General features: G+C 37.9%; 5 protein-coding genes across 11 annotated transcripts; 2 read left to right on the top strand and 3 right to left on the bottom strand.

Annotated features, from left to right (window-relative positions):
* The first annotated feature begins 11,901 nt into the window (after positions 1-11,901).
* On the top strand, positions 11,902-20,111 carry LOC148999819 (Pentatricopeptide repeat (PPR) superfamily protein). Of its 5 annotated transcripts, none has more exons than XM_089140204.1 (2): positions 11,902-12,199; positions 17,208-20,111. In XM_089140204.1, exon 2 carries the CDS (start codon positions 17,319-17,321, stop codon positions 19,695-19,697), a length of 2,379 nt encoding a protein of 792 aa, XP_088996330.1. In that variant the 5' UTR covers positions 11,902-12,199; positions 17,208-17,318; the 3' UTR covers positions 19,698-20,111. The 5 variants fall into 5 exon arrangements, with proteins under 5 accessions (XP_088996330.1, XP_088996329.1, XP_088996331.1 ...); XM_089140203.1 differs by having other exon boundaries at positions 11,902-12,280; XM_089140205.1 differs by lacking the exon at positions 11,902-12,199 and adding an exon at positions 15,659-16,498.
* Positions 20,112-20,902: 791 nt separating this feature from the next.
* Positions 20,903-22,364, top strand: POLD4 (polymerase delta 4). Its single transcript, XM_089140145.1, has 2 exons — positions 20,903-21,133; positions 21,510-22,364. The coding sequence occupies exons 1-2, from the start codon at positions 20,968-20,970 to the stop codon at positions 21,701-21,703; spliced, it is 360 nt and encodes a 119-aa protein (XP_088996271.1). The 5' UTR covers positions 20,903-20,967; the 3' UTR covers positions 21,704-22,364.
* Positions 22,365-24,593: 2,229 nt separating this feature from the next.
* On the bottom strand, positions 24,594-33,495 carry LOC148999817 (cleavage and polyadenylation specificity factor subunit 3-I-like). 3 transcript variants are annotated; one of them, XM_089140415.1, is made up of 6 exons: positions 33,151-33,495; positions 32,451-32,639; positions 32,225-32,322; positions 30,041-30,086; positions 29,819-29,968; positions 24,594-26,634 (listed from the first exon to the last, which is right to left on the bottom strand). In XM_089140415.1, the coding sequence occupies exons 2-6, from the start codon at positions 32,592-32,594 to the stop codon at positions 25,003-25,005; spliced, it is 2,070 nt and encodes a 689-aa protein (XP_088996541.1). In that variant the 5' UTR covers positions 32,595-32,639; positions 33,151-33,495; the 3' UTR covers positions 24,594-25,002. The 3 variants fall into 3 exon arrangements, with proteins under 3 accessions (XP_088996541.1, XP_088996543.1, XP_088996544.1); XM_089140417.1 differs by lacking the exon at positions 33,151-33,495 and having other exon boundaries at positions 32,451-33,104; XM_089140418.1 differs by lacking the exons at positions 32,225-32,322; positions 32,451-32,639; positions 33,151-33,495 and adding an exon at positions 30,957-32,167.
* Positions 33,496-42,533: 9,038 nt separating this feature from the next.
* LOC148999816 (cleavage and polyadenylation specificity factor subunit 3-I-like) lies at positions 42,534-55,651 on the bottom strand. The gene is made up of 6 exons (XM_089139695.1): positions 55,416-55,651; positions 54,711-54,899; positions 54,485-54,582; positions 47,988-48,033; positions 47,766-47,915; positions 42,534-44,535 (listed from the first exon to the last, which is right to left on the bottom strand). Exons 2-6 carry the CDS (start codon positions 54,852-54,854, stop codon positions 42,898-42,900), a joined length of 2,076 nt encoding a protein of 691 aa, XP_088995821.1. The 5' UTR covers positions 54,855-54,899; positions 55,416-55,651; the 3' UTR covers positions 42,534-42,897.
* A 1,225-nt stretch (positions 55,652-56,876) lies between these two features.
* Positions 56,877-61,811, bottom strand: LOC148999815 (pectin acetylesterase 8-like). The gene is made up of 13 exons (XM_089140161.1): positions 61,505-61,811; positions 60,273-60,394; positions 60,005-60,087; positions 59,253-59,382; positions 59,056-59,135; positions 58,864-58,950; positions 58,646-58,770; positions 58,458-58,518; positions 58,226-58,279; positions 58,043-58,120; positions 57,770-57,875; positions 57,335-57,480; positions 56,877-57,245 (listed from the first exon to the last, which is right to left on the bottom strand). Exons 1-13 carry the CDS (start codon positions 61,594-61,596, stop codon positions 57,117-57,119), a joined length of 1,293 nt encoding a protein of 430 aa, XP_088996287.1. The 5' UTR covers positions 61,597-61,811; the 3' UTR covers positions 56,877-57,116.
* Between the last annotated feature and the right edge of the window lie 9,369 nt (positions 61,812-71,180).

The raw sequence follows: 71,180 nt of genomic DNA, 5'->3' as shown, positions 1-71,180 counted from the left end.
TAATAATAATAATAATAATAATAATAATAATAATAATAATAATAATAATAATAATAATAATAATAATAATAATAATAATAATAATAATAATAATAATAATAATAATAATAATAATAATAATAATAATAATAATAATAATAATAATAATAATAATAAAAGTATCATAAGCAAACTAAAAATAAAATTCATAGAAATATAAGATGATTCAAGCTCATACAAAATTATAAAATAGTCAATAAGTTGATAGTGTTGCTTTAAACATAAATAAATTCATACTCTATAATTCTATATTGATCTCTGAAAGTCTCTCATTGCTTTGATGATGGAAATTGAAAACCTCTCCCATTACTTTGGTGATGGAAATTGAAAACCCCTCCCATTGATATCCTTATTCAACAAAAAAAAATCATATTCAAAACTTTGTTATCAAGTAAATCAACGATAATTTAGTATTGATATTTTTTTCATAGTTAAAGAAAATTATATTTTAGTTACAAACATAGCTATTTGTCCTTAATAAAAAGAAAAAAATTTCATGAAATATCACATTGGAGGCAAAATAAAGATGTCAATATTGATGATGAGACGTTGGGGTGTAGATTTGTTAGATATTAATTCTCTATATACTAGCTTTTATTATTTATAATATATTATCTCGCCTCAGTCCCAAAAAAGAAAATCAATGATTTTTTGGAACTAAAAATGACTTAGTTTGAAAAATAAAAATTAGCTTAAAAATAATATAAAAAGTGAACTCATAGTCTAATATGATCATAATGACTGAAGGTCAAAGTCGAGACTTATAGTTATATCAATGTTAATGTGAAGACTAGGGTAAAAATCTAATACATGATCAGGGTCAAATTAACATTAAAACTAGAGCCAAAATTAGGGTCAAGATCGGGCCAAAATCAGGTGGATGCTTACTACATTGGTAATGAAGATATAATTTATTTTTATTATTTTTTTACAAAACATGATCATGTTTTTAAAATTTGACACGTGTCAAATATTCACCCCATGTGGATTATAATTCATTCCTCTCCATATGGGTGGAAGGTCCAGACTCAAATTAAGGCCAAAATCATAGGCCTAGATCAAGGCTAGGATTAGAGCCAAGATCAGGGTCAGAATCAGAGCAAGAATCAAGGTCAGAATCAGGGCAAGATCAGGGCCTAGATCAGGGTCGAGATCAGGGTCAAAATCATGGCCAAAATCATGGCCAAAATCAGGCTAGAATTAGGGCCAAGTTCAGGGCCAAAATCAGGGACGGGCCGGGATGGGCTAGGCGGGCCAAAGAGTAATCCTAGGCCCGCCCTTGGCCCGAGTTCAGGGCCAGAATATTTTGGCCCTAACCCGCCCTTAGGGCCAAAAAGCTTTAGCCCAAGCCCTATTCGGGCTCAGGGCGGGCTTAGGGCGGGTCAGGGCCAAACTTGCACCCCTATTGAGAGCGAGAGTTTGAATTTCTTTAGTAGTAGGGGGGAAGCTCCACTATACATGTAAATAATTAATTTATAAAGCTACCTCTTAGGATGTAAAAGAAATTCAATTGAAGATCGATTAAAATGCTTCAGTTTGCTTTTTCTATGGAATTCTAGGGCATGAGGCCCATCTGTGCATGCTGAAACAACAAATTGATGAAAGGGGTTTCCCTATTTTCTCTTATTTCCCGGATGAGCTGGCCATTCAAATTTGCAACACTAAATTTGGCGATTGGATGAGAGTTGTTAGTAATGCGAGTCGTTTGCCTCTAAAGGATTTGTGATATCTTTGGTGAAAGTCATGCTTATCGAATCAAGTATGCTTGTTCCTCTTTCTGCGAAAGAACGCCAGATCTCTCACCCTCCTTGTATTCATGTGCTCATATTAGATCTAGCGGAGGTTACCTCACCAGAGTTCTCAAATCCTGGGATTTTCAGAGTCATCCGCAACCTAACTCTGGCACCGCTGGTTAGTGAGAATGAGGGTAACACTTGTTGCTTCCACATATCAGCTAATGATTTAGCAAGCCATTGTTGTCCTAGAGAGCAGTTTAGCAAGCCATTGTTGTCCTAGAGAGCAGTTTTGAAACTCTAGAGTGGCCCTTTCGGGCCCAGTTTGCTCAACAAGCCCATCTAAATCTGCCTTGGACCAAGTTCTATCTTCTAAAGATCCATGGGCTTTTAAAAATTTTGATGATGTTGCTATGGGCTCATACAAAACTATAAACCTTTCTTGCTCGACTTGGGGTGATGGTATTCCAGGGTCGGGCAATACCAGTTCTCCTCCAGACTGCTCAAAGTCCTTGTCTTGCAGTAGCATTTTGGACTCTGATAATAAGAATCCTTTAGGCAATATCTCAGGTCATTGTTCACCTGGCTCTTCAGATTCTAATATGGTTGAAAATGATGTTAAATCTGCCTCATCTGTGCAAGATTTGAATGAAGATTTGTCTGGTGGTTCTTCTTCTTATAGTCCTTGCTCAAAGGTATATATAGATGAGAATCTTCAGTTCATCTCACATAATAGGTCCAAGGAATGGTTGTTTGATGTCCCTGATCTTTCTAATTCCAACAAAGTAGCTCAAAAAATAGTTATTGTTACAGCTGAGCACAATGATCAGTTTCTCCAACATTCGGGTGTTATTATTGAAGAGCTACCCTCTTCAAGCTTTGATGTTGATCCCAATGAAGGTAAAAATAAAAGGAAACAGGTAGAGGAAATGTAGATCTCATCTCATTTAAAAAAACTCAAAATATCTGATATGTAAGTAATGGCAAATCCAAAGATCTCTTCTAGCTCTTCTGCTCCCCAGAAATTGAAGAACCAGGCTAGGAAAGCCTACACTACCACTCAAGTATTTCTTGCAAACTCTTTAGTGCTTGAAAGAGCAATAAAAAACCATGAAACCTCGGCAAACAGGGTGAGGAAGGCTGCCCTTAACCAGCCCCCAGGTGATAAATGAAGTTAATATGTTAGAACTATCGGAGTGGTCAACCCTTGACAAAACAATATCTGCAGCATATTTGCAAATCTTCTTGACCTTGCCAAGTGTAGTGTTCCTTCTGGAAACTATGCAACCTAAATTAGTTAAGAATAGGATTTCATTATCAATTGGCTTTTCTGATAGTTTTGTTTTGGATCCTATTAGGAAATTTGGCGGAAATGCACTATTTTGGGACTGTATGGTTTTCTTTAACCCTCCTTTTAGCTTCATTTAATTTTGTTGATATGCTTGTCAATGTAAATTCTCTCAATGTTGAACTTAGAATTACTCTGGTTTATGGGGATCCGAAATTGGATAAAAGGTCTAAGAATTGGGATGAATTAATTCAACTTAGTAGAACTATCTCTACTCCTTAATTAGTGTTAGGTGATTTCAATGAACTTCTTAGTAACGAGGAGAAATGGGGTGGAAAACCAAGGACTTTAAGATAGATTAATAAATTTAGGAAAACCATTTCAGACTGTGATCTTATTGAGCTCAAATGCTCGAGACCTTCTTTTTCTTGGTCTAACAAAAGGAAAGGCAAAGCCCTTATTAAAGAAGACCTGGACAATGTTATTTGTAACTCTCGAAACCTTGCAATACTAGCTTCCATGGCCATAACTGTTTGAGTATTCTTCTTTTTCCTTTGGGCGAAAAAGCTTGATCTGAATCTAGATAGTCTTCTGGGTTACAATTTATAGAAGAAAAAGTAGTAGAGAGCCAATGAGAAAGAGAGGTAGAGAGATCATACAAACAAAACTAACCATATACTCTGTATATAGGATACTTGCTTTCATGACTTTACCACTCTTTTTCTATTTTTAGATTGAAGTTTGAAGCTGCTAAAGTCTCTATTGTTGAGTTTCGTGTTTTGAGGTACAAAATAGTTTTTTCTTTTTTTTTTTATTCTATATATTTTATATATTTTCAATGTTTTTCACAGTTTACAGTCATGAAATCATGTAATGTCACATAGGAAAAAACAGTTTTTGTAACAAAAAAAATGAAAAATGAAAAAAGAAAAAAGAAGAAGAATAATGGAATAGGGAAGAAACTTTTAGTTTTTAGGGTTTGAAAATAAAAGGTGATGTTTTGATGTCTAAAAGACAAGAATGCCCTCATTGGAAGATGGTTTTTCTCTGCCTTTTCAAGATAAGCATTATTTTCTAGTGAGAAACACCAGCTTAAAGTGGGCTCAAAACAATGCCAATGCGTTGATTCGTTTTAAAAATGAAAAAGAAAAACCACAAGAAAAAGACTGGATTACATATACATAATTTGAGCTGTTTCTTTTCCAAAAATGGGAAGAAAATCACAGGAAACAAGAACGTACTTTACCGTAGAAACCCTTATCAACTACATTTACTTTTTTTAAAATAAAAAAGAAGAGAATTAACAATAGAACAGTAGGAACACACCCATCCTTAGCCCTCTTAAGTAGGGTCATTCATGAATACATGTCAAGTATTCAAATGGTTCCATGCCACTAAGAAACTATAGACTTTTTTTTTTGGATAAGAAAGAAAAGATTTATATTAATTAGCATAGCAAATACAAAAACTTGTAGTGTCTAACACAGTCAATCCCTTCTTGTATTATACAGAGGAATTATATGCTAGATAGACAAACCGTTGTTGGAGTGTGGGGGATCAAAACCTACTGAGCTTAATATCTTTTATACAAGTAGTTAATTAGGGCAGTAAATGGCTAACTGAAATCCACTTCGGAATTTGCATCCGCATCCGTTTAGGGGTATCCGAATCCGTCCGATTACTAATAGGATGCGGATATGGTATACTCCTTTCTTACCGATTATTATCTGTCCGATAAAATTATCCAATTAAGTTACTTATTTAGATTTATTATTTTTATAAATTTTTTACCTGTGATATGTGATTATTTTTCTAGATTTTCTGTTAAAATAGCTACCAAAGTTTCTAAATTCTTTAATTTCAAACTTAGTCCACACAAATAAAATCGTAGAGATGTAAAGAGGTAGTCAAAAACTTGTATTCAATTTCTATTCATGCCCATTTAGAAGAATTTACTTAAGAAATTAACTATCCGATTATCATCCAAATCCGACTGAATCCGTCCGAATATAATAGGATGTGGATATGGTATTCCGGTCCATTTACACCCCTATAGTTAGTTGTACAGAAAAGGGGACAAAGACTAATGGCAAAAAATCACATGCATATGCACTTGAAATTTTGCTAGTAAAATTAATTAAATATAAGTATATAAAAATTTGTTGTGGTAAACTTAATTCGACAAAAGATTATGTCTTTCACTCATTGTGGACTATGTATAACATATGGGATAGATAATGGGAAGACCAATTTTAGGGTTTGACTATTAAAAAAAATCTAGTAAATTAGGCTAACTTTAGGATGATAATGGAGAATATAACATATGAGATGTATGATGGGAAGACCAATAAGGAAACACCTGAAGAGAGAAATAGGATAATTTAAGGTCAATCTGATTTAATTAGGGTCAATCAAGGTAGGCATGCATGGGTGAAGGAAAACCCTGACATCTAGTTGACCAGGTTCAGGCCCTTTAGGGTATCTTGGCTTTCACAAGATTAAATGGAATTTTATCAGGTGTATTTATTTGGACTATCCATTTCCTTTTGGATGAATGACACATGTCCATAAGTCACATCCAAAGGTTCAGATTAAATTAAAATAAAAATGTTCCAATCTTCTAAATCTCACCTCAACCTTTGGATGTGACTAATGGACATGTGTAATTCATCCAAAGGGAAGTGGATGGTACATTTCTTTGTTAGAAATGGACTTGATAAAAATCCAAGATTAGACTGGATTCGGATTTGATTTGGGCCTCTAAGGATGGACATGGGATTAGGAAAGACCAGCCCAGACCCCACCATTAACAAGTCTACTTGGTTTTAATCATTTATTTAGTTTTGTAGCATGCGATTTTATAGAGAGGATTCAAACTTTCTTTTTGTTATTTTTTTGGTTGAAAGAAATCAAAACACAAACTAAATTGACAAATACTAGGCCTAGTGGCAAGTACAAATATCTTGGAGACTTGTGTCCCTCCAACAAGTATCATCTACTAGGTGTCTAGCGTTTCTTATTAGATGGGTCACCCATATCAACAGTTCTTCCGATTGGAATGGTTGTGCGGTAAAATCGTTTCTCATTTTCACTAGCCCAAGTAAATCCTCTGTATTATGCACAGGCCAAATATTTCTTTGCTTTGGTACATAATTCTTCGACTCTTCACTATTGCTCCATATTGGTATAATTTGGACATTCTTTTGCTCAGTGTAACAGAGCCCCACCAGGATCCCCTTCAGAATTGCTTTTGTGGTATTAATATCTCACACTACACGTACTTGGAGATTCCAGCTCTTGAATTCATTTGTGTACCTTGTTGAAACGTTGTTGAGGAATCTGCAAATACACTTGATTTTACAATACTTCTTTAGAGCTGCAACGTACCAAAGGTAATTTCTTTAAGTTATGTAGACACCTCGATTTGTGCAATACGGGTTCTACAGTGTCTTCACCCCAAGATCAGTAAACCCAACCATTAAGGTTGCACCCCAAAAAGGTTACTTTTGGTGTATCAGGTAATGTTCACTGCTTGACAGACAACAGGGAGAGAGAGAGAGAGAAAGAAGAGGAGGAGGAAATTCTGGTCTCAATAATGAACACAAAAATGAGTTTATATAGAGCCCCAAAGGCTGTGGGTGAAAGGGTAAGGACACCTCTCTTTGGGAGGGTACCTTTCAGCTCAACTCTCTTCAAGAAAGTACCTCCAGCTGACCTCCCTACAGGAGAGTGCCACTCAAATGGCATCTCCAAATTTTCACCCAGAAATGGCTTTCCGGAATAGGGCCCATGACAAAATGGGCCTTCCGGGTCAAGGCCTATGTGACCCATGACCCACGTCCCTAGTCATATAGATTTATTAATATTAATATTAATATATATATATCAATATAATAATCATGGCAAGGTCACAACAGGGTTCAGGCTCGGTTCGTGTTGCACAAATTAATATACATAGGCCCTTACTATATATAAACCATATAATCAGATCCTCTCAACCCGATGTGGGACTAAATAAAACCATAGGATAAAAGACACAATTAAAACATATATTTAAATAAAATAATACAAAGTTTTAAACATATTTACAACATACCTTGCTTACATTAAGATTGTATTACTTTTAGGTCTACTGTTTTTCAAAGTCATACACATACATTGATTGGTTGATTTTATAAATGGTACTGGGGTGGTTTTTCCTTGCATTCCTAGATATAATGGAGGTGATATTTGCAAATATGTTAAACAATGAGACACAAGGTTTAGCACCCATGCCGGTTTAGGGTCTACCTGTTGAAAAATAACCTCATTACGTAATATCCAAATTCGATAACAACTAATCGTCATAACCGAAGACATCCACTGCAACACAAGTTTATACAGGTTTGAGGACTCAAACTTTGATCTCCTGCTTGGAGAAGTTGGTTTTTTACCAAATGAGCCACCCCTTGGGTTTTATTAATGATCTGGTTTCATTCTTTTGAGTAATGATATGAATCAATTTCTCTTTGGAGTTTTCTAGCTTGGTCATCTTAGACCAGTCATAAGGACAGGGGCTTATATGCACAGAGGATGGGAAGAAGGGCAAGGGGAGGAGAAGGTGTGGAAGGACGGAAAACCCAAAGCTTCCTTAGATTTATCTACTACCTCTACCTATAAGGTTGCAACCAATGTGCCTGAAGGACATCCACATCTCGGCTATTGGGTCTGATCACAATCATGTGCCAGAAGGACATCCACAACTCAGCAATTGGGTCTGGTCACAATCCTATGTTGATCCGTTGGTCAACATGTTTTAGACCATTCAAAAGCAGTAGCTAGACTATTTGTTGAAGTATGAATAATAATCAACACTCTCAAAAGAACTTTATTATATATAAAGTATGAAAACAGAAATTACAAATTTATCCACTGCACCCTCCATTAATTAATTACAAAATAAATGCTTAATATTGGCAAGGATTCATAATCCATAAGGTTTCCTTTGTATCATCTTCAATTCTTTTTGGCTTGTTGAAGGAGGCGTTGGGCACGGTTGCAACACAAAGGGTCATGATAACAACAATAAGGCGTAAATGCCTCTCCAATGGTCGTTGCTACCATGACAAAAAAAATGATCATCACCATCAGTTTCAAAAGAAACCTTGCAATACCAGCTTCCATGGCCATATCACTGTTTGATTGTTCTTCTTTCTCTTTTGGGCAAAAAAACTTGATCTGAATCCGGATAGTCTTCTGGGTTACAATTTATAGAAGAAAAAGTAGCAGAGAGCCAGTGAGAAAGAGAGGTAGAGAGATCATACAAACAAAACTAACCATATGCTCTGTATATAGGATACTTGCTTTCATGACTTTACCACTCTTTTCTATTTTTAGATTGAAGGTTGAAGCTGGTAAAGTCTCTATTGTTGATTTTCCTGTTTTGAGGTAAGAAATAGTATTTTTTTGTTTTTATATATTTTATATATTTTCAATGTTTTTTAGAGTTTAGGGCGATGAAATCATGTAATGTCACATAGGAAAAAACGGTTTTTGTAACCAAAAAATGAAAAAATAAAAAAAGAAGAAGAAGAAGAAGAAGAATGGAACAGGGAAGAAACTTTGGGTTTTGAAGGTTTGAAAATAAGAGGTGATGTTTTGATGTCTAAAGACAAGAATGCCCCCATTGGAAGATGGTGTTTCTCTGTTTTTCAAGAAACACAATATTTTCTTGTGAGAAACACCAACTTAAAGTGGGCTAAATACTATGCCAATTTGTTGATTCATCTTAAAAATGAAAAAGAAAAACCACAAGAGAGACTAGATTACATATACATGATTCGTGTTGTTTCTTCACCATAAAACGGAAGAAAAGAACACAAGAAACAAAAATGTTCTTTACCATAGAACCCCTTATAAACTACATTTACAGACCAGTTTAAACAAAAAAAATTTAACAATAGAATAGTGGGAACACACCCGTCCTTACCCCTCCTGAGTAGGTTCACTTCATGAATACATGTCAAGTATTCAAATGGTTCCATGCCACTAAGAAACTATGGTCTTCCTTCTACTTTTTCTTTTTCTTTTTTTTATAATAAGAATGAAAAGATTTATAATTATTTAGTGTAGCAAATACAAAGACTAGTGGTGTCAAGTCCAGTCATCCCTTCTTGTATTCTACAAATGAATTAGATGCTAGTAGGTCCTGAGGTTCATCCCCACCAGCTTGCATCATAAAGCCCTTTTTTCTTGCCTCGGGTCTTCAACTTGAGAGCTTAATATAATTTCAGCTTTGTTCAAAAAAAAAAAGTGTTGTTTGTTGTAAGCTTCTTTGTTGGGAGAACAAGCATGACAATATCTGGGGAATAAGCATTGGCTAACTCTGTGCCAACAGCCGCAGTAATATAGAGGATGCAAGCATTATTTGGAATGACTGAGCTAGGACTAAGGTCTAGGAGGAAGGCTATGTTAAAGTGTGATATGGGCAATGCTCAGTAATGCCTGCGAAAAGACTAAAGTACCCTCTATGTAAAACCCTACTAGCGATTACCGGCCCTTTGGTCTTTGTCATTTTATTTTGAAGAAGAACCAAGAATGAAGATCAACTTGGTCAAAGTCCTCCTGATACTTCCCCCTCCAACTCCAATGTCGCCTTGAAACCCACCATTGTTTCTCCTCTGAAACCCTCCAATAATAACTTTTCCTTTCCGCCAAACCGAGTCTTTGCTACTTAAACCCCGCTGCAGCTGTTAAAACAACGGCGGACAACCCAATTCCTTTCAATCTTGTCTCTTCAATCTCATAAGCGGTCCTCTAATTTTTCAATTCTACTAGAATTCTTCCCATTTGGCTCTGTGCCAAGTACATATGATCACTTGCTGCATTACAGATTTATGTTCTTTGCCTTCTAGCTACTTGTAATCAATCTTACAGTTAAGTGTTTAGGAATTAAGCGCCACAACAAAGTGATATCAAGAAAGACTTGACTTGTGAAATACAGTGAAACCAGAATCAATCTAACTTTTAAGTAATATACTTGTGACCATCAGTTATGAGTCGAAAGGAAATGAATAATATTTTGTACTTAATCTGTATGTGTAATATAGAAGAATGGATGCAGGTGAAATTAGGAGCATAGTAGAAGAGAAACAACCATAACTATTAAATAAATAAATAAATAAATAAAAATTTATGTACTGAGTACTGATGTTTTAGAGAGGCCACGAGGACTCTTATCTCTCTTCAGGTAATGAAAAATCTCCTTTGTCAAATGAAGAAACTATATAGATGTTACAGTTTTTGGAGCTGGAGTACAAGTATGGGTTAGAATTTGATGTCTTCCCTGTAAGCATCTAAATTGAGCTCCAAACATTATTATTCATACATACCCTAAGTATCTTTGTTGTGTCAACATAAGCTATTTGGGTTTAATCACTTGTTTCTGTGGAAATGAAACAAAACTCTCCTTTGCTTGTGCTTCATTGTATTCAAATTAGGAGAGATGTTTTTCTTGGAATGAGTGATTCTTTCCATTTTCGAATTATAATTAAGGAGATAATACCATGCAGCAGGGGCAGCAGAAGGGGGCGTGTGTTTGCAGGTGAGTGGTTGCAGAGGAAGGGTTCAACATAGTTTTTGGCATAGGGGGGAAATTTTGAAGATAGATGAAGCTTGCAAGTTCGTGTTCCAATGGCACACAGATTGGAGCCTTCATTCTCCAAGATTGGAGAAACTTGCAGGTTCATTTTTCTCAGCTACAGCAAGGGAAGGGGGAAGGGGGAAGGGGAGTGGCAGAACTTATCTGGATGAAGCTTGCAGTTCTTCCACAGCTTTTCCGAATTGTAGCTTCTCCCAAGGTTGAAGAAAGAACTGGTTCAATGGTGAACCTTTTTAAACTGCAAAATTTTCAACGCCACCCATAGGTTATGCTCTAAGATCGATGCCACCCCCAAAGCAAATTAAAATATCAGTCAAGCCCCTATTCCTTACACTGTTAGTCTTGTTAACAATATTATTTTCACATTACCCCTATTCCTCAGTTTAATACATCCAAATCCTGTTTCTGCCGTTGAAGAAATAGAAGTCAATGCAGTGTTGGTGGAAACAATGACAATCAATTATCAGCCACGTCCCTAGGGGAGGTCTTCGGTTCGCATCCACTTGGCGGGATTAATATAAAAAAGCTCCCTTGAGAATGTAAATTGTGGTGCGCGCAAGCTGGCCCGGATGAACCTCATATAAAAAAATAAAAATAAAAATTATCAGCCACATCGTGCTAACGCAGTCAGCATCAGACAAGCAGGAGTCGCAAAACAATGAAACCAAGCAGAGAATAGGCATCAAAACCTTTTCCTGGAAACTGCTTCACTCCATGCTTCCAATCTGAAAATTTGGGTGACTAAGATCAGCCCTACTCTAGGCTTTTGAGTAAAGTGAGTCCATTTCTACTGATTCTTTGTGTATAATTGAAAGGAACGAAACTAGAGGATTATTTGAATGCTAATATTTTTCATTTAGACCAATAACTTAAACTGGAGATGGTGCAACCATGATCCTCCCATAGTTGTCAAGGCGTCGTCTTGGCGTCTAGGCAGCATTAGAGGGTTTGAGGCGATACACGCATCAGTTGAAGCCCATAAGGAGGTCGCCTCCGGCTCTGAAGTGTCGCCTCGGCATCACCTCAGACCCTGAGGTGACCGCCTTATGAGATTCTAAAAAACAATATTTTTATTCCAAACGGATGACAAAAAATAAATTAGAAATTAGATTTCAATAGAGAATAATCTAATGGTTGAATGCTTATATAAATGTTACATGGGATACATGATCATTTGTAACATTAATTCATTAACCAAAAAAAAAATTGTGAAAAATCGAGAATTTGTCGAGGGAAACCCGAAATCCCTAATTCCCTAATCGCTAACGTCTCTCTTCTTCCACTCTGCCTCTCCCTCTGCTACACTCTTCCAGACGATCGACGACGACCACCAGTGACGCCGGCGACAGCCAGCGATAGTCAGAGACATCACTGGCGACAGCAGTACAACTGCTTTTACTTCAGCGACTGCTAGCGACACCTGCGACTCTCTTATTTCTGCTTCTTTTTTTCGTCATACAAAAACCACCTTAGTTGCAGCGGCAGCGGCAGCGGAAGACTGTAAGAGCAAGAATTTTTTTCCTTTGTATACTTCTCGCTTTCGGTCGCTCTCGAGTTGGCAGCACTGTATTAGACAGCTAAGTTTGTAACTTCTCGACTCGCCTTCTTTTCCAATTTCTATCTTTGATGAAATCGTAGGATTTTGTCCTTTGTATACGTTCATTTAGCCTATCAAGATGATTGCATTAAAATTGATGTTTGGGTTTACCGTTTACTTGCTGGTTATTGGCTTGTGTGCTTTTGATCACCCTGTCGTTCTTATTAATTAAGTAGGATTGATCACCATTGCTACTAGTAGGTCCCTGCAAACAGCCACAGAAAACCTGAAGTATTTTGGTTTAGACTTGGATCAGTTAGTTGTCTTGATTGATTGGTTTTCCATACTTGATGATATACTGGAATTCTAGCGGAAGAATAAATTCAAGAGCCAGAATGGGCTTTTTCTCAAGTTAGGGAGCTTTTGCTCTTCTGATTGGGTGATTAGGAAATTAGAAATCAAGACAGAACATCTGGATTGATGCAGGGATTTTAGAATTCAGAATATAAAATCAAGAATGACCAAAATTATTGATTATGAAGTAAACAGTAGCGAGATTCAGAAGAAGAATGACTCAGTTTAGGAATCAGAATTTCAGGAACTTTAGTTGCAATGGGAAAATCAGGAAACTTGATACTTAGAGAGTTGAGAATTAATGGAATTAGTGTATGAGATGTACACTAAAAAGTAAAATTTTCACTTAAAACGCCTCGACCACCTCAAAAGCGCCTCGGAGGGCGCCTCATCGACTCATCGCCTCAACTAGCTAAAACCGCCTCGCATCGCCTCGTCGTACAACTATGGATCCTCCTAATGATGGCAATGTACATAAACTTGATGATCAAGAGCCATGTGAGAACTAGGGCCCTATTGAAAATATTGATAACACCAACAATTCTATTATGGCATTAGCAAGAAAAATGGCAGCAAGAGTTCCTCAGATAAATTAAATCTTGACAGATCAAAGTTCTGGTAATGACTCAATGGAGAGTGAGCAGATTGGTTCTATTCATAATTTTGATGAAGTGAGAGATAGGGATTAGCTACTCAGAGTGCATGTTGTGAAAGAGGAAACACATGTAAATGTTACAGGGGTGGCTTCTCTTGAAATTTCTGATTATATAAGACTCATCATGCTGTTACTGCTGAGAAAAGGAAACTTGAATGGGACATATTCTTCTTCATATACTTTCTTCGATGTTGTTTTTCACTTTTTCGTAACTATTAGTCTTTTATTGAACCTAAAATATGTTCCTGATGCAGTAACTTCCATGGTTTTTGGATTTATCTTGATTGAGAAAAGGAAAGCATGGGAATCATCTTCTTCTCAGTGAAACAGAATTATGAATAAATAAAAGAGTAGGTTATGTAAAATCATTATTTCTGAACTTCTAAGTACTAACCACAAAATGGAAGAAAGAGGATAGGTCAAGCATAATATGAGAAACATTAGGTGCTTTTCTTGTAATTTTGCAAAATGTCAGGTACCTTGGATGTAATTTACCATACAAAGAAATAACCCAATACCTCAACTGTTTTTCATGTATCTTGGGTTGTGGGAACACCCAAAGATCCTAGGGAATGAATTAGGATTATTGGGAAGGAGAGTGGGTTAATTTGGACAAATAAAGGTAGGGTGGGATATGCCCAAAGGGAATGGGGAGGGGGAGAAGTTTAGTCAAATAATTTGGAGATAAATATGTGGACTGTTATTTAGTATCTTAATTTGGGATGTAATAGGGTGCTATTAACTTAGGCAAGGTGGGAAAGGGAAATATCTTGGATAAGGGAGGAGAAAATAGGGGGTTGCGGCAACAGGGGGATGGATTCTTGATTGGATCTTGGAATTCTTCAAGATCCGTGATATTTCTTCTTCTTCTTCTTCTTCTTCTTCTTCTTCTTCTTCATCTCCCCCCCCCCCTCCCCTTTCTGTTTCTGTTTTGCAGCAAGAACCAGAAAATAAAAATAAAGAAAACAGAATAAGGCAGGGGTGTATCGCAAGAAAGAAGTGGGTAGGGGGGGTTTTGGTTTCTTGCTTCCGCAAAAAAGAGGGAGGGACCGGATGGCTGGGGCAGGCTGCAATGGTGCTAGGGGGGCTGGGAAGACTTTTGGGTGGAAGGGGAGAGTTTCTTGGTGGTTTGCAGGTTAGGGGAAGGGGTGGGGTTGTACTTTGCTTGGGTTGTTTCTGTATGCACTGGAGTTGAAGGAGATGACCATTAAGGTAAGAAACAATGCTGGAATCTGCAGAGAACCTTTAATGGAGGCAACCGCAGGGAAGAGAAGATGAAGAAAACTTGCTGTATTTGAAGAAGTCTTTTGGAAATTGCTGAACTTGCACAAAGAACACTCTCAGCCCAAGCCACAGGGGTTTCCTCCCCATGGCCCAAGCCCCTGATTTATTCAATACTCCAGACTTGCTATATTCATAGTAAGAGGGGCTATTTATAGCCTTACAACTTGAGCTTATTTGGACTCAACTTGGACTCTTAACTTCCTTGGACTCTACTAAGTAATTAGACTTGGACTCTAACTAGAGAATCCATGTAGGATTAGAATTTCCTTTACAACTCAATACCAATAAAAAAGAATCTTCTACATAAACTGGCAAAGTAAATAGTTAATCTTCCAGAAGGAATCACTTTTGAAATAGATTCCAATTGGGACTCTAGACTAGACTATGACTTATGACATCACACAATTCTTATCCCAATGAAAAAGTAAAGGTACATCCATGGCCCTTGGATCAAAGGGATTCCAACTAAAACCCTAGTGAGCCCTAAAAGGGGTGGGAAAACATTCCCCTGGGTGTTCGGCCAGATTTAAAGTGGGCCTTTTGGGTTTCTTTTTTGGGTCCAATTATAGGGGCCTGACCCTGGTTACTTCAATTCTTGTTGCCCTCTCTTTCTCTTCTATTGCAGCTACTCTTTTATTTCGCCTCTGTATCTGCTCTTCTCGTCTTCCGTGGGATAGATGCATCTCAAAAACGTTCTCACCTCCCCTGCTATATACCAAGTGACAATTGTAGGGGATTGTGGTTTGCAATAACCACTTCTGAATGGAAAACCAAATTAAACAATACATCACCATATTCGCTTTCCAACTTCCACTCTTGAAGATGATTACTGATTGAAAATATAAGTCAAGGCTGAACCCTTAATTTTCTATTCGCAAATCCTCTATATTGTCAAGCCCATTCTCTTGAATCAATTTCATCTTTTAATCTTATCATGATTGAATACACTATTTTACACTCACTAACAATTCCACTAACCTGATTGTTCAGATTTCATATTCCAATACCATGTAGCTTGTAGTCATGTTGGCTTAAAGTTGTGTGCCTATGCATCTCGCGAGCAAACCTTGCTTGCATGGAGAGTTGGAGATTGAGAAAGGAGGAGGAGGGGGGGTGGGGGCTCGATGGTGTTTGCCTCATTGTCTTTGGAGTTGAGAGTTGAACTTGAACTGATGTTGGGTTAATCCAGATTCCAGAGGTCCAATGCAGAAAGAAGTGTCAACTGGATAAATATGGTGGAACCCTGAGCAAGCAGTGAGGGTGGATGCCGAAAATCTTTCCTTTAAATAACGAAGTTTCTTTCATAGAATTAAAATTTCAGGAAATTTTCTTTCCAGTAGAGGTGCATAAGGAGGCTGTTAGGGTCATAAGCAATGAAGGACAGAGGGTTGGGCAATAGGGATGGGTTGTGAGGGGCTTTCTCAATTGGGATAAAAGTGGAGGTGTTTTCAGGGGCTGTTGAGGAGATAGGTGAAGAGGGAGCTAATGAACCCAATCAAGAAACGCAAACCCATAACCCATTTTGAGGTATTTTAAATATCTAGTCTAGATTCTGTAAGGGTAATTATGCCTTTATAATTTAATACTAATTACGCATAGGAGGCATTTGTAATTAAAAAAAAAAATTCAGGGCGTGTAAATGTAATAGTTTACAAATCCATGGGGTGCATATGTAATTTATTCTCTTAATTACCTTATCATCACTGTACATACTTTACTGCTCTGGATTTTTGAAAAGCATTACTGCCATCTAGTAAATTTGTGTATATTACTGTATATTTGCTCCTGGAGCAACCATGTTAAAAACATACCGCATTATTGCCATACATGCTTTACTAAGTGTGTCAATTTGGTATCAAAACTAAAATCATACTGCAGCTAACCATTTCAAAAACGGTATGGTACAGTTTTTAACAATGGTTTTTTACTTTACTACAGTACGGTGCTGGTTTCAGATGTTATATTGATGGTATGTACCAAACCTGTATCAAATAATACTGTTTACATATTGAAACCATGCTGTACCATTTCATACTGTTCTCGTACAGAAACCGTACCATATTGTCACAGTATGGTAATGGTTTGCAAATGTTAGCTACAAAAATAGTATGGTACAGTTTTGGTTTTGGGTACCAATTTCCTGTACTGTACCATTTGAGATCCTTAGCTTTACCTTACCGGATTTCTGGAAGTATTGTTGCCATCTTGTCTCTTTATTCCCGTTCCTATCTGTACCCATTTGATCACAGTCCCTGAGCTCACTGACTATGCATAGACATGCATAATTTGTGCAGTTTAAACCCATCCATCACTACATGTAACAAAAGAGGGCTGCTTATAAAATATTTTGAGGGCTGACTCTGGTTCCCCTTAATCAACTACCTAAAGCTGCCACCATTTTTGGAGGAAAGTCGTATCCGGTTGAAAAATCCTTCCCCAAAAATTCAAGGAGTCCCAGTGGTGCCCTCAAGTCCTCTAAGCATTCAACAGTAACATGAAGTCTGTAGCCACCTAGAGAATCAAAGGTTTGTTGTCTTTCCGTTGGTTGTGTTGTTCTTGCTGAATCCAAAACCAATGTGTCAATGGTGTTCATTTGTGGTGATTTCCTATGTTAATGATCAATAAAGCAATCTTGTGTTCTTATGGCATGTAGTAATTCTTATTTCACTCTGTTGCAGTCACAGCTCACGGTTCATCCAAGGACTATTGTAATTTTTTGGCAAGATAAACCTGTTTCACCAACAAATTAACATCTGGTTATTTACTCATGTGATGAGAAAGTGGGAAAAATGGATTCTGTTAGAAAATTTTGGTATCATCTCACTCCCACTACCTCAGCTTTAGCTTCCTTGATAAGCAGTGGACACGTCAAAAGCATCAAGGTTCCCCCATGCTGGTCCTGGGCTTCGCTGGGCCACAGACCTCTGTTTTTGTTCATGGACTCATGCCCCTCCAACAGCTCAAAGATTCAAAATTCTGTTGTGAATTTAATGAATGGATCCACTGGTGTATCCACACCATCTTTCTGTACTATGGCTGAGAGAATCCTGGTTCAGGCCCGAGACCCGTCGAGACTATGTGTAGAACTAGGAAATGCACTTGACGAGAGTAGGTTTGATGATGCATGGAAGTTGCATCAGCAGTACATGCAAATGGAAGGTCTTCCCAGGAAATCTATTCTGAACAAGCTTATCACATGTTTTTCCAATAGACAGGATCTTCAATGGCTTGAGAAAGCTTACAGTTTGGTGGAGCTTGTTTTTGAGAAGGGTAAACCTGAGTTGTTTGAGAAGGAGACTCTGATTTATCTTGCTTTAATTCTTGCAAAGCATAGTTTGCCAGTTCCTGCATCAACTGTTTTGCGAAAATTGGTAGAAACGGAAGAATACCCGCCAGTAAATGCATGGTTGGCTGTCATTGCCCACATGTCACAGACAGCACCTGGAGCGTACCTTGCTGCAGAGTTGGTTCTTGAAATTGGGTACCTGTTCCAGGATAACAGGGTGGATCCAAGAAAGAAGACCAACCAACCTTTGCTTGCTATGAAGCCTAATACCACTGCTTATAACATTGCTTTGGCTGGATGTTTGTTATTTGGGACTACTAGAAAAGCTGAGCAGCTTCTTGAGGTGATGCCCCGAGTTGGTGTGAAAGCTGATGCCTCTTTACTCGTCATAATGGCCCAAATTTATGAAAGAAATGGGCGTCGAGAAGAACTCAAAAAGCTTAAGAGACATTTTGATGAAGCCTGCAGCCTAGGCGATGTCCAGTTTCAGCAGTTTTATAATTGTTTGTTGACATGCCATTTGAATTTTGGGGACCTGATTTCTGCATCCCAAATAATCCTGGAAATGCTTAGGAAGGCAAAGGAAGCAGAAAACTCTCTTTCTGCTGCAACCCTTAGGCTCCAAACAGCTGACATGCCTAAATCCTTTCCTCCTGTACAATGTGTTAAAAAAATTGATTGCCCTGCTACATCAGATGGTTTATGTGATGGTAGGTCAACTGACAACCAAGTTGCACCTTATGAAGAGTTCTCAAGAGATAAAGGTTTTTCAAAACTCGAACATGAGGCCAAAGAAATACTTGATGTTTTGTTAGCAAAATTGCAAACCGGAACTGAGCTGGTTACATCTGAAGGTGGTATTCTACGACCAACTGAGAGAATTTATGCCAAACTTGTTAAGGCATTTCTTGAGGCAGACAAGGTTAAGGATTTGGCCGAGTTTCTAATCAGGGCAGAGAAAGAGGATGTCCCAGTCTCCACTGGGAGTTCTGCTGTCAGTCATGTGATTAATGCATGCATCACCCTTGGTTGGTTGGACCAGGCACATGACCTGCTTGATGAGATGCGATTCGCTAGTGTAAGAACTAGCTCTTCTTTGTACTCTTCCCTCCTAAAAGCTTATTGTGAAGCAAACCGACCAAAAGAAATCGAATCTCTTCTAAGAGATGCTCGTAAAGCGGGGATCCAGCTTGATTCAAGCTGCTATGAGGCAATGATTCAATGTAAGGTTCTTCAGAAAGACACCCAAGGGGCTCTAGATATATTTAAAGATATGAAAGAAGCCAAGATATCAAAATCTGTTCATCAAGAATTTGAGGTGCTACTGCAGGGCTGTGCTGAAAGCAGGGAAGCAGGGTTGATGGCAAAGCTGTTGGAAGAGATAAAAGATGGGCAGAGGGTAGACTGTGGGGTCCATGATTGGAATAGTGTAATCCATTTCTTCAGTAGGAAGAGATTGATGCATGATGCTGAGAAGGCTTTGAAGAAAATGAGGGCTCTGGGGCATGTCCCAAATGCACAAACTTTTCATTCCATGGTCACTGGATATGCTGCTATAGGGGGTAAGTACATAGAAGTAACAGAGCTATGGGGTGAGATGAAGGTTCTTGCTGCTTCTAGCTCAATGAATTTTGACCAAGAGCTCTTGGATTCACTACTTTACACCTTTGTGAGGGGTGGGTTTTTCTTGAGAGCAAATGAAGTTGTGGAGATGATGGAGAAAGGGAAAATGTTTGTGGACAAGTACAAATACAGGAACCTTTTCTTGAAGTACCACAAAACTGCTTACAAGAAAAAGTCGGCTCCAAAGATCCAGACAGAAGCCCAGTTGAAAAGAAGAGAAGCAGCACTGGCCTTCAAGAAATGGGTTGGTTTAGTTTAATTACAAGAAGAAGAAGAAGAAGCCTTTTCCCAACTAAATGGAGTCGGCTGGGTTGGCTTAATTTAATGTCCGACACTACTTTTGCTGTTTGAATAGTAAACCATTGCTCTTTTTCAATTGCAACAAGAAGCTACCATCAACTTTCCTAGGTGAGGTCCGAAGGTGGATATTGTGGAAATGTATCATTAACCCAATCATATCTTGCCAAACTGCAAACCTACTAACATATTAGAAGAGATGTAACTTCATATTGGCTATCTAATTAGCAGGACATGTAGTTAACGTGGGTAATTCACCAAATCTTGACTCTCTACTCGCCAGCATCATGAGTCTTTTAATTTACATTGTTGTTCATGTGCTTACAAATTTCATTTTGTTCATACAAGTTTCATATGCCCTTATAAGCATGGCACACCTCAGCCACAAAACAAAGAAGAAATCACCTGCCTCCGTAGGAGTAGAGGACTTCGGATCGGTAAAGAGGATCTTTTTCAGTCTGACAAATTATCTTTTCACATTCACATGAGGGGGTTTAACTTTAGTATTGTGTACGGCCACGATCTCCCTGAGTGGTCGGAGTCGAAATCTCAACCACGACCACTCATATTGCAATTTTTTTTTGTTATAGGTAGTATGGTTGAAAAAGAAAAAAATGCAAATTAGGTGGTCGAGATTTTACCCTCAACCATCCATTCCATTTGGACCGTACACAATTCAATGCTGAACGCGCAACACTGAAGCTCCATTCCACTTGAGGTAGTGTAATTCTGTTTCTGGGCCCTCGTTTTTCCACAATAAAAAATGGTGGGCCCCACCACTGAAAATATTAAAAAAAAAAAAAAAAAAAAAAAAAAACCTCCCATCACCACCCCTGGGCCCCCCTGTTTTTTGTAGTGGTAAGCCGGGGGTTGCAGATCCGGACTCCTGTTTCTGTTGGGTAAGGCAGTGCAGAAAGATGGTCTGACGGCAAGCTGGGTGGAGAGGATCTGTAAGGCTAAAAGAGATCATTCAAGCAACCAAAGAAAGAACGGCACGTGCAGGAAATGGGTGACGGGCCAGGTTTTCCCAAAAGAAGAGTAGAGAATTTATCAAAAATATTGAGGGCGTTTTAATAATTCGACATTTTGGAGTATCCAATCTGCACCGTGTATCTCCCATGTTATATAATTAAAGAACGAACCCGGCCCTCACAATTTGCAAGAAACACAAGAAAGGCTCCAGAGAAGTTAGAAATTCAAATTTTGAAAAAGAGGAACGCAGTGAAGCGGCCATGGCATCTACAGGCATCAAAGGCTATTACAGACAGAAGAAGAGCGGCGTTGGTAAATCTTCTGCAAAGTCCAAGTCCAAACCTAAGTCTTCCACCAAGAAATCATCCAAGGCCACTGCAAGCTTCGGTTCTGATTGTGCCCAACCATCCTACCTCGACCTCCAAGGTTTTCTCTCTCTCTCTCTGTGTCCCAAACTCGGTCTCCCAGCTGGTTTCTATGTTTTTTAAACTAATCTATTGACGCATATATGAATTTCTTTTAATCCGAATGAAATGGATGGAAAGTGAAAGACAAAGATTAGGGTTTTTTCTTTCTTTTTCGTTAAACTCTGTTTAACTATATAAATAGGCTGTTTAATTTGTGGGTTCCAATTGATTTTATGGTTGGAACAGATGGGTGTATTATTGAGTTTTAGGTTGTCGATTGTGGGTTAACTTTGTTTCCTGGGAATTCCTCTGTTAAAGAGGGTGGTTTTGGTTAGGGATTTATATGACGGATGCAAAATAAATGCTAATTCATTGGTTCTGTTTTTAATTTTCAGGTGATTATGACGAGACTGAGAATCTGTTGAGGCAGTTTGACGTGAACATGGCATATGGGCCCTGCATTGGGATGAGTCGCTTGGCTCGATGGGAGCGTGCCAATAGTCTTGGTTTGAACCCACCAAAAGAAGTTGGGGATTTCTTGAGGGGAGGTAAAGTTGGGATAGAATGCTTGTGGGATGGCCTTGTTTAGGAATTTAGAGGTTACACTGATGAACAAGGGGTGCTAAAGAAATGAGAGTTCTCAGTGGATTGTACAGTTACTAGCTGTACTGTGGATTGCTTATGAAGTAATGTTTAAGGTTTCTGAACAATTTAGAGCAAAGTATGGAGATGTCTTTAGATTTAAACACTGCTGAATTATGTACTTAGTTATCTTGGCTTACTTTCTCTGAAATCAAACTTTTGGCTGGTTTTGAACTTACAGGGAGGAGTGTTTATTGGGGTGAGTTTCTCCTCTTTTATCTTTGGTTTGGTATTGCAAATTCAACAATCAATAGTGGGTGACTGAAAACTGTTCAAGTGGTTTATAATCTTTATGATTGCTTGTTAAGATTTTAAGTTCATGCTGAGGATGCCATGCATTCATTATGGAACTCTGATTACAAAATTATGACTTTGATACAACTACTATTTTTCAATGCCTAGTGTACATGGGCTTTGTTACTGTATTTCAACTGACCTATTGTCAAATGATACTAAGCAATTGCATTTTCTTGGATTTGTTTTGGGGGCGGGATGTTATCTAGGTTGAGTAGATCAAGCTTCTAATCCCAAGCATGTGTCATTGAAACTGAGGCATTTGCATTTTCATGTCATATAATATGCAGGAAGGGGTTGCATTTCCCATTTTACTGGAATTTTTTGTCTTTATATCTGGAAGGCATCATTGCATTTGTGATTTGTCTATGAACAAACAGAGTTCATTGAAGTATGATAAGCTATGAATGAAGTTGTTTTTTTTTTTTGTTTTTTTAAATCTTGATTTATTTTCTACCCAGTGCCAAGAATTTTTTTGTTTAATATTAAACATATTAGGGGTATTATAGGTTAGTTCTCCTGATATTTTTCTGGTTGCCAGTTGGAAATTTAAGGATCAATAGTAGGATAACTGCTTGGGCGTTATGGTCTTTGGTATTTGCAATGATTGTTTGTGTTGCTATCCATCTAAGCCTTCCTGAAGCTAAATGCTCAAAGAGATTTCTAGGGCATGCAATCATTTGTACTTCATGTAATTAGGCCAAGATTGAATGCCTAATTCGGTGGCTATCGACTAGTGCAGTTGTCCCTACTGTTTTTTTCTCAATAGATCATATACTTAATATAATTGTCTATTTCAAAAAGTTTACAACAGTAGATTTGAATGTGAAATAGTTAAAAAGGTTTTCTGAAATGAAACTAATAATAAGATGATGATAGTTGTGTTGGTTTGCATTCTAGCATGAAAACACTGTACATCTCAATTTTGCATTGTGGAAGATTGATATAGCAACTCTAACCCTTTGGTACCCAAGGAATGATGTAGAATTGTCAGGGGTTGATGTTCTCTTACGTATTAGCAAGCATCCTTGTGTATATTCATGGATGCGCGTTGTTGCTCTTTACTTTCTGCAGCCCATCTACTTTGAACATGAACCATGAGCCATATAACACCATAGTTCTAAGTAATCATAATTGTTTCATCTGTATCCAGTGCCATATATATTGATTTTTTGCTGCTTTAAAGAGAACTCAAAGCTGTCTGATACAGTAAAGCTCAGTCCATATCAGATTTTTGCATTGACGATAACAATTCTGATACCATGCACAAAAGCTTCAGTTTGTAATCACTTCCATGCAAAGCAAAAGGAACACGGCCATGAAATGGAATTTCCAACAAACAGAGAGAAACAGAGAGAGAGAGAGAGAGTGAATCTCCTTGCCCAAGTCCTTTGGATGGGCAAAAGAACTGAGAGGGAGAGCCATTCAATAAAATTACCAGATGGATTGTCTTGACACATAACATGATCCTCCTAACCCAAATTGCATGGAAACCATAATGTAGAACATGTATCAGACATGACTAAAATAACAATGGCAAAAAGAAAAAGTAACAATTTATAGCCATGGATGTGAATGTGAGCATGTACTTAGATAACTATTAAGAGGACTCTGGGGGTATCGGGTCCTTCATTGCTATGGCGAGCAGAGCTCATGAGATGTTGGAAAATGGTAGTTCAGCTACTTAAAAGCTGCAGGCAGAAATAATTCAATCATCTGCAAGCGATACTATTTGCCCCAGGAATAATGCACATTTGGATCCAAATGCTTAGAGAAACTGCAGTTCCCCTGGTTGATAGCCACTGGCAGGAACAATATGATCATCTGCAATTCATACTATTTAGCCCCAGAACTCTTCAAAGTTGGATCCAAGTGCTCTGAGAGAAACTGTGTGACATTTTATCAAAAACAAACACATGATTCAGTTTCAGAAAAGAACATTCGGCAATTAAACTTCACATGAAAGTGTGTAAACATAAGGCAGCCGAGAACGTACCAAAAATCAGGTTGTGTTGCAAGCTGTATTTAAGGAAGGAAAAAAAAAAAACGAAAGAAACAAAAGAAGAAGAAGAAAGAAAGAGATAAAATCAGAACAATGTTAAAGTTTGTATGACCTAACTGCCAAAGGGTTGGCCGTTGGCAATGACTAAGGCCTCAGGTGCCTCCTACCGAAGGGGTCAAGGTTCAATTTCTCCCTAGTGGTATATGCATGGTTTGAATGTCAGCGATATATCACCTAAACTCAATGATATATCACCATGTTAGAGTAGGGCGACATGAGGTCAACGATATATCGACCAATGTCGCTTCTCTCTTCTCTCTCATGTTTCTTGCATTTTAACCCTATTTTGTTCCAATCTTTGACGTTTATGAATACCTCTTGCTTTGTTATTGTCAACTATTATAATGTTTGTGTCGATCAAGTGAGAATTCATACAAATCCGCGAGTTATCCAGACTTCCAATATCACTCGCACACAATGGGGCATGTGTCGATTAGAAACATTAGTTTAGATAATGTTTTAGGTCAAAATAATGCTCTTAGTGTGTTTATTGGCCTCAAGTTAGGCTACACAACAAAATTCAGAATAAAATGACCCCAAATACCTCTCGAAACTCAGGGTCAATTTTTCATCGACACCCCTCCAAATGTTCCCGATATATTGCAATATGTTGCCGTGTTGGTGGTGTCGCCAGCCACCGAGACGGCGACATAGAGCGATCTTTCGAACCTTGGGTATATGTGATAACCCCATGACCAATACATATAAAATCGTCAGTTACAGAAAGAGTTTGTGTAACCATTTCTTCCTTCATGAACTTTCAATGAACAAGTCCCTTTAAACTTGGACTGCTGTTTACAATACAACTGCTCAAAGCAGATCATGTTAGCAAGGACTGATGAAGGATGGAAGTTGAAAAAGTCTACAAACTGCTACAATGAGCAATCTAGCTAGAGACAGAGCGGGATAGGCTTAACAGCACTCTGGATCCGGCGGAAAGCTGTGCAGACTCGATCCTTTAAACTCTCATTCTCACAATCAACTTCTCCAGTCTTCACATTTAGGCGTGCCACATTGCCATCAACAGTAACCAGAATACTCCCTTCCTCTCCAATCTTGGCATCCCCAAACAAAGACACTAATAAAGCATGGATAATCTTTTCTGCTGTCTTTCCTTCCTCAGCTTTAGTAGTCTCTGCTACTGCAGTCACCTTGGGAAGCTCACGAGTGGTGTTCAATATTACAGCAACAACTGAATCAGAGACCATGTCGCTAACTGGGTCTGATGCCCATTGGAGTGATATATGTTTTTCTGATTCTTGTTTGACTGTCACCCGATCATGCACTAGCACCGCTGGTCCCTCAGACTCTTCATCAGGGAGAGACTCCACACTTTCATATATCTGCTGAAGCCTGTGCTTTATTACACCAAATGCACCAGAGTAAGGAACAGAAATCCTCTGAGTGACATTGGCAGTTGATAGCTGAGAGAAGACATGGAGATCTCCAGATGCCATTATCTGATATGTGAAGCCTTTCTTGACTAGTAAACCACTGACCATTTCACCGACTTCCGGCGTTTTTTCAGCAAGTCTTCCAATCGTTTTGGCCATTTTCTCTGAGTTAAAATACATCTCAACGGATTGGCAGTTCTTTGGGGACATAATTTTGATGTTCCGGTCTGTAAACTGGGTAATGAGCTTCTGTTTGAGCCTCCCCATTTCAGTGGCCTCTCCATGAACAAGGATTATATTAGGAGGCATAAGCTCTTTCAAGAATGTACTTGTCTGGGCAAAATCAGCATGGGCTGAGAAGGAAATGTAGTGTACTTGCATATTGAGGGGGGAAGTGAGGCCATTCATGAGAGTGACTTCCTTCGGTTCATTGATGATAGTCTTTGCCAGGGTACCCTCCACAACATACCCAGGAATCACACATGCATTTTTCTTATCAGAGCACCACATATCAAAAAGTTGTCGTGATAACCCACTCTGCAGCCCACTCGGGCTTGCCATCACAACCGATGGCCCAACATCCTCAAAATTATCAATACTTTTCAAAGGTGAGATGTGCTTGAAGTCAAATGGGTTTGAATTGGCAAACTGAGTTCGAATCCTCTCGTTCATGGCATTGATGTATGTCTGGTATACAGCCATGCACCTCTTGGCTAGAGGAGAAGCATAGTAGATGGGAATGTTGTGGAGTTCAGGATGATTTGACCAGTACTCATCAAGGATGAGGAGGAGTTCCTGGGCCCTGCCAAGTGCAAATGCTGGGATGAGGACACGACCTCCCTGAGAAATTGTGGAGTGAATAACATCTGTGAAGCGTTTCTCCCTCACAAGCCGAGGCTGGTGAAGCTGTACACCGTAGGTGGATTCAATTATACAGATATCAGGGGAAAATTGAGGGGTCTCAGCTGCACGGAGATGACGGTCTTCCTCCCTTGAGTAATCTCCAGTGTAGAGCACTCGAACTCCTGCAATGTCAACCATAAACATGGCAGCACCGAGGACATGCCCAGCGGTATAGCACCAGAAGCGGATTCCATTCACTTCTAGTGTCTGGTGAAAGTCAATAACCTGCAAAAGGGGATGTTTCAAATTTCTAATTTCAAGTTAATTGTTGTAAAAGTCAGTATAGATAATTCACCCAAAAAATAAGTTAATGTAAATATGCAAAACTAACAATATTGCAGAATTAATGACCAAGTACTAAAAATACATTTAACCATCTGCTATTCCAATCCAGTAAAATGAAAAAATATCTGGTGAACCCTTAGGTCCAAAGGAAAGAAGAGAATCTTTCCAATGCAAAACAAATTCGTATACCAACAGAAAAACTTATGGAATGGCTCATAGTCAGTCATAAAGAAACAATATTGCTGCATACACTAAAAGAAGAGAACAGACAGTTACATAAGTGGACAAATAATTTAAATAGTTTGCACAAAAATAAAGCAGCTACTTGTTAAACACCATAATTTGACACCTGACATTTCAAAACCAAGGCAATTATCTCTGAAAATTGTCAATTCTGGGGCTTTATCAGCTTCTAAAATCAACATAGAGGCTTGGAATAGATGCCATTGATAAGAACCCATGAATCGAATACGAAAAACTAATGAAATTTATTTACTAATGAGCAAGATGAACTGGTTACTAATGGTGGCAGTCACCCCCACAGCTTAAGCTGTCCCCCAGCCATAGGCTGCCCTAAGATTCACACAAACATTGCATACCCTTACCCCACACCTATTTATAACCCACCAAGCACACTAACCCTCTCTTTGTCTCCTTCATGTGGCATGATCTCGTGATACCAAGGCCCTAACACTACCGGCCCCTCAAAATTCACCTTGTCCTCAAGGAGAAGGAAAATTAGAAACTTAAATCTTCACATGCTTGATAACCATGTTAGTTCAGTGTCTACAAAAATAAACTGCCTTGCTTGTGCGACCGCTATAGCCACTCATTGATTAATGTTTGCATCTGCTTTATCTTCATCTAGATCTTCCTTGATTCTTGAAAAATGTGAGTCACCAAGATGCAGGTCCCCCAACAGGAGGGCTGACCTATAAGCATCAGAAATATTTGCAGCTTCAAGAGTAATTGCTTCAAAGATTTTCATGCCTCGTTCACAAGGTATTTCAGTATCAGCATCAATGAGATTCAGGCCGACCCCTCCCTCCCACTTTGGTTGATATCAAGAAGACAAACACAGCATCTGATTTGCAGCAGCATTCCAGGTGTCTTTAGGCCTTGCAACTGCTACCGACCACAAAGAAGCTGAAAGGTAACCTACCTCACCAGCATACAATTCCTCAACTTGCATTTGACCGGGTGATAGGACTCCAATTTCATCCACAAAGCAATCCTTCTCATTAGCCATAAAATATGGTCTCTCCCCTTTCTTAATAACCCCCACCAATTACTCCAAAAACACAATAATGCCTCTGTATCGATAAAAATGACTATAAAAAATAAGAGCTCTTGACAGCCTTTCAGTACTATCCTTCGGTAGGGGAATCCTTTTAACAAAGTCATTAATGATTTCCACTATACCAACACCCTCCATAGATGAGCAGTAAACCACCACACTGCAGTCCAATCTAACAATCTCTTCGATCTCCTCAAACTCAAGCCAAGGTGCTCGATCCAACGTCCGCAAGCTGCTGCTGACAATCCCTCCATCAACATGATAGTTGCTGCCCAGAATCAAAGAGAACTTCAAAATCAAAGAAACCTTCACGAGAGGCGTCTTAGACCCCTCCCACTTTGGTGTGATCACGTGATCCCAGGGCCCTAACAGCCACAAAGAATCTTCAGACGGTAACTTCTTGAGTCACACTTATCGCAAAACAGTTATAGCTCTCAATTGAGCATAGCAGCCAGAAAATATCCACCAACAAACCTCAAAATAAACTCATTGAACTCTCCAAAGCAATTTATAGATAGCTTACAAGTTGTAACCAACCATGAAAAATGGAAGAAAAAAATATCAGTTTTATTGTGTGCATAAAGATTTGGTAAATTCAACTTAAAGACTGTTTCAGAAACCAGACAACTCCTGACATCAATGAAAAGTTAAACAACTTAATTGAGCTGATTCCGGACTTCAAAACCCTATTCTGGGTCAATTTGAAACCACCAAAATGATGGACAACTATTAACTTAATTCTGTAATTTTCGAAGTTTGGGATTTGACAAAGGAGGACAATAACAGGAGTTGATAGATAATCAAAGTTTAGAAGCTTCTGAAATCTCAATATCTTTACATGAGTTTGCTAAGTAATAGCCTCTGTCGTCAATCATTCAAGCATAAAACCAAATGGTTTTCCATAATGGTAGGTTCTTGTGTGAAGTGGATTTTAATAACTCTCACATATAATTGCACAGTATGATTCATTAGTTTTATGCCTATAGTTATGAAGCTCTGAATCCCACACTTTTTTTTTAATGACCCGGAACCACAATAAGAAAGATAATACCAACATTAGTTTTCTGCCAATATGAAATAACACAGACAGCACTATAAAAACCCAGTACTAAACTTAAATTAACTACTTCCTTGGATTCAGGGAAACAAGTAGCAACCAAGTTGATTGTGTTTAATAGCATTGCAGAACCAACAAGTTAAAAAGTTAAGTTCTTATGCTTATATGCCAAATCTAGGAACGCAGAGAAAGAGGAGACAATTGTACCACAGAGAGACACAGAGAGAGGAAAAGAAAACAACTGGAGACAATACTTAATCTTGAAAAGAAGATAGTATAGCATCACTCCAAGGAAGCTATCCATCAGGTAGCTGAGGAAGTAAGTAAAGCATAAGTTTCACACACGTCAAGGGAAGAGAACTAGACAGCTGGTCAACTTGAGTAAGGGCCCATTGGAATATTCCTTAAGCTGGCAAAATTGAATCAGCATAACAAATTTGTTGATGCATCTCTGGAGAATAATTCTCTGTTCCTTGTTATTTATTCTCTTTTCCGAAGATATAAGAAAATAAGAAAATTAAAAATGCGAGGATCTAGAGAGAGAGAATACTGGGTATCCAACATGGAAGATTCTGAAAAATGGAGCTTCCTTGCTACATCATACCAAAGCTCAAAACCTTCTAATGTATTCTAAAAGCAAAATCAACTGACTACTCAATACTCTCATACTACACTGAAGAAATCTAACAATTAAAAACATTAAGAGCAAGACATATGAGTCGCAAGTTCACCACATATTAACTTTTTCTAAAGTTTGGATAAGAGGGTACCTCAATCTTGTCCATGGATCGGAGAATGTCTTGCTCATCATATAGCATATCTTCAACCGAAACTTTGCTGACTTTAACATAATCAGATAAGAGAAGCTTGTATATGGCTTTAGTTGCATGAGTCATAAAAACACGCCCTTTGAATGTGGTCTGAAATGTCAATTTAGGCATTTTAGCTCGCTGTCAAGTAAGTGACATGAAATATCTACTGATATAACATACCTTCTCCAGAAAATATGGAAGAGAGGCTGCATGATCCAAGTGGAAGCTGCACATGGAAAACAACCACCTACAGTGAGCCTATCATTTATGGAGCAACATTTTGAAGTAGATTATAGACACTTGGATTAATTGAATAAACAGTGAAGCTGTTTCGAGCGAAAAATGGCCTTTGGTTAGCCATAAGGCAAACACAAACAAATATATCTTATTATACACATGAGTGATAAGATATGGTGACTTTGGAAAATATAACAAGCAAACTCATCCCTGGTGATGATCATAATAATTAAGGTGTTGCCTAGACAGAAATGCAAGGCTTGGGCAATAAATGCTTAAATGTAATGCAAAATACATGCTAATATTTAATGCAAAATACTTAAGCACCATGTAACTATGCAATACCTTAGTCACCTTGGATGCTAAATGAATGGGTGAAGTAACAAGGAGGAGGGTATAGTTCAATTCTTTCACCCACAGCAATAATTCTAGGGTTTTGTGATGGGTTGGGGAGGGTTTTAAGGTTTTAACAATTTCAAATGGGCTATGAGAAACTTGTGGCTAGAGAGGAATGGGATTCTTGCCCAATCTTGATCACTTTCTTTCTTTTCTTTCTTCTTTTTTCTTTTTTCTTTTTCCTTTTTCCTTTTTCTTTCTTTCTTTTATTCTTTCTTGGTTGCTCAAGATGGGAAGGTCTGCTTCTTGAATTCGAATGAGGCAGAGGACTGGAACTATTGGCCCAAGGGTTTAGGTAACCTAAAAGAGATCTAGAAGCTGTATTCTTGGATTGGAAATTGGGCCAGCAGGGTTCTTGGGGTTTTTTTGCACAAAAATTGAAGGAGAGAGTTGCCGCAGGGTAGAGGGAGGTGATGGGAATGAAGAAGGATTATGGCTGGGGCTTGGGAGGGGTTTAACTTACTTGTTGGCTGGTTCTTGCTGTGAAGGAATGCTGGGATTACTTGCTGGAATTGCAGGGCAGAATGTAGGCTTCAAGATGGCAACAAAAGAGCTTCTTGGATAACCACAGGGTCCCCCCCTCAAAAGGACCCTATTCGATACCTCCTTGGCTGTAAATTTTCTGGTATTTTCATTAATCAAAACTGATTTGTTACAGAGGTGGGCTTTGAATTTATAGCCATTACATAGAGACTCCAAAAAGGACTTGATCTAGGAGACCCAACTCTAGAATGTTCTTGGACTCCTTAGACTTTACAACTACTCAGTGAAATAAAAGGCCAATTAGGATTCTTTAATTAAGAATCCAACACAAGAAATAAAACAATTAAAATTAGAATACAAGGACAAAAATACCCCTAGGGGCTTGTGCATGCTAGGCCCTCTTGCAGCTCTTGTTGGGGGCCTGTTTGCTGCTTACATCACTGGGCAGTCCTCTTATGTGCAAATTTTTTGCTTGGACTTTTGGAGTCCAAACAGCCAATAATTAGGAGTGTTAACCATGAAAACTAAAATTGCCACTGAAGGAATAGCAGGCTTACACTCTAAAGAGTCATGGAGATTGCCTCATTAGCAGAAAATATACACCTCAGTTAACATCTAACTTATCATGATGTATAAGCCAAACAAGCAAACCAACTGAATCAAATCTCAATTTTTCCCAACTCTCAGTACCATTTTTTGGACTTTATATAGAGTTCGGACTTCGGCACAAAAGAGTTCAGACCCACAGTGGTGGAGCCGTGTGCACTAGGTACAATCTTCTTTTAGGGGCCCTAGACTCCTGCTGTTTGAAATTTAACTACGCTTACATGGTCAATAAGATCCACTAAGACCTAAGAAAAATCAAACTTGGTTTTATTTCTTTTTCTGAACACAAAAGTGGTATATGGGCAGGAATGAACATGGTCAACTCCACATGTTTCAGGTTAATCAGAAAGTCCTATGGCATAGACAATGTCACACAAATTAAGTTACTAGAAGATGAACCTTTTAAAGTTCTGATCCACCCAATTGTACCAAAACCAAATATTCATCCATAGCTACCAAATCTTTTGAACTTCTTTACTATCAATGAATATTTTAAAAGCATAAAAGACAGGAACTCACTAAATCAGATTCACAATCATATTGCCATTTAAGAAAAATCCTAATGATGGTATGTTAAGAAGCAGTAATCTCTGCTTAAAAAGGGTTGAGAAAATTCAATATTGAATGGGCAAAGCTGCATACTGGGTAACAAGGAGCACGTCAATGGTTGAAGGATCGATCTCATCGAAGTACGGAAGAGCTGCCATGCCCGAGTAAGCAGGATGAATTCCACAGTCAAACTACGAACCAACAAGTGAAACCAAAGTCAATTACCAACATTACATAATAACAAGGATTAGGGAAAAAGGAAAACAAGGTCCCCAGAACAATCTATACAAGAACAGTTAACAGTTAATATTTTGCATACCAGAACAGTTTTTCCCTTAAAAGACATGTACACGCAAGACCTGCCCACTTCATTCCCGGCACCCAAAGGGGTAACAATAAGCTGATCTTCTCGTAAAGAAGATTCTCGTCTCTTCAGAGGCAACGCTGTTCCTGTTGACGTCATATCTTTTATCCTTTTCTAGTGTCTGCTAAGCGCTCCAGTGAAACTCTGCAAAGACCCAAGTTATCTACGTGAAGGTCTGTAGCACACAAACAAATTCCGAGATATGGAAATAGAAAGATTTTGCTAGAATGATGCATCCTAGCTGATGCTGCTTGTGCTGCTCAGGGTTGGAATTCACTGTTAAAACTAAATTTTCCAACAAACCCAAATCCAACTACGAAGAATTGCCCCCCATAAACCCCAATTGTGGGGTGAGTGCGAAAACTACGCAGGTTCTGCTCAAATGACATAGCTTAATGAGACAAAATGTTTTGTCCTCAATAAAAGCTTTTACCACTGGAACCAGGAATTGGCTTTGGCAAGTTATTCTTTTCTACTTCCGTCGGAACCAACAAATCATCTCCAGACTACACTACGTAACTCTCCTACCTAAAATTATAGCTATTGGGTAGTTTAAGGAAATGCACTATAGTTGAAACAAACACAAACGCTAACAATGCCCAACTCCATTGGGTAGCTCAAATAATTAAGAGACCGAGTCCAGGCTTCTCGTTACCAGAAAAGACATAGTTCAGGGCTTGCAAGAGAAGTTCAACAGAAATGGCGGAGGAGCTAGAAGGTAACCGTGACTGCCACGACGGCGAAGACGGAAGGTGCCAGCAATCCTTCAGGGTGAGATCGCAGTGAGAGGAGAGTCGAGTCCGTCGAGCAGCGAGGAGAGAGTAGTGTGGATTTAACTCGTAGGGGATCGGTTCCCTGTTTAAACCAAAAGCAAAGTCTGGATTTCTACGTAATGCTACGAGTCTAGATCAGTTTTGTTTTTTTGGGAGTCAAGATCACCTACTCTTGGGAGAATATAGTCTACATCACTTCTTCTTTCTTTCTTTCTTTCTTTCTTTCTTTCTTTCAAGAATCTAGATCACCTACTCTTGGGAGAATAATGTGCCCTCTCATACACTTCTCAACCATACATGACACAATAAAGGTAAGACTCGTTGAAAATCATGCTTCAGATCATTTTATCAGTGATCCCGATTCATGTTAATGTGCTCCCTTCACTCCTTTCCACTACTCATTTTAGGGGTGACCAGAAGTGCAACTCTTCCTAAGCATATGGTTAGGGATGTCAACGGTGCGATTTTGCGCTGTTTTGGGCTGGGCTTAACAGTTTCGGACTCAAAAACACTTAGTCCAAACATGGCCCATTAGCAAAATAACGATTTCGGGCCGGTTTGGGTTCCGGCTAACTAACGGTTTTGGCTAACGGTCTATACTCGAGTTGACTAACGGTTTAGATTAATAATTTATGATATGCAAAAAAAAGAATAAAAATAAATAGTCGAGCATGCTATAATAAGAACCAAAATTCTATGAAAAACAAAATTGCTATTGATCAATTTTCATTAAAAACTGAAAAGTCATTCCATGTTGTAAAAATCTCACCCACCTTATAGAAATCAAGAACTTAAATAATAAGTAGTAACATAGAGACTGCAAGCTCATTCCTTATGCTCCTCCGAATAGTCCTGAAACAAATCCTCAAACCAAAAACCCTTTTAAATTCTAACTTGTGCTATAATTTATTGTTTTGAAATTGGGTTCTTGTTTTGTGAGAATTTTGATTTTTTTTTTTTTTTTCCCCTTTTTATGAAATCCATCAATTTTTTTGGGTTGGTATTTAGTTGATATGCAAAAGAAATATCCCTCGATAAATATAATCATACTTAATCAACATTCTCATATTTGATAAATATTTACTTAATTTGAACAAACTTTGTACATTCAATTGAACATTCATACTTAATCATTCTAATTGCCTCTTATAAGTAGTAGAATGACTATTTGGTCTTTGAATTCATGTTCAATTTTTTTGATAGTCTATACTAACTACCTAGTGGTAATATGATGATTCAAACAATATTTAATATTAAGCTATATAACAAATTGTAAAACAGGTTATAACGGGTTGCAGTTTAGGTTCGGGTTGATGCAGGCTCTGCCACCCTCAGCCCAAACACAGCCCATTAAGGTTCAGTTTGGGTCGATTCGGGCCGGTTCGAGCTATAATGGGCCGATAGCGGTTCGGTTTTAACGGTTCGAGCTGCAAATTGACACCCCAATATATGGTAGAAAGGTGTGAGGGTACACAATAATCTCCCTTGTTTACTTTGCCACATGTTGATTGATTTGTCTACACTGAAGCAAAATCCAAAAACCTCGAAGAGTGGCTCTGTTGGTAAAATACCAACAACTTCAAATAGAAGGTCAGGGTCCAAATACATTCGAATCCAGAGGTGAAGCCCCACCTTATATTATGTACTTTGATGTGGAAAACCGACTCCCTTTCTGCTAGGGTTTTTTCTCTTCAAACTGTCTAAGGTTTGCCAATTCCATCGCTACTGCCACTGGTAGCTTTCTCTCAATTGCTTTCTAGTGTTATCCATGGCCCCATCTAGGCTATACAATATTCCCTCCTGGTAATCTGGTTTAGATTTCATTTCCTATGAGTTGTGCGCCCCTGTGAGGGGATGTGACTCCCCATCCCCCATCCCCCAACTCCTTCTTCTTCCTCTACTATCTCTCACTTGTGCTGATTATTTTGGATTATCATCAAGGCCACTGCACTCACTTAATCAGTTTATTCCACCCCATTTATCTCACTTGCTATTACAGTGTTTTCAATAAGTTTCTGGATAACTATATTACAGCTAACCTTGACTTTTACAAACAATGAATTCCAATATTCAGCTTACCAATAATACATCATGCAATGCCAATTTATGGCGCAGAATCATCCAATTGCTTGGAACCATATTCTCATAGGAAAGCTCTTTACTATGAGGAAAATCATAGGTTCTTCGGTTGCCCATTCTTTAGCTCTAGCGTGGAATTTGAACAAAGCTAGAGGTCAATCAGATGAGCAATAATGTCTTCCTTATTCAACTGGCAAACATGGATGAGGTGGTAGTAGTGATGCAACAATGACCTTGGCTGGTCAAGAATCATTTGATGGTCTTTAAAATTTGGGATCTAGTAACTCCGATTGAACAGTATACCTTTGAAATGTTCTCAATATGGATTTATATTTCTAATGTTCCCACCTTCAAGCAAACCCTAGAGCTTGTTGTTCAAATCACAAACAGAATGGATCCTTTAGAATCGCTCATCCTCCATCTCAGAGATGCTCAAGGGAAGCTTACTATTAACAAATTTGGCGATGAATGCAAGGGGACTTTGTTGGGTGTTTTTGGAGTGTTTTGGGAATGAAACATTGTTCTATTGCAGTTCCAAAACCCCCAAAAGTTGGAAGTTCGAAATGGAGCAAGGAATGACCAAACTGGTTCGCACTCGAGGAGTAGTCAACCAGGGGTGGTTGACCGGTCCTGGTATGCTCAACCAACCTGCCCTATCTTGGTCCAATCGGGTAATGTTGTCCGATGTGTGCCCATTTAATTTGAAACCTTACTTTTAATATGCCTTATAATTATTAGGTTTCGGGTGATTATTTGGCGTTCCAATTGTATACATTTTGGTATCTTGGGGAATGCTAACACCATGATAAGTGAGGGATACAATCTTGTATAATCATGTATTTAATTCATGTGCTATCTTATGTTATTATGCTTGTTTTTGTGTTTATGTGACTGATATTGTAGAGTATGCACGCATGGGTAGTAACATGAATTTATATTATATTTGTTACTTTGTTATTTATCTCAATTATAATTATGCTTATGATATGATGGGAACGGATGGATAATGCATACAAATATGATTTACCCAAAGTTATTGGTACCTTGCACTTTATATAGACTTTATTTGCATATGTTCTAGGTGTCTAGACACATGGTTAAAAATTCATTATAGTGTCATTACTCTTTCAGCAAGAGACCCGTGACAACAGTATTGGATTGTGGGCGCCCAATAGCCTATTAGAATAGATGACATGACACAAATAAACCACATGTCATTCATGGTAGGGTTGCATATAATAAGGGGCTCATGGGCACCCAATAGCTTATTAGAATAGATGATGGGATATGAGGTAGCCTGTCTATTGTATGTGAATGACCATATGGTTAAGGGAGGCATAGTATGAGTTGGTTGGTGTTATAGGATGCGACCTTTCCTAGATAGCCAAGGATAGCAGATAGCAGACCAAATTGGTTAGTGCCATAGGACAACTATTCGAACCTCGCATGACATAATTAAGTAAATGACCCCTTGCATTAGGCGAGGAAGTTCCTTGACATGCATTAAATTTGATGCCAATGGTCATGGTGAGAGAGTGTGGCTTTAATCCCCAACCATGATCTTTAAGTAGACTATTATATTCTCATACCTCAATCGTGACGCCTAGTTCTGCCGATGTCATTAGGGTCTGTGTGAGACTTCCTAGAGGAAGCTGGTGTCATGTCTTAATGTGTATCAACCAAGATAGAGACTAGTGTGGTTAGATTCGTAGAAACATACTCACATTTATATTATATCTTGAAATTTCATTTGCACTTTATAACTTTGTACATGTGTTAAATTTGTGGTACATGATTTTGTTGACTTCACTAAGTTCATTAGAACTCATCCCATGTAAAAACTCTTTTCTTTAGATTCTTTGACAGGCTATGAGGACTCCGTCATTCTGGAGTATTTAGCACCATCAGAGCCATATGACATGCTGACAAATGAGGATGTAGAGGCTCATGGAGACTCATGTCCATGCATGGATTGCTCTTACGGTGTTCAACTCTTTTGATCGTTGTGTAATTATTTTTAAGGATGTGGTGGAGTTTGACTGAGATTGCATAACTCTAATTTGAAAATTTGACCAATTAGATTAAACACACACTTAAACTCTTTTCATGGATATGATAACTCTTTTAGACTTCCATTCACTTTGACTTAGATTTTAATATTTTGGATAACTATAATAACATTATATTTAATACTTTTAAAATGTTTGCTCTTTGATTTTGCTATTATATATGATGTGGTTATGGATTGGTTGTAAACCAAGGTCGTTGTGGTTACAGATCACATCCACGAGTATTCAGGTAAGTCCAATACCGGCTAGGTGGCATGTGATACACTTAGTACTATTTGATCAATTCAAATAATTAAGATTGACTAAATCTCCCTTCTCATTCTCGACTAGCTTCAATTTGGAGATTACCACTCCTACTAGACTTAAGGTTCAACCCGTAGGAGATATCAACCCCTTGCTACCAAAGGATCACTAGATCTAGTTCTGATAGTGGAACTTCTTCTAAGCTTGATGTCACGGCCTTAGTTATTGACTAAGCCAACCGTGCCGGCACTTAGCACTTTCTTGCACTAAGTCAGCCTAAAACCCAGCTAGAGAGAGTAGAAGAAAGCTTAGAGCTCAAAGAGAACCTTGAGAGAACTTGTATTGCTCACTTGTTTGATGCTTTGTCAAATAGTCCCTCCCTATTTATAGGTGAGGTGGATAATGAATGGTTGTGATTTGTACAAGTGTCTAGAATCTATGGTTGATATTCTGTGGGTCTGATATTTCTAGAGATATTTCTAGAGACAAGATCTTTATGATGTAGATTCCTCTAGAATCTCCCTCCTTCTGAATGTGGGCTAGTGTAGCCCATTAGTGTTATTTCTGTTGGGCCGCCCATGTGTGGCCCATGAATATTATCCATTGGGCCTATGATAAATTGGGCTGTGTCATTCTCCCCCACCTATTCCGTCGCGTCCTCGTCGTGTTTTCATCGTGGAACCTCCTTATATGTTCTTGGAACTGCCACAATGCGTTTCTGTTCCCAACTTGCTTCGCTCTCGGGCAATCCCTTCCACTTCACCAAATACTCTCGACTTGGAGGCACCCCACATTTGCGCATTACTCGATCTGCCATTATATGTTCCGCCTCCTTGTCATGGATGTTGTTATGCTCGTGGTGCCTTTGTAGAGTCTCACGACTAGGATCCTCCGCATCTCCTTGGTAAGGCTTCAACATACTTGCATGGAAGGCGGGATGGATCTTGAGCTTTGGTGGGAGGTCTAGTTGGTAGAAACCTTACCCGCCTTCTTCATGATCTTAACGGGCCTTCATACCGCGAACCGTCCTTTGTGCACCTTTCGCAGGACTTGAATTGTTGGGGTAGTAACTTCACCATGACCATATCCCCGGTTTCAAGTTTGCGGGTCGTCTATCCTTCTCGGCCCACTTCTTCATCTTCTTTGTGGCTTTGTCTAAGTATGACTTGCCACGTCCAACCTTTTCGCCTTGGTTGTAGGCTTGGCAGCTCGGGGGCATCACGTCCTTGAACTCCTTTAGAGTTTTCTTGACCTCCTTCGGTCCGGCTGCCTTGGGGACATCCTCCTTGTCTTCCAAGAGTGCTGCCAAATGTGTGACTTGCCCCTCTCCGGCTCCCTTCTTCAATTGCATGGCCGAAAGAGCTTCGGCCCCTCCTTAGTCCCTTGTATCGTTGGGACCATACAAGGTGCTCCTTCCTCCATAATGCACACCTTGTTTAAGAATGGCATAGGTACGACCTTGACCCGTGTCAAGAATTCCATGCCAAGCACCAAGTCGAAGTCATCCATTGTCACAACTGACAAATCCACGGAGCCTTTCCATGCTCCAATCGTCATCTCGACTCCCTTGGCAACTCCCTCATAGGGCGTGCCTTCGAGTTGACCGCTTTAGGCTCCCTCTTTCCTTGCTCATCTTGAGCCCCAAATGCTTTGCCTCCTCCGTTGAGACAAAGTTGTGTGTTGCCCCGTATCAACCATGGCCCTTGCCACCTTGCCGTTGTCGCGCCTCCCGTCATCAACCCCTTTGGCGATGTAGGAACTTTGTCTGCTTGGCCTTAATGGCACCAGCTGCTGCACGATCCCACGTGCGCCTCCTCTTCACCATTATCTTCGAGTAGTGCACTTAGGGCCTTCCGTTTTGGGCAATCCCTAGCCCAATGTGGTCCATCACAAGGAGCACTTGTCTTTGGGCTGGATTTCTTCTTCTTTTCTTGCTTGCCACCCTCCTTGTTTGAAGAGAACTTGTTTGTGCCTTCCCTTGTGTGGTCGGTCTTCGACCCCTTCTCTCCCCCACCTTTGCCATTATTGCTCTTCTTGGCCTTAGCTCGTCCCTTCGAAACTCTATTAGGACTCCGCCGCCGCTATGCCGTAGCAAGATCTTGTACACCTCGACGTTGTAGCTCTTGGAGGCCCAATTTTGGAGCCCATCCATGAAGTCGAAGAGTTCCTCTTCGGTCATACTCGGGACCTCCAACATGAGTGTTGAGAACTCCTTCACGTAGTCTCGAATCGACCCCGTGTGTTTTGCCTCTTGATGTTCTTTCGGGCCAGAATGCGCATTCTCCGGATAAATTGTTTCTTAAGCTCTTTCTTGAAGTCTTCCCATGTGTCTATGGTGCACGTACCTCTTTGCATGTCGTTGTACCTTCGTCTCCACCATAGAGCTGGGTCTCGGTGAGGTGAGTTGCACGGTCTTGATCTTGGTAGACTCATCCTCCATCGCGTAGCCTCGAAATCCGCTCCATGTGCCATGGAGTTGTCAACCTCCCGAGCATCTCTTGTTCCCTCGAATGCCTTAGGCTTTGGCACTTCCACCCTTGGTGCCTCACGCCACACATTCCCTCCAATCGTGGTTCTCCCGCCGTTGCTACCTCTCTACTCAACTCATGCACACGAGCTTCCACCGGGCGATCCTTTCCACCACTTGGGTTTGAAGAGCATCAGCTGTTGTTGTTGTTTGTGCTCCATGGTGTTGAGGCACCCAATAGGAACTCCTTGAGCTCGTCCATCCGGCCATCGAGCTCATCGGTCCTTTGCTCCCCAACGTCGGCGTTCCCTTGCCTCGGCCATCGCCAACTCCACCGCGTTGCGTGGCTCCATGTTGCACTAACTTCACGACTTCTCCTTGCCCTTGCGCCTATCCTTGGTGGTGTGAGTCTCCCTCCCACGGTTTAGCTCCTCTTGTGCACCATTGAACGTCTCGGACTCGCTCGTCATCGTGTTTTCCCACACGCTTGATACACCCAACCGAAGCTCTGATACCACAAATGTCACGGCCTTAGTTATTGACTAAGCCAACCGTGCCGGCACTTAGCACTTTCTTGCACTAAGTCAGCCTAAAACCCAGCTAGAGAGAGTAGAAGAAAGCTTAGAGCTCAAAGAGAACCTTGAGAGAACTTGTATTGCTCACTTGTTTGATGCTTTGTACAAATGAGTCCCTCCCCTATTTATAGGTGAGGTAGGATACAATGAATGGTTGTGATTTGTACAAGTGTCTAGAATCTAATGGTTAGGAATATTCTAGTGGGTCTAGATATTTCTAGAGATATTTCTAGAGACAAGATACTTTATAGATGTAGATTCCTCTAGAATCTCCCTCCCTTCTAGAATGTGGGCTAAGTGTAGCCCATTAGTGTTATTTCTAAGTTGGGCCAGCCCATGTGTGGCCCATGAATATTATACCATTGGGCCTATGATAAATTGGGCTGTGTCATTGAGCTCCCAACTAAAGATAACACTAAAAGGGTTTGAATGGCTGTATTGAAACAGCCACCACAGGTGCCATCAAAATCATTTGTTGGAATTGTCAGGGGAGTGGTCTACCCCTGACAAGGCAATACTTGCGCAAAATATGCAAGTCCACTAGACCATCCTTAGTTTTACTCTTAGAATCAAAACAATTTGACTCGGCAATGAATAAGTTGGCTTCTTCACTGGGCTTTCCTAATGCTTTCCTCATCAACCCCATAGGTAGATCAGGAGGCGCTGCAATAACATCTCTATTACCTTGTGTCACATCCCACCTAGCCGGTATTAGACTTTCCCGAATACCTGTGGAGGAGATACATACTATAAGATCTAGGTTCACGGCCAATCCCGCCACACAATAAAACATATCAATCCAAAGAGCAAAGGAGTAAAATGTATCACATATTAAAGTTATTACAGTCATTCTCAAATGATAATCAAAGTTATAATTAGAGTTAAAGGAAAAGGTAATGTTCAACAGCTGAAGTTTTCAAAAGTTTTAAAAGTACATTTAGCGCCCTCGCCTAACAAAACAATAAATATATATAATAGAAATCAAGGCAACTAAATTCCCATATAGTTTCTCATGGTCCTCAAAATGGTTGAACTCCATAGGAGCAATCCGAGTAGGAACACGACTCACCCTGTGCCTTGATGTCCTCTCTCGCTGGTCCCTCGTAGGACTCCGCCTACAGCGAATTTTTCAAGTAAATGGTGTCCGCATAACCTACAACAGAATCTAAAGAAAATATATATTCGATGAATGAGTTCCACAGAACTCAATTAGGTCAACATAATCACATATCGTGCATCCGACACAAAGTTATTTGTCTCTTAGTATCTAGAATGGCATCATTGCACTTGTATATGAAGAACTAATGATTTTATTAAATTATAATAAGCTGTGAATGGAATTGTTCTCCATCGACTTGGTTGGTCTGAAATGAAACTGATGATCCAATGACAATAGTTGTGTTGAATTGCATTCTAACATAAAAACACTGTACGTCTTAATTTTGCATTATGAAGATAGAGCAATTCTAACTTTTGGGTACCCAAAAGAATGGTGTGGATTTTCCATGTGTTGATGCACTCTTATGTATTAGCAAGTATCATTGTGTTATTCATGGATGCCCTATGTTTTTCTCTACTTTGTTCATACAACATGAACCGCGAGCCATATAACAACATGGTTCTAACTTCTAAGTAATGCTATTTAGCCCAAGAACCCTACACAAAGTTGTATCCAAATTCTCCGAGAGAAATTGTGACATTTTATCATGCACAAACACAAGATTCAGTTTCAAGAGAGAACAGTTACCAATTAAAATTCACATAAAAGTGTCTAAAAATTAGGCAAAGGAAAACGTACTAAAAATCAGGTTAAGTTGCAACTTGTATTTAAGAAGAGTAAAAGATTGTAAGTCCTCCAAGTCGGCCCATGAAGAAAAAATGAAAGAGATTAATCAGAACAATGCTTAAAATTTGTATAACTTTACTACCAAAGAGTTGATCCAATGACAATGACTAACGCCTCCTAGTGAAGAGGTCAGGAATTCTCCCTGATGGTATATGTAATAGCCCCATCCAAAAATATCATCAGTAACAGAAGAAGTTTGTATCACCTTTTCTTCCTTCATGAACTTTCAATGAACAAGTCACTTCAAATTTGGACTGCTGTTTAGAATACAACTGCTAAAAGCAGATCATGTTAGCAAGAACTGATTAAGGATGGAAGTCAAAAAAGTCTACATGCTACAATAAGCAAGTCTAGCTAGAGACAGAAAGCGGGATAGGCTTAACGGCACTCTGGATCCGGCGGAAAGCTGTGCAAACTCGGTCCTTTAAACTCTCATTCTCACAATCAACCTCTCCAGTCTTCACATCTAAGCGTGCCACATTGCCATCAACAGTAACCAGAATCCTCCCTTCCTCTCCAATCTTGGCATCCCCAAACAAAGACACTAATAAAGCATGGATAATCTTTTCTGCTGTCTTTCCTTCCTCAGTTTTAGTAGTCTCTGCCACTGCTGTCACCTTGGGAAGCTCGCGTGTGATATTCAGTATCACTGCAACAACTGAATCAGAGACCATGTCACTAACCGGGTCTGCTGCCCATTGCAGTGATACATGTTTCTCTGATTCTTGTTTAACTGTCACCCGATCATGCACTAGCACCGCTGGTCCCTCAGACTCTTCATCAGGGATAGACTCTACACTGTCGTATATCTGCTGAAGCCTGTGCTTTATTACACCAAATGCTCCAGAGTAAGGAACAGAAATCCTCTGAGTGATGTTGGCAGTTGATAGCTGAGAGAAGACATGGAGATCTTCAGATGCCATTATCTGATATGTGAAGCCTTTCTTGACTAGTAAACCACTGACTGTTTCACCAACTTCCGGAGTTTTTTCAGCAAGTCTTCCAATCGTTTTTGCCATCTTCTCTGAGTTAAAATACATCTCAACAGATTGGCAGTTCTTTGGGGACATAATTTTGATGCTCCGATCTGTAAACTGGGTAATGAGCTTCTGTTTGAGCCTCCCCATTTCAGTGGCCTCTCCATGAACAAGGATTATATTAGGAGGCATAAGCTCTTTCAAGAATGTACTTGTCTGGGCAAAATCAGCATGGGCCGAGAAGGAAATGTAGTGTACTTGCATATTGAGGGGGGAAGTGAGGCCATTCATGAGAGTGACTTCCTTCGGTTCATTGATGATAGTCTTTGCCAGGGTACCCTCCACAACATACCCAGGAATCACACATGCATTTTTCTTATCAGAGCACCACATATCAAAAAGTTGTCGTGATAACCCACTCTGCAGCCCTCCCGGGCTTGCCATAACAATTGATGGCCCAACATCCTCAAAATTATCAATACTTTTCAAAGGTGAGATGTGCTTGAAGTCAAATGGGTTTGAATTGGCAAACTGAGTTCGAATCCTCTCGTTCATGGCATTGATGTATGTCTGGTAGACAGCCATGCACCTCTTGGCCAGAGGAGAAGCATAGTAGATGGGAATGTTGTGAAGTTCAGGATGATTTGACCAGTACTCATCAAGGATGAGGAGGAGTTCCTGGGCCCGGCCGAGTGCAAATGCTGGGATGAGGACACGACCTCCCTGAGAAACTGTGGAGTGAATAACATCTGTGAAGCGTTTCTCCCGCACAAGCCGAGGCTGGTGAAGCTGTACACCGTAGGTGGATTCAATTATACAGATATCAGGGGAAAATTGAGGGGTCTCAGCTGCACGGAGATGGCGATCTTCCTCCCTTGAGTAATCTCCCGTGTAGAGCACTCGAACTCCTGCAATGTCAACCATAAACATGGCAGCACCGAGGACATGCCCAGCAGTATAGCACCAGAAGCGGATTCCACTCACTTCTAGTGTCTGGTGAAAGTCAATAACCTGCAAAAGGGGATGTTTCAAATTTCTAATTTCAACTTAATTGTTGTAAAAGTCAATGTAGATAATTCACCCAAAAAATAAGTCAATGCAGATATGCAAAACTAACAATATTTCATAATCAACAACCAAGTATGAAAATGCATTTAAGCATCTGCTATTCCAATCCAGTAAAATGAACTTTTCAAAATTCTAACAGACGAGAAAATATCTGGCGAACCCATAGATCCAAAGAAAAGAAGAGAATTCTTTCCGATGCAAATCAAGTCCATGTACAACAGAAAAACATATGGAATGGCTCATAGTCAGTAATAAATAAATAATATTGCTGCATAAACTAAAAGGATAGAACAGACAGTTACCTAAGTGGACAAATAATTTAAACAGTTTGTGAAAAAAAAAAAGGCAGCTACTCATTAAACACCATTAATTTGACACCTGACATTTCAAAACCAAGGAAATTGTCTCTGAAATGGTCAACCATGGGGCTTTATCAGCGTCTAAAAACAACATAAAAGGCTTGGAATAGATGCCACTGATCAGAACCTGTGAATTGAATACAAAAAACTAATGAAATTTATTTACCAACGAGCAAGATAAGATAAACTGGCTAAAATGGTGCCAGTTAACCCCACAGCTTAGACTGTCCCTCAGCCATAGGCTGCCCTAACACTCACATAAACATTGCATACCCTTTCCCCACACCTTCTCCCTATTTATAACCCAGCAAACACCACTACCCTCTCTTTGTCTCCTCCAAGTGGCGTGATCTCCTGATCCCAAGGCCCTAACACCACCGGCCCCTCGAAATTCACCTTGTCCTCAAGGAGAAGGAAAATTAGAAACTTCATCTTCACATGCTTGATAACCATGTTAGTTCAGTGTCTACAAAAACAATTGCCTTGCTTGCACGACCACTATAGCCACCCATTGATTAATGTTCGCATCTGCTTTATCTTCATCTAGATCTTCATTGATAGTTAAAAAATTCAAATCACTAAGATGCAGGTCCCCCAACACAAGGGCTGACCTATAAGGATCAGAAATATGTGCAGCTTCAAGAGTAATTACTTCAGAGATTTTTATGCCTTGTTTACAAGGCATGTCAGTGTCAGCAACAATGAGAATCAGGCCGACCCCTCCCATTTTTGTCAATATCAAGAAGACAAACGCAGCACCTTGATTTGCAGCAGCATTCCAGGTGTCTCCAACCCTTGCATCTGCTACCGACCGCATAGAAGCTGAAAGGTAACCTACCTCACCAGCATACAATTCCTCAACTTGCATTTAACCGGGTGATAAGACTCCAATTTCATCCACAAAGCAATCCTTCCCATTAGCCATAAAATATGTTCTCTCACCTTTCTTTATAACCCCACCAATTACTCGAAAATACACAATAACACCTCTGTATGGATCACAATGACTAAAAAAATCAGAGCTCTTGAGATCCTTTCAGTAGTATCCTTTGGTGGGGGAATCCTTTTAACAATGGCATTAATGATTTTCACTATACCAACACCCTCCATAGCTGAGCAGTAAACCGCCCCACTGCAAATCAATCTAACAATCTTTTCGATCTCCTCAAACTCAAGCCCAGGTGCTCGAGCAAACTTCTGCAAGCTGCTGATCTTGTGCCTAGAATCAAAGAGAACTTCAAAATCAAATAAAACTTCATGAGAGGCGTCTTCGACCCCGTCCACTTTGGCATGATCTCGTGATCCCAGGGCCCTAACAGCCACAAAGAATCTTCAGATGGTAACTTCTTGCATCGCACTTATCACAAAACAGTTATAGCTCTTGATTGAGTATAGCAGCCAGAAAATATCCACCAACGAACCTCAAAATAAACTGGTTGAACTCTCCAAAGCAATTTATAGATAGCTTACAAGTTGTAAACAAGGAATGAAAAAAATGGAAAACAAAATATCAGTTTTATTATGTGCATAAAGATTTGGTTAATTCAACTTGTAAGACTGTTTCAGAAACCAGACAACCTCTTGAACTATTTAGAAATTAAGGACAAGTTAAACAACTTAATTGAGCTGATCACAGACTTCAAAACCTTGATTCTGAGTCAATTTGAGACTACCAAAGATGGATGACTATTAACTTAAATTCTGTAATTTTTGAAGTTTGGGATTTGATAAAGGAGGATAATAACAGGAGTTGATAGATAATCAAAGGTTAGAAGCTTCTGAAATCTAAATCTTTTCATGAGTTAGCAAAGTATTAGCTTCTGTTGTCAATCATTCAAGCATAAAACCAAAATGGTGTTCCATAATGGTAGGTTCTTGTGTGAAGTGGATTTTAATAACTCTCACATATAATTGCATGGCATGATTCATTAGACTCTATAGTTATGAAGCTCTGAGTCCCACACCTTTTTTCCCCCCCTAAATAACCTGGAACCACAATAAGAAAGATATACCACCACTACTTTTGTGCCATTATGAAATTACAAAGACAACACTTTAAGAACCCAGTATTAAACTTAAATTAAATACTTCCTTGTAATCCGGGAAACAAGTAGCAACCGAGTTGATTGTGTTCGATTGCAACGCAGAACCAACAAGTTAAAAAGCTAAGTTCTTAGGCTTAGAAGCCAAATCTAGGAAACACAGAGAAAGTGCAGACAATTATACCAGGAAAAAAATAAAAATTAAAAAGAGGAGAGAGAGATAGAGAGACAGAGTGGAGACAATGCTTTATCTCGCAAAGTAGACAGTAAAGCATCACTCCAAGGAAGATATCCATCAGGGGGTAGCAAAGGAAGTAAGTAAAGCCTAAGTTTCCCACACCTCAAGTGAAAAGAACTAGACAGCTGGTCAACTTGAGTAAGGGCCCATTGGAAGATTCCTTAAGCTGGCAAAATCAAATCAGCATAACAAATTTGCTGATGCCCCTCTTGAGAGTAATTCTCTGTTCCTTGCTATTTATTCTCTTTTCCAAAGATATCAGAAAATAAGAAAAATAAAAATGCCAGGATCTAGAGAGAGACAAATACTGGGTATCCAACATGGAAGATTCTGAAAAAATGGAGCTTCCTTGCTACAAAATACCAAAGCTCAAAACCTTCTGAGCTGTTCAAAAAGAAAACTCAACTGAACACTTGATACTCTCAATACAACTACATTGAAAAAGTCTAACAATTAGAAACATTAAGAACAAGATATACGAGTTGCAAGTTTACCAGATATTAACTTTTTTCTAAATTTTGGATAAAGAGGTACCTCAATCTTGTCCATGGATCGCAGAATATCTTGCTCATCGTACAACATATCTTCAACCGAAACTTTGCTGACTTTAACATAATCAGATAAGAGAAGCTTGTATATGGCTTTAGTTGCATGAGTCATAAAAACACGGCCTTTGAATGTGGTCTGAAATGTAAATTTACACATTTTAGCTCGCTGTCAAGTAGGTGACATGAAATATCTACTGATATAACATACCTTCTCCAGAAAATATGGAAGAGAGGCTGCATGATCCAAGTGGAAGCTGCACATGGAAAACAACCATCTAAAGTGAGCCTTTCATTTATGGAGCAACATTTTAAAGTAGATTTTAGACATTTGGATTAATTGCATAAACAGTGAAGCTGTTTCAAGCCAAAAATGGCCTTTGGTTAGCTATGGGCAAACACAAACAAGTACATCTTATTATACACATATGAGTGATAAGATATGGTGACTTCAGAAAACATAACAAGCAAACTCATCCATGGTGATGATCATAATTATATCATAATTATCAAGGTGTTGCCTAGACAGAAATGCAAGGCTGGCGATAAATGCTTATATGTAATGCAAAATACTTAAGCACCATGAATAACTATGCAATGCCTTAGTCACCTAGGATGCTAAATGATTGGGTGATGTAACCCAGGAGGAACAGCTTATAGTTCAATTCTTCACCCACAGCAATAATTTTAGTGTTTTGTGATGGGTTAGGAGGGTTTTTGGGTTTAACAATTTCAGATGGGCTGGTTTTGGAATGTCTAAGCAAGTGTTGGTTACCAGATTCTATAGAATCGGTTTCCATAGAATCCAGATTTAGAATTTAAAAAACTGTTTGGTTAAAAAAATAATAATAATGGATTCAGTAGAATCACATGGTTCACTTAAATCTACTTTTAAACCTAGAATGGATTCAAGGCTGAGACGTCTCAAAACCTAAACTTAAGATTGAATCCACTTTTTAGACCTAGGGTATAAAAGTGGTGGACTCTAGAGAATCCAATTTATCGGGCTTCTCCTGCTGGAAACGAATGAAACTTTAACTCTTCTTCTCCAACATGAAGCTTTTCTGTCCAATTTGAAGGTTTCTGATTCACTCTCTCATCTAACCAAGGATTTCTCTGAACTTACCTCTTAGGTCTTCTAAATAAGGAGCCCATAAGATTTACAGTTCTTTGTGAAAACCTGCATGTCTTCTTTGCAATTCCCATCGATATGAATACGTGACTCTGATTTGATTTGAATTGGAGTTGAAGGAAATTGTCCCTTTTCCAATCGACTAGACCTTGAAGACATTGAAATGGGTTCTCTTCCTCAAAATCGAGTCTAAGACATTTGTCCCTTTACATGTTTGTTATTGCAGCTATGGATGGAGAGGAGGGGCCTTCAGAGGTCGGATTACTCCTCCGTCTAACAGTTCCTCTGCATGTAGAGAGCTCTCTTGAACGGGATCACAGAGGAAGACCAACTGGAGGTGGGTGAAAAATCATTGGAGCCATGGTAGATGTCAGAAACACGAGGACTGGTTGGAGCATTGTGGTAGAACTCCCTGAAACGTTTGCAGATTCCTAGTGGGGCTCAGGTGGATTTTTAGCTAATTTATTCTTATAGTCAATTTTAAACTCTGTCACTACCCTAACTTCAATTATTTTCTGATTTTCCTTTTTCTGGCTTTGATAATTGATTTGCTGCAATTATGATTCAGTTCATTATAAGTTGTTGTTTCAACTTTCATCTTCATTAGTATTGGTAGAAGAAGTAATGTGAGTCTATTTGCATGCAGTTGGTGGTTCCTTTGTGGATGGGTTTGATAAAATCAGATTCCTGCTCTGTAAGAACAGAACATAAATAGAAGCAGAAAAGAAATTGAAGATGAGAAGCACCTTTTAAAGCCAATAACGGATCAATACTAATAGTTTTTAATGATGACAATATTTTTTACAGAGATGTGATTGTTTTGATATGTTTTCACCACTGTTAACAATCATGGTTGTTTCTTTGTTTCTACATTCTCAAAATCCAAATCAATGTATTGCTATATAGAGAGTCCGGATAAGTGTTTATTGATTTCAAGGGAAAGAGAAGAGGGAAAAGTGTTTTTTTTTTTTTTTTTTTTGGGGGGGGGGAGATAGTGACTTACTGTAGCTTTAGAGCGCATGAAACATGCTACAAATACCTTCATTACTCCTGTGTCATTTCAGCTTTCTAAAGATAGAACTCTTGAGCTTCACTAATGGTACTTATCCAACTGCTTTTGATATTTTAGATATCTCTTGTACTTTGATCTGAGAGAAGAAGCCATCTTGCTGCTTGTAAACCAATTGTTTACCTCTCTTCATTCCTTTTATTGGTTGTTGATTAGTATCTCAATGCATAGAAGTGGTAAAGCTATTTACCGTTAGGCACAGTTAGGCAGTATGCACATGGAGCCCGGGAAAGATCACCTGTGTTTTATATGTTTCAATTAGTAAATAGAGGTCAGGAGAATGAGACACTAGAGATATGGAAGTGGCTATGAGATGTAAAATGGTTTGCTTTCTTAATCAATCTAATCTAAGATTATTGGTTTGCTTTCTTAATCAATCTAATCAAAGATTATTAAATGAATTTCCTGTGTTGTTCATGGGGGATTAAAGCAACAGACTGTATGAAAATCCATTCCAATGTTCAGATTATTACAGGTACAGTAATAAAGTTGGAATTTTTCTACCCAAGAACCTTGAGAAAAGCTAAAAAGCAAGAAGAAAAAGGGCTTTGGCTAACATTCCCCTCCTTTTTTCCCCCCTGCAGCATTTGCATTCTGCAAGAGTCCTTTATTTGTTTTTAAAACCTTAAAAGGCTTCTGATTTCTTCTTTCTCAATATTTAAATTTTTTGAGTGTCAGGTGATAATTTGTAGTATTCTTTTGAATCTGAAACTTGTTTCTAATTTCAATCCTTGGAAAATGTGACATTGATTTCGGAGCCTGGAGGAGATGAAAGGTTAAGGGAAGTTGTAGGTTTAATGGATGATGGTCTAGGTACAACAGAAGATGTGTATGTCCGTGAAAAGCTATTTGTGAAAAGGCCTAAGAGTACTCAAAAAGATTTAAAAGCCAATTTGTATGTCCAAGAAATGTACTACTGTGTAACACTTAGCTTTATCTTTCTGCCATGTATGGTAATATGATTTATTTGGTGTGGATTAGCTGTTCTTGTTGATCACCATTTTTCTGCTTTATAGGACTAACAATGCCCAAAAAATTTTACTTGGTTTTTTTTTTTTTTTTTGGTTATACTTGGGAAGCTTTTGAATTTTAGCAGTTTATTAACAATTCTTCCTCAGAACAATAGCTTTCCATGTTGTACTTACTGTGTTGGCTTGATGCAGCTTCACATACTCTTTTGCATATTTGCTGCCCTAGTTCCTCTAGTTGTCTTACGTGGGAAGTCACTGGCATAAGTACTTTAAAGAAATTTTCCCTTTTTAATTCTCAGACAAAAGGGGTGTGGTTGGTGTGTCACTGGGTCGGTGGGGGAACCCTAGGAAGGGGGGACGACCCGCCGAATTCACATCAGAAAACAATATAATTCCATTCGTCGTATTTTTTTGGTCTTGGATTGTCTCAGTACCGGACAGTGTTTGGATGTGTGTGGCTTCCTCTTAAATAAGTAATTGATGCTTGATGAGGAGTGCAGAGGTTAATCCTGGAAGCTGCTCTCAACAGATTAATGCTAGTCAGTTTCAGATCATGACTTCCATTTGAAGTTAAGCAACTAACGGACCCAAAAATTTGGAGAACATTAGGTATTGTATCTGGATAGGATTCTGAAATGACCGGCCATTAGTAGTTTCACTGTTGCTGTTGTTACATAAAGGTTTTAGTTGCAATACTCAGCACCTACTGATCCTCTCTAGTATTTCAGGGTTTTGCTAGAGCAACTTGTAGTTATATGCCTTTTTGCTACCAAAACAAAATTATGTTGGCTGAGGTTTTCTTACTGGTGGTAGCTGGCTGTGGTTTTCTTTTTCTCTTCCGGCCGTAGCTTTATGAGCTGATATAAATAACATCAAACTGTTGCATTTGTGGTAGTCATCTACCTTTAGTTTTCTTTTTCACTTTCTTCCTTTCAAGGAAACAACCCTCCTGGGTTTTCTCCCCTTCCCTTTCTCTCAATTCCTCTTTTCTTACCATACATATTTTTCTATCGTGCTGCTACTTCCCTAATCTGCAGATATATAAATTTTTTTTTCTGTTGTTGAAAACATCAGTTCCTGTTTCATTAATATTGTTGAGAATGCTACTGCCTAGAGATTTTTAACCCCATGTGAAGCAGTGAATCTTTAGCTCAATTGGTAGAGCACTTGGAGCATGAACATGTTTCAATAGGTGGTTCAAATCCACCAAGATTCTCTTATGATTCGTTATAAGTTTAGATTATACATCACAAACAGCTAAGTAAAATTAATTTCACTTCAAGTATATATCATCCTTTGTAGTTAATTATCAAACGCATACTTAATAAATTTCATCATTTGATTTTGTCGCTTATCGTATTTTTTAGGATATTAATAATTTATAATAACGTATTAAATTATATAATATTTATTGATTCATTATATCAATATTGAATTATGAACCCACATTGCAAAAAATAGTACGGGTTCATGGTTTAAACTTAAGATTGTGGGATAACATATTTTAATGCATTAATTAAAAAACATTATATTTTAGTGCATTTTATTAAAAAAACATTTTTTTAATGCAGAGTTATGCACTTAGTGAAAGTTGGAATATTAGACTCTTAAATCCAGAATTAGGGTTATCAAACAATTATTTGAGATGATTGAAGCCCAAATCCAAGTTAACCAAACAGTTTTTTCAGATAGATTCAGGTTCCAAACTCAGTGTAACCAAACAGTTTTTCAAGTAGATTTAATTCTCAGACTCAAACTAACCAAACAGTTTTTCTATTATGAACCAAATTCTGTTGCACCCAGATTGCAAATCAAAACTAGATTCTATAGAATCCAGCAACCAAACGCTTGCTAAGGTTTAGGGAAAGTTTGGGTTAACAAAAACCTAAATGGGTTGTGAAGGAAATAACGTTAGGGTTTTAACAAAATGGAATGGGACAGGAAAAAGGTTCAAATTTTGGGGATTTGGACAGGAAAAAGGTTCCCAATCTTGCTCACTTTCTTTCTTTTTTCTTTTTTCTTTTTTCTTTATTTCTTTTCTTCTTTGTTGGTTGCGCAAGATGAGAAGGGGCTGCTTCTTGAATTCGAATGAGAAGAGGGCTGGAACTATTGGCCAACAGGTTTAGGTAACCTAAAAGAAGTCTAGAAGCTGTATTCTTGGATTGGGGATTGGGACAGCAGGGTTTTGAGGGGGGGGGGTTTAGCACGAAAATTGAAGGAGAGAGTTGCCACAGGGCAGAGGGAGGTGAGGGGAATGAAGAAGGATTAGGGCTGGGGCTTGGAGGGGTTTTAACTTAATTGTTTGCTGGTTCTTTGATGAAGGAACGCTGGGGTCACTTGCTCGAATCACAGGACAGAGTGTAGGCTTCAAGATGCCAAAGAAAGAGGAGCCTACTCAATACCTCCATGGTTGTAAATCCTCTGATATTTTCATTTATCAAAACTGATTTGCTACAGCAGTGAAGTTTGAATTTATAGTCATCAGATACAGGCTCCCAAAAGGAGCCAATCTAGGAGACCTAACTCCAGAATGTTCTTGGACTCCTACTTAGACTCTACAACTACTAACTGAAATAAAAGCCCAATTAGGATTCTTTAATTAAGAATCCAACTAAAGAAATAAAACAACTAAAATTACAAGACAAGGACAAAAATACTCCTAGGGGCTTGCGCATGCTAGGCTCTCTTGCAGCTCTTGTTGGGGGCCTGTTTGCTGCTTACATCACTGGGCAGTCCTCTTATCTGAAAATTTTTGGTTTGGACTGTTGGAGTCCAAACAGCCAATAATTAGGAGTTTTAACCATGAAAACTAAAACTGCCACTGAAGGAATAGCAGGTTTACACTCTAAAGACTCATGGAGATTGCCTCATTAGCAGAAAATATACACCTCAGTTAACATCTAAGTTATCACAATGTATAAGCCAAACAAGCAAACCAACCAAATCAAATCTCAATTTTTCCCCAACTCTCAATACCATATTTTGGACTTTATATAGAGGTTGGACTTTGGTGCAACAGAGTTCAGACCCACAGCGGCGGAGCGGTGTGACTGGGTACAATCTTCTTTTAGGGGCCCCAGACTCCTGCGGTTTGAAATTTAACTATGCTTATATGGTCAATAAGATCCTCTAAGACCTAAGAAAAATCAAACTTGGTTATATTTGTTTTTCTGAACACAGAAGTGGTATATGGGCAGGAATGAACTTGGTCAACTCCACATGTTTCAGGTTAATCAGAAAGTCCTATGGCATAGACAATGTCACACAAAATAAGTTACTAAAAGATGAACCTGTTAAAAGTTCTGATCCACCCAATCGCACCAAATCCAAATATTCATCTATAGCTATCAAATCTTTTGAACTTCTTTACTATCAATGAATATTTCAAAAGCACAAAAGATGGGAACTCACTAAAAATCAGATTCATAATCAAATTGCCATTTAGGAAAAATCCTATTCATGGTGTTTTAAGAAGCACTAATCTCTGCATAATAAGGGTTGACAAAATTTAACATTGAAGGGGCAAAGCTGCATACTGGGTAACAAGGAGCACATCAATGGTTGAGGGATCAATCTCATCAAAGTACGGAAGAGCTGCCATGCCCGAGTAAGCAGGATGAATTCCACAGTCAAACTACGAACCAACAAGGGAAACCAGAGTTAATCACCAACATTACATAATAACAAGGATTAGGGAAAAAGGAAAACAGGGTCCCCAGAACAATCTATACAAGAACAGTTAACAGTCAATATTTTGCATACCAGAACAGTTTTTCCCTTAAAAGACATGTACACGCACGACCTGCCCACTTCATTCCCCGCCCCCAAAGGGGTAACAATAAGCTGATCTTCTCGTACAGATGATTCTCGTCTCTTCAGAGGCAACGCTGTTCCTGTTGACGTCATATCTTTTTTCCTTTTCTAGTGCCTGCTAAGTTCTCCAGTGAAACTCTGCAAAGGACCAAGTTATCTCCATGAAGGTCTGTAACAAAAAAACAAATTCCGAGATATGGAAATAGAAAAATTTTGCGAGAATGCTGCATCTAGCTGGTGCTGCTTGTGCTGCCCAGCGTTGGAATTCGCTGCTAAACTGAATTTTTCAACAAACCCAAATCCAACTACGTAGAATTGCCCCCATAAACCCCAGTTGCGGGGGCGATTGGGAAAACTCCGCAGGTTCTGCGCAAATGACATAGCTTAAAAGACCCTGAGACCAAATGCTTTGTCCTCAAGAAAATCTTTTACCATAGGAACCAGGAATTGGCTTTGGCAAGTTATTCTTTTCTACTTCCGTTGGAACCAACAAATCATCTCCAGACTTCACTAGGTAATTCTCCTATCTAAAATTATAGCTATTGTGTAGTTTAAGGAATTGCACTATATTTGAAACAAACACAAACACGAACAATGCCCAACTCCATTGGGTAGTTCAAATAATTAAGAGACAAAGTCCAGGCTTCTCGTTACCAGAAAAAACACGGTTCAGGGCTTGCAGGAGAAGGTCCGGAGGAGCTAGAAGGTAACTGCGATGGTGACTACGCCGAAGACGGAAGCTGCCAGCAATCCTTCTGGGTGAAATCGCAGTGAGAGGAGAGTCGAGTCCGTCGAGAGGCGAGGAGAGAGTAGTGCGAGACCGCACTGAGAGGATGCTCTGTTTAGGGTTCGAGTCAAGACGATTTAACTCGGTTGGGGTCGGACACTGGTTAAACCAAAAGGGTGTCCGGATCCTCTACAATGTGACATTGTCACGTCACAGTAACAGTATGTATGTGTTGTTCTCTTCATACATTTTTATGTCTATTTAAAATTGACTGAATATAAAAAATAGTTTTAAAAAATTAAAAAATAAATTTCTAAGAGCACTATGTACTTTCCTAACACCTTTTTACCACACATTTTTTATGTGATGCGTCTTAAATTGATTAGTCTTTAAATTCCTACAAAACAGTGTCAGGCGTGGGCCAACTCGACAATCGGTAAGCCCACCTCCTCCAAAGGTTGAGTTCGTAAGAGCACCACGACAGAGCTCTAACAAGTTGCAAAGCTTAATTAAAAGATGAGAATGAAAGGAAACGATTCAGTTACCTTCTCTTCACGTTATACTTTGATTTATGTAGGGTTTACTTCTTACCGTCAATCGTTGGATTAATCCACGAGTCTCATCATTAGTCATCCGATCGTAGGGTTTTATTCCCTCAATGTGAGTTAGTTGCAGTTTCCAGATAGAGCATGACCGTCTATCCTTAGTTTAACGGAATCACTTCTCCTTCTATAACCGTCAAGTTCCTTCATGCTTACAATACCTCCAAATTTAATTCTTGAACATGTCCCAAACAGGATGATTGAACGGACTGTGATTCGACATGGTAGATTGTTATTTTTAACTTATCAGTACGAGACGGTTACAAATATAGTAAATAAGTGTCGGGAAAGAACATAGTGCTCCTCCCGATAAGGAGATGATCCAAACTTCGAGATAACACAACCCTCTCTCCTGTTTACCTTACAACCATGTCACAGAATCATAGTTCAATAGGTGATGTTACTCAGAAGCAAAAGATACCATTGAAATTGCCTTGATTCTATCACCCGGAAAAATCCTCTTCAATTGCAATTTGACATGAACTTTCTTCCCCCCCCCCCCCCTTTCAAGGTGTCTCAGCCTCTTTCAGATCCTTGTAGCCAACTCCATGGGCTAAAAAAATAATCCTACAAGCCATGACAGAGCTATATCCAGGTTATACATATTTGCAATCATAAAAAATCGTCTTCCAAATAATTAGAAAGCTCCCCCAAAATTTCAACTCCTTCCAAGAAAGAGCAGTGAATCAAAATAAAATGCTGGTCCTGTAAAATATGTGGAGCAACATAAGGATCAGTGTCATATCCATTCTTTAACTGTCCATTTGCTGTAAACTAGCATTGAAGACTGAAGCAATGAACCCATAAAAGATGACTCAACTATAGTTAAATTTCATATACTTTTATTCTAATACAACAATCAAATACATTACAATGACTCAAGCCACCGAGCACCGAGTTTGGTGCTTCGGTGATCTTCTTATTCCAATGATTTTACTAATCATAACCTGCTTCTTATTTGAGATTGGCTAAAGTATAGTTATAAATAGTTAAATAAATAATTTTCCATCTCTAACATAAAATGGATTACACTTCTGGATGTTCTTTAGGATCAAATATGCGGTTGTGGCACGATGAATCACACGGGTAAGCGCAATCAATCTTCTGGAAGGGATTTCGGTCATGATACCAGTCTCCAACTGCCTTTGAAATTGTCTGCAAAACATAGTTTTATACATTTGAAGCAGATGAGAATTAAGACAACAAGCAAAACCAGACACTTACAAACAGAGAAAGAAACTGACCGTCTTTTCCAGTACAGGAGAGTCGGCTCTTAACCATGTCTCTTGCATTTCAGATTGGCAGTGAGCATAGCAAGAGTTAATGAACATGCCCCTTGATGAGGAGTTCCCTGAAACAGACAGTGCCCTTAAAAAGTCCAATCTGAAACCTGTTAGATGTTTACTCATCAGTAAACAGAAAAGATGCTGAGAATTCCTCTATCACTACAGATTTATGGCGAGGACAACCACCACCCTGCTTAACCCAAAATCAGAGGGAGGAAAAGAAAAGAATTTAAACCCTTTTTTTTTTTTTTTTTTTGGGGGGGGAAGGGGTTGGTCAGATCTCATTGACTTTAGGTTGGTCATCTGTTGACAATTTGGTATCTACTAATTCAAGCAAGGAGGACCTAGATGCACAGTGGATTTAAATAACAAGAAAGGTTCATGGGAAATGACCCTGCAAGGTTGCAAGTTGACTGGACGAGCACTGCTTTATATCCAGCTTACAGGAGTGCCACTTTCCATGGGGATCAGCAACACCTGGTGCCAAAATGTTCTTTACCTGGAAAGAATAAGAATTTGAAATAAGTGTTCAATTTCCATCTGCTTTTAAGTATAATGCAGGAACCATCAATGATATGGGAAGAAATGCAAATATAAGCATTTAAATTCTTTCATATAGAAGTAGATAGCACTTGATATTGCAAAGACACCTATGAAAGTCCTTACCTGCCATGAATCATAGGCAGCATTTAATAAAAATAGCGGTGTCTGGATCTGTTGTGCCATGTATTGTGGGAAGAAACACTGCCATTTGTTTTGGATGCATAAGCAGAACAGCATGAAGTTAATACCTTGATTTGAGTAACAAAAAATTACAAGAAGCAAACCAAATCTTCTTAGAAAACCTACCAAACTTGGTTTGAGTCTTGAAGTGCAAGACACAGGAAGATTCTTTGCTGACCCCTAAAGACAGGAAATAAGATCGGTGTAAAAGATATCTTGACCACAAGTTTATGAAAATGCCCTCAACCCCCAAAGAAAGTGAATAAAAGAAGATCGAATGCAGGCAGGTAACGAGTCACAATAATGAATGAAAACTCTCAACAAAGGAGGAAAGATACAAAAAGAATAAGGAACATACATGAGTTGTAACCACTTGGTCATAGAAGCCTTGTATATGTTGTGCTCCAGAGACATCTTTTCTGCATGCATCTTTTCGTAGTCAGTGAGCAAAACAAAGAAAGTTCAGTTGTTTTCAGTTTTTCTTTTTCCCAATGTTGGTACACATCTATTTTGCAAGTGAAAACAGAACAAGGTCCAGGAGCTTACACGTTGACAAAATAACCAGCATCTGCAAGGCATTTTACTTTGGTAGTGGCTGGTACGAGTGAGCGGAACTTATCACAATGGAGAATCGAGGTCAACCCACCAGCTGAACAACCAGAAAGGAGAGCCTGTAACCAAATTCACAATGTGTTATTAACGTAAAGAAAACACCACATAAATGAAGGAAAGCAAAAACATGGATCATACATATACATTAATACCTTTTCAGCATTTTTCATTCCTTTGGCTAATAAATCGTCAATCACAGCAACAAAGACCCTTGCGCCTCTAAAGTGAAGATTGGTTTTCTGATAACAAGGATAGTTATTCAAAGCAAGAATGGTCTGGTCTGGATTGAGACACAGACTACAAGATTTCTGATACAGTCAATGATCAAAATCAGAAAAACTCACAGGATCCACAGCCTCCACGTCTCCAGTATATGATGCTCCATCACAGTACCGGACCTTGATTCTATTCCAATTATAGAAGTCTGGATTTTGAAATCGCGTTTCAGTTAACTTGAATGAAAGCATTCAAATGGTAGAATTCAATCGGAATAAAACACATAAAACTAAGATATAACATTGCCCATTGTTTCAAGAAGTACCTGGGTTAAATTGTGGTTTGTTGCTCAGAATGCCTGAGAAAACAACCTCCTTCACCATTTGCGTAGATGAACCTAAACGGGTACCCTTCCGATCAAGGCATGTTGTGACATTGTTGCACCAGCCTCCACCCTGAAAAGTAACAAACAGAATGAGTGAAGGATCCATAAATGAACCATCTGTAACAACTTGACTCAACATAAAAAAGCCTTTTCTTACTAGAAGGGTTGGCTGCTACAAGAACCCTGTTTTACCACTCAAGCATGTTAAAACCAAGTCGTTGTCAACACACACAATCAGATTTTCTATCCACTTATTCATAAAATCAACTAACGATGACCTTGCCAGCTAAGTAGGAGGATCCAAGAGCAAACCTAATTCGTAAGTGACCAAATGATTCTAAAGGGGAAGTATACATTTTTAATTCATTGAAAACAGGTTGCAACCAAAAAAGAAGCATAGATTTAGACCTGCAGTACTTTCGAAAGTAGTAAGAAGGCTCAGGCATTTAATCAGAAAGTTTCAGAACCAGAGTACTTGATAGCACTGAACAAACTGTAAAGCTGTTCAAGCATGAGAAACCATAGTTTTGTGATCCTGAATTTCCTGTCAACCAGCTCAATAGATGTTTCAGTTTGTTTGATGGTTTGATTTTGATCAATACAAGTTTTAATTGACTTGTTCAGTCATAAAAAGTTCTACATATACATCAACTGAGTTTGGAGTTCAGTCATGAGATTTTAATTGGACTGACCTCAAAATGAACCAGCCAATTGTTAATCCCCGCACCAAATCCTTTATCAAAGTGATATGCTGGTGGGCTCCCATCCAAGCACACTGCAACAATTTCAATTTCAATTTCAAAATGCAATACAAGCAACCCAGCATCTAACCTACCAGTATCTCAAAATAAGTCTCAACTACTAAGAGTTTATAGGCAAAAATTAAGCTCTATATTTCAATGCATCATCACAAGAAAATGAAACTAAAAAGTGACATTTCTCTGGAATTATATACAATACCTGCTCCTTTTGCTACTGCATTTTCAAGATAAGTAATTCCAACATTGAATCCATCTGCTTTCAGGGTGATCAGAATGCAGATAAGAAGGATTAACCATCCGAATGATTTTGCATCCGCCATCCTGTTCGGTGTGGTCAATTATTGAAACAAGTAGGAAGTAAAGAAGAAGCCGTAGAAGAAGAAATCAAGTTTAGCAGGCATATATATATGCAGCCAACTACAGTGAGATATTGAAATCATAAACAAGTGTAAAGAAGTAACTTGAGAAACAAATAAAGTGTGTATTTCCTTTGGAAGAACTGAAATTGCTAGATTCCCACATAACCCATTTCTCAAGTTAACAAGTACAGATGAGAGCAATAAATCATGCTAATTGAATTCAATACAAAGTTGCCAGAAGAAAAAACAAATCTCTCTTCCTTCAGAGAATCATGATTAACCCATTCACACGGGTATTCTTGAATCAAAATATGCAGAAAAAAATTGCAATAATAATATATATTTCTCATTGCTTCCTCGCATAATCATCCATCCACAAAAGAAATATTCCTGATAGAGAGAACTCACAAGATCCTGCCCGTCCATAAATTTTTTTTGAAGAAAAAAACACCTCTTAACAAAGCATAAAGAACAAATATCTAACTCCCTCGATATCCCACTAAAGAAACAAGAAATGGATTCCTGGGTATCGAATGAAAAACAATAAGATCCATGATTATCAACCAATAAAGACAATGAAAATAATAAATTGATAAAACTATAACCAAGTAGTTGAAAATGGAAAGACGAAAAATGCTTCTCACTTCAGAAACTCTAATTTTTGAAAGAAGTGCAGCAATAGCAGATCCATTGACATGCAAGATCTAGAGAGAACAGAGAAAATAAAATTCCAGATTTTTCTTCACGTCTGTACATGGAAAACAAAATGCTGTTCTAACTTTCTTCAATGATTTTTCACCAATGTAAGATACTAAAACAATCTTCATCTCTACCTCAAATGAGACGAAACCAGACCCTCACCCAGCTGAATCGAGCTAAACCCAGTTGAGGCTCAAAAAGTCCAATCCAACTCAACCAAAAACTAAAGATTTCTACAAACTAGTAAATCAACACATTACAATTTATAGCAAACCAATAGATTCATGGGCTTTCCTAGACAACCCAAAAGAAACAATATTTTTCCTGTAAAGAAACGAAACTGTTATCTTCCAGTGAGGCGTTACCCACTTACCTTTTTCTCGGTCGAGAAAGAAACAAACGCGTTTGGGTGACTGTGTGAGTGAATGTGAAACTACAGCACAGTACCCAAGAAAGGACACTCATTTATTTAGATTGCTTTGAAAATCCATATTTAGGTATTTAATTAATGAACATAGCCAGAAACTATATTATTAATGGGAAAAATTCGACTTGACGTATTTATGATGAGCCACGCTGAAAACCCAAAAATCAAAACCTTAAGAGCCAAGAAGCTCATCTGGGCGTTTTGATGATCTTATCTTTTGCTCTGGTTTGGTAATGTAATGCAGGTAGGGACCAAAGCTCTCAGTGTCTCAAGACTGAGAAAGAGAGAGAGGAGAGAACGTCGAAAGCGTTTGTGGGAGAAAGTTGTTCATGAGAGCCGTGATGATCCAGTTGACGGTGATGGGTGGGGGAGTGTGGGACCCACGGCTCGTAGCTGTCATCCAATTAAGAACTGATGGCGATTTTGCTCTAAAAGTTTTCATGATTAGATTTCTTACTCTGGAAGATTGGAACTCACTCAGATTACGTCTTTCTCAAGGAAGAGCCGAAGAACAATATACTCTCTCAGACCGTTTTTAAAACCACAATGGGGAGTGCGGCCTCTGTTGGGCTCACTGAAATTTTTAATTTTATTTTTTTAATATTTAATATTTACAAGTGAATTATTCCTAATTCAAAATCGTCCAAAATACATTGTTCTCTCTTGACAAATAGCTAATTCAAATTCAAGATCTCGTAATGATTGATGGGTTAGTAAAGCGGTTAAAGTCCAACCTCGAGATCTTGGGTTTGCACCCATTTAACGGCATTAATTATATAAAAACTCCATTGATGATGTAATCGTGCTGCACGCAAGCTGGGCCCCAGATGATCCTCATATCCTAAAAAAAAAATCTCGTAATGACCATTGAAAATTTTATTAAATTTTATCATAACGCACAGTTTGTTTGCAAAGGTCAGCTAAAAAAAAGGTGGGCCCCATTTATAATGGGGTAAGGGAGAAAGAAAATAAAGGAATTTTGTGAGAAACTATTAAATGTAAATCTGTAAATAAATTGGATTCTACTTTGACATACCGGTATCTTAATTCGAATTCGATTGGTAGAACCGCTATCCAAATTCAATAGAAATTTAAAGAAGACATCCGAATTTGAATCCGGAAGTTTATTGGATATCCGATAATAATCTGATCCGATAAACTATTCGATAATTGATTGGTGATTGTCATTGTTTTTTTTTTTTCGATTTCTAATTTTTGGTTATCGATTACCGGTTTTCGAATCCGATAATCAACCATTTTTTAGAGAGAAGTTTTTAATACTTTACTCTAATCGGATAATTTCCGATTTTCAATTTCGATTATTTGGTTACTGATTATCGATTTCCAAATCCAATTATCATCCCTTTTCAAAGAAAATATTTTACTCTATCCGCATAATTTTTATTCGGATATTTTTTGGTAAGAAAATTTTCGGATATGGACACCATTGAATGAATACGAATGCTAATTCCAAGGCGGATTTCGGCTATCCATTTATAGGTCTAGTTAAATATGTATCATTTTGTTGTTTTCCACATTTTTCCACAAAAATATCACATATTTTGTAGGGTTTTAAAAATGCATAGGGTGGAAAAGTTAGCATGCCACCTTAAGCTTCATTAATTTAAAGAAGTTTATTGCCAGCTTTTCCACCCCCATGAATCAAACAAAACACACTTTTTAAATTTTATATAAAATTTTTTTTTTTTTTAAATCACCCTTTCATTCCTACCCCACTTTTATCCCAACAAATAAACGGGCCCTAAAGGTATTCTTCTAAAACCAAACCAACATATGATTTGTTTTGTATCTGATTTCCTACTGACCACAAAGTTTTATTGGATTAGATTTCGTGTTGTTGACTTGTTGTTTTGTATTTCATATCCTATTGACCACAAAGTTTTCTTGGATTAAATTTTTCAATGAGCACTAAGAAATATGTTGAATTTTGTATTTCTTAATTGAATTTTGTCAAAAAAAGATTCTGTTCAAACCAAAGCAACAAATGTTCTTTCTGTATTTTATTTTCTATTGACCACAAAGTTTTCTTGAATTAGATTTTGTGATGTTGTTTTGTATTTGATTTCCTACTGACCACAAAGTTTTCTTGAATTAAATTTTTCAATGACCACTAAGAAATCTCTTGAATTTTATAGAAAAAAGATTCTGTTCAAACCAAAGCAACATATGTTCTTTCTGTATTTTATTTTTTATTGACCACAAAGTCTTCTTGCATTTGATTTCGCAATGACCACTACGAAATCTCTTGAAATTTGTCAGATTGAAATTCGGTTAGAAACCAAAGCAACATATGTTGTTATTCAGAGCAAGGTTTAAAGTATCCCACGATGGATAGGATACTAGTCAATACGTATCTATATTTGATAGAATCGATACAATACAATATCAACACGTCTCTCTATTGGACTGCACTAAAACGTATTAATCAATACAATATAATATTCGATATAAGACAATACATTTTTTAAAATCACCTAACCAATACAATAGTCGATACCTATACTTTAAAGTTTGCCACTAAAATTTCTCTTGAATTTTATCAAAAAAGATTTGTCAAACAACAAATAATAATATGGACCAAAAATCAACAGGTTGGTAAACAAACTATTAGAAGAACTAGTGTCCAAATCCTCCATTCATATTGAGAGAAAAATTTATAAGTCGAGGAACTAGCAACCATTGTATATATTTGGGGTGGAGATATTGCATATACTACTAGGAAGAGTCAAATCCTGATCCCTTCATTAAGAGAAGTTTGGTCATTGTCAACTAATAAGTTCGGAGGTAATTGACTAATTAGAGGAACACGAAATCAAATTCATTAAAAGTTGAATCTTGATCTCTTCACCGAAATTACCATCCTTTGGTTAGTGGAATATCAAATCGGGACAATGTTACTTTTGTAAATGGGAAATAAAAGTTGTTTTTTATTTAATAAATTTATTATGGTATTATATCAAATGATGCTTGAACCGTCAATTCTTTTTTATCATCCAATTGTATTCACGTAATATGATTTCTTCTTCTTCTTTCTTTCTCCTCTTCTCCTTTTCTTTTCTTCTTTCTTTCTTTCTTTCTTTCTTTCTTTCTTTCTTTCTTTCTTTCTTTCTTCTTTCTTTCTTTCTTTTTCTTTCTTTCTTTCTTTCTTTCTTCTTCTTCTTCTTCTTCTTCTTCTTTTTTTTTTTTTTCGATAGTAATATATGATAAATGACTGTCAATGCAGGGTTGGTTGAGTGGTAAAAATCTATACTTTTCAGTGGAGAAGTCATGGGTTCGACCCTAACGAACGGCATTTCATTTCCAGTATTAAAAAAAGCACCAGTACAAAAATAAATAAATAAATAAATAAAAAATAAAAAAAAATCATGATTAGATTTCTTACTCTGGAAGATTGGAACTCACTCAAATTACGTCTTTCTCAAGGAAGAACCAAAGAACAATGTGCTCCTTCAGCACAGTGGTTTTTGAAAACACAATAGGGACTAGGGAGTGCAGCCTCTATTGGGCTCACTAAAATTTTTATTTTTATTTTTTTAATATTTATATTTACAAGTTAGTTCTCCGTAGTTCAAAATCGTCCGAAAAACACATTGTTCTCCTTTGACGGTGACGGATACCTGATTCAAACTGAAGATCTCATAATAACTATTGAAAAATCTCTTGAATTTTACCATAAGGCACCATTTGTTTGCAAAGGTCAAAAAAAGAGGTGGGAAAAAAAGTATACGGAAAATATTTGTATCCTTATGGGAAATTATCTGATTAGAATAAAGTATTAAACATTTCTCTCTAAAAAATGGTTGATTATCGGATTCGAAGAGCAGTTATCGATAACTGAAAATTAGAAGAAAAAAAAAATGACAATCACCAATCAATAATCGAATAGTTTATCGGATTAGATTATTATTGGATATCCGATAAAGTTCCGGATTTGAATTCGAATGCCTTCTTTAAATTTCTGTCGTATTCAGATAGTAGTTTTACTAATCGGATTCAAATTTGGATATTGGTATATCCGAGTCAAATCCGATCTGTTTACAAGTCTACATTTAACATTTTTCTACAAAATCCTTTATTTTCCTTTCTTCTCCCTCACCCCATTATATTAGGGCCTGTTTGGTTATATGAGTCTGAAGATTTCAAATATCTAGAGATTTCAAATATATAGATTTCAAATCGATGGATTTATAATTTATAAAATTAGATGTTTGGTTGTGGAATGAAATTGTGGATTCATCCTAAAAAACTATTTGATCAACCTGATTTTTGTGAATGTGCAAATGTATAGTTTTTTTGAAATCTCTGGATTTCATCCCTTACCCATAAATTTACAGATTCACGTTTTTAGTGTAAAAAGGTGAATATCTAGATTTCATGAATCTAGAGATTTTTACAACCAAACGGGTATAATTCTCAAATTCATGAAAATCTCTGGATTCATGTAACCAAATAGGCCCTTAAGCAACCAGATTTAGATTCGGATATGGATACGGATATTAAATCCGAATCCGGTTGCTTAACGGATGGATATGAATATTTTCTGATAAGAAAATTTTCGGATATGGACACCCTTAAACGAATACGAATGCTAATTCGGAGGCGGATTTCAGCTTATCCATTTACAAGCCTAATTAAATTTGAGTCTTATTTTGTTGTTTTCCACATTTTTTCACAAAATTTCATATATTTTGTAGAGTTTTGAAAATGCATAGAATAGAAAAGTTAGCATGTCACCTCAAACTTCCTTAATTTAAATAAGCTTATCTGCCAACTTTTTCACTCCATGAATTAAACAAGCCACACTTATGAGATTTCATATAAAAAAAAAAAAAATTCACCCTTATTTTCCTACCTCACTTTTATTCCAACAAACAAATGGTGTTTAAAAAAATTCTTTTAAAACCAAACCAACATATGATGTTGTTCTGTATTTGATTTCCTACCGAGCACAAAGTTTTCTTTGATTAGATTTCGTGTTGTTGATTTGTATTTGATTTCCTATTGACCACAAAGTTTTCTTGGACTAAATTTTTCAATGACCACTAAGAAATCTGTTGAATTTTGTCAAAAAGAGATTCTGTTCAAACCAAAGCAACATATGTTCTTTCTGTATTTTATTTTCTATTGACCACAAAGTTTTCTTGTATTAGATTTCGTGATGTTGTTTTGTATTTAATTTCCTATTATTGACCACAAAGTCTTCTTGGGTTAAATTTTTCAATGACCACTAAGAAATCTCTTGAATTAAAAAAAAAAAAAAAAATCTGTTCACCAGAGCAACATATGTTCTTTCTGTATTTTACTTTTTTGACTACAAAGTTTTCTTGGATTAGGTTTTGCAATGACCACTACGAAATCTCTTGAAATTTGCCAGATTGTAACTCTGTTTGAAACCAAAGCCACATATGTTGACATGTTGTTATTATGTATTTGATTTCTTAGTCACCAAAAAGTTTTCTTGAATTATATGTCATAATGACCATTGAAAAATCTCTTGAATTTTACAAGAAATTGAGTCTATTGAAAGTGAAACCAAAGTAAATATATTGTTATTCAGAATAAGGTTTAAATTATTCCACGATGGATAGAATATTAGTCAATACGTATCTATATTTGATATAATCAATAAGATATATATCAACACGTGTCTCTATGGGACTGCACTAAAATGTATTAGTCAATATAATAGAATACTTGATACAAGACAATGCATCATTTAAAAGCACCTAGGGGTGTCAATTTATGACCCGAACCGTTGAAACCGAACCGCACTGGCCCGTTATAGCCCAAACCAATCCAAACCGAACCTTAATGGGCCGTAATTGGGCTGAGGATTGTGGAGCCCGCACCAACTCGAAACCAAACCGCAACCCGTTATAACCCGTTTACAACTCGTTTGTAATTTTACATTAAATAGTATTTGAATCATTATATTACCATTAAGTAATTGGTATAGACAATTAAAAAAATTAAGCATGAATTCAAAGATCAAATAGTCATTTTACTACTTAATATCTAGGTTCTTGATTTTTATATAATGGGGGTGGGTTTTTTTAATGGAAATTGACAAATAGCAACTTTGCTTTCCATATAATTTTCGTTTTTGTTGTAGGATGCTCAATTGTTTTTTCTTGTTTTTCTTACACACCATAAACCATTAGTCAACCCAAATCTAAACCGTTAGCTCAAACCGTTAGTTAGCCCGAACTCAAACCGCACCAAACCGAAACTGGCCCGAAACCGTTATTTTGCTAATGGGCCGTTTTTGGGCTAGGTATTTTTCAGCCCGAAACCGCCCGAAACCGCACCGTTGACACCCCTAAAATCACCTAACCGATACAATACTCAATACCGGTACTTTAAAGTTTGCCACTAATATTTCACTTGAATTTTACCAAAAAAGATATGTCGAAAAACAAATAATAATATGACAAAAAATCAACGGGTTGGTAATCGAACTATTAGAAGACCCGTGTTCAAATCCTCCATTCATATTGAGAGAAAGTTTTATAAGTCGAGGAACTGACAACCATTGTATATATTTGGGGTGGAGATATTACACATATCACTAGGGAGAGTCGAATCTTGATCTCTTCATTAAGAGAAGTTGGTCATTGTCAACTAATAAGTTCAGTGGTAATTGACTAGCTAGGGGAACACGAAATTATACCATCCTCTGGTTAGGGAAATATCAAGTCCGGTCAATCATTGTTTGGAAGTATCTTGATCCAATGTTACTTTTGTAAACGGGTTAAAAAAACTTGTTTTTTTATTTAATAAATTTATTATGGTATTATATCAAATGATGTTTTATTTTATATATATTTTTTTATTTTTGTACTGGTGCTTTTTTTAGTTCTGAAAATGAAATGCCGTTCGCAAGGGTTGAACCCATGAACCTCTCCACTAAGAAGTATGAATCTTTACCGCTCAACCAACCCTGCATTGGCATCAAATGATGTTTTAACCGTCAATTTTTTTTTATCATCCCATTGTATTCACGTAATATATGATCTCTTTTTTTCTTCCGGTAGCAGTAATATATGATCAATGTGACATGTAACGGATTGAGGTTGACAGTGCCTTAATTTTATGTTTTGTTTTCCATCTTGAGATATAGAAAATACCTTGTTGTTCTGTTTTTGATTTCTATTGACCACAAAGTTTCTTGAACTAAATTTGGTAATGAACAATGGTAAGTCTCCTGAAATTTACCAGAAAAGAATTCTGATGAAACCAAAGCAACATATGCCGTTGTTGGGTATTTGATTTCCTAGTCACCACAAAGTTTTCTTGGATTAGATTTCATAATGACCACTTAGAAATCTCTCGAATTTTACTAGAAAGGGATTCTATTGAAACCAAAAGCAACATGTATAGTTGTTCAATATTTGAATTCCTAGAAACCATTGAGCAGGGTTTAAAAGTATCCCACGATGGATAGATATTAGTCGATACATATTTATATTTGATACAATTGATACAATAAACATCAATATGTCTTTCTATTGGGCTGCACTAAAATGTATTAACCAATACAAATACAATACTTGATATGAGAGAATACATCCCTTAAAATAATCTAACTGATACAATACTCGATATCGATATTTTGATGGGTGCCACTGAAATTTCTCTTGAATTTTACAAAAAAATCTGTCGAAAAACAAAAATAATATGACAGAACATCAACGGTCAGTAGTTGAATTATTATAAGAATCCGTGTTCAAATCCTCCATTCATATCGAGAGAAAATTTTCTAAGTCGAGGAACTGAAGACTGTCATATATATTGGGGGCGGAGTTATTATATATACCACTAGGGAGAGTTGAATCCTGATCTCTTTATTAAGAGAGGTTGGTCATTGCCAACTAAGTCCTTCAGTGGTAGTTGACTAGTTGATCCGTAACTTGAAGGATTTTGTATCGTTCTCAACTGGCACTTTCCTTCTGAACAATGCCTCACTTGTGGTACACCATCAACACATGCTCTCCATACAAAGTTCTTTATCTTTGGTAGAGTTTGGCATCTCCAGATGGATCTCCATACCTGAATTCTTACTAACTGACTTCCAACTTGGCTGATGGGAACAAAAACATTTGGCCTGTTGTGCCCTTTCCTTTGCAGTCATTTGAGCATTATAAATCGACTTGACTGAAAATTCACCATCTTTGGATGCTTTCCCAGACCTCTTTATCTTCTTGTGGGAAGAATAAACTTAATTTTATACACTTATGGCCACAGTAACAGATGGGTGAAAGAAAGAGACAAGTAGGTCCTCCCTCCATGTCATTTCTAGAGGATTAACAATGTCAACAACCCACTCTAAGATACACCATCTTTGTATTTAGATGGTGCTAGCTCTATTTCTCACTCTAATACCTTTAATAAGACCAAGGTGTTCAGCTTCCTGCATGATTGAGTTGAGACCCTATGTACACAAGATAAAGAGGGCAGGGGAGAGAGGGTCTCCCTATCGAATACCTCTAGATTAATGTTGTATTTCCTCGAGACATTACCACTTGATCAACAATTTAAAGGAGATGGATGAGATATAATTGATAACCAAATTAACCCAAGACCTTCAAAAACTGACCTTCAAAAGTGCATTCACATAACATATGATTAAATGACATGTAATGGATTGAGGTTGATAGTATTTTAATTTCATGAGATATTGTTTGGGGGTCTTGTTCTGCTATACTATTTAAAGCTACGATTTTCTGAAAAATAGCATATGTTTTAGATAGTTTTGTCCCATCATCAAGCCAAATATGATCTTCTCATAACCAAATTCCAAAAATACTTTCTGGATTACCATTGAAAGGCAGTTCAGTTGGCAATATTGACACTTCATATAAAAGAGATCACATGTTCGAGACTTACTATGGTATATGTAATAATAGATCACATCTCCTAATATATAAAGCTACCAATTTCTCTCAAAAAAAAATCCCCAAATTTTATGAAAAAAAAAAACCAAAACAAATAGTCTGTGAAGGAGAACCATGAAGACTATGAAGAAGTAAACTATTAACCTATATTAGTCGGCATGATATGGATAAAATAGGGACCAAATATTTTTTTGAGACTCTTTGACTCTCTTCCCTTTTCCTTTTAAAATGTATGCAATATCATGCATACTATTATATCTGTGTGACCAAAACAACCAATACTACTTTCTACCAAAAGATTGAAAAAGAAAAAGAAATAAATAAAAATAAAAATCCAACATTGTGATTTCTCGAATATGGATTTTGATCAAATGGAAAATGAATCTAGCCCTCTAGCCAATTGTAGGTATTTTATTGTTAATTTTATCTATGTTGCATAAAAACAATTCTCACTTGTATCATGTAAAAAAAATTCTCACTTGTATTATGTGAGATGTCTAGACGTATTGCCTTTTTAAATATACATTGAACTTGTTACTACTTCTTTTCTCTTCCTACGATTTTACTTATACATTCTTTCAAGTCAATGATTTTCTTTTCGGTATCTTTTAATAGGAGCTTGAGTCGAACTCTTGAATACGTTACATCTATAGTGTTTATGCATAAAAAGAACACTTTCTTTCTTCTTTTTTTGATAAGAAAGCGAA

Source organism: Hakea prostrata, chromosome 11 (genome assembly GCF_041222555.1).
Source record: "Hakea prostrata isolate BN-2017 chromosome 11, UWA_Hpros_2, whole genome shotgun sequence".
Lineage (NCBI taxonomy): Eukaryota > Viridiplantae > Streptophyta > Magnoliopsida > Proteales > Proteaceae > Hakea > Hakea prostrata.
This window is presented reverse-complemented; position numbering and strand designations above follow the sequence as displayed.

What these genes read in the sequence shown, in the direction of transcription:
- LOC148999817 (XM_089140415.1), bottom strand. Translation starts at nt 32,594, where the DNA reads ATGACGTCAACAGGAACAGCGTTGCCTCTGAAGAGACGAGAATCTTCT. An exon ending in GACGTGCTCCTTGTTACCCA is followed by an intron (nt 30,087 to 32,224) that starts GTATGCAGCTTT and finishes TTCCATGTGCAG; the next exon opens with CTTCCACTTGGATCATGCAG. An exon ending in GATCCATGGACAAGATTGAG is followed by an intron (nt 26,635 to 29,818) that starts GTACCCTCTTAT and finishes CCCCTTTTGCAG; the next exon opens with GTTATTGACTTTCACCAGAC.
- LOC148999819 (XM_089140204.1), top strand. Translation starts at nt 17,319, where the DNA reads ATGGATTCTGTTAGAAAATTTTGGTATCATCTCACTCCCACTACCTCA.
- POLD4 (XM_089140145.1), top strand. Translation starts at nt 20,968, where the DNA reads ATGGCATCTACAGGCATCAAAGGCTATTACAGACAGAAGAAGAGCGGC. An exon ending in ATCCTACCTCGACCTCCAAG is followed by an intron (nt 21,134 to 21,509) that starts GTTTTCTCTCTC and finishes TTTAATTTTCAG; the next exon opens with GTGATTATGACGAGACTGAG.
- LOC148999815 (XM_089140161.1), bottom strand. Translation starts at nt 61,596, where the DNA reads ATGAGTGTCCTTTCTTGGGTACTGTGCTGTAGTTTCACATTCACTCAC. An exon ending in GAATGAAAAATGCTGAAAAG is followed by an intron (nt 58,771 to 58,863) that starts GTATTAATGTAT and finishes ATTTGGTTACAG; the next exon opens with GCTCTCCTTTCTGGTTGTTC. An exon ending in TCAACTTGCAACCTTGCAGG is followed by an intron (nt 57,481 to 57,769) that starts GTCATTTCCCAT and finishes AACATCTAACAG; the next exon opens with GTTTCAGATTGGACTTTTTA.
- LOC148999816 (XM_089139695.1), bottom strand. Translation starts at nt 54,854, where the DNA reads ATGACGTCAACAGGAACAGCGTTGCCTCTGAAGAGACGAGAATCATCT. An exon ending in TTCCATATTTTCTGGAGAAG is followed by an intron (nt 47,916 to 47,987) that starts GTATGTTATATC and finishes TTTACATTTCAG; the next exon opens with ACCACATTCAAAGGCCGTGT. An exon ending in GATCCATGGACAAGATTGAG is followed by an intron (nt 44,536 to 47,765) that starts GTACCTCTTTAT and finishes CCCCTTTTGCAG; the next exon opens with GTTATTGACTTTCACCAGAC.